The sequence below is a fragment of the Helianthus annuus genome, chromosome 11 (genome assembly GCF_002127325.2).
Source record: "Helianthus annuus cultivar XRQ/B chromosome 11, HanXRQr2.0-SUNRISE, whole genome shotgun sequence".
Classification (NCBI taxonomy): Eukaryota; Viridiplantae; Streptophyta; class Magnoliopsida; order Asterales; family Asteraceae; genus Helianthus; species Helianthus annuus.
The window spans coordinates 165,699,340-165,771,428 of NC_035443.2; the positions used below are offsets into that span (position 1 = coordinate 165,699,340).

The 72,089-nt window shown below is 38.3% G+C and overlaps 3 protein-coding genes and 1 long non-coding RNA gene across 4 annotated transcripts; 1 reads left to right on the forward strand and 3 right to left on the reverse strand.

The window, feature by feature from the left end:
• The first annotated feature begins 4,816 nt into the window (after positions 1 to 4,816).
• On the forward strand, positions 4,817 to 5,764 carry LOC110887261. Its single transcript, XR_002563187.2, has 4 exons — positions 4,817 to 4,922; positions 5,008 to 5,053; positions 5,125 to 5,460; positions 5,615 to 5,764. It is a non-coding gene; the product is annotated as an uncharacterized LOC110887261 (long non-coding RNA).
• A 2,809-nt stretch (positions 5,765 to 8,573) lies between these two features.
• Positions 8,574 to 9,315, reverse strand: LOC110890907 (60S ribosomal protein L12). Its single transcript, XM_022138552.2, has one exon. It carries the CDS (start codon positions 9,256 to 9,258, stop codon positions 8,758 to 8,760), a length of 501 nt encoding a protein of 166 aa, XP_021994244.1. The 5' UTR covers positions 9,259 to 9,315; the 3' UTR covers positions 8,574 to 8,757.
• Positions 9,316 to 28,405: 19,090 nt separating this feature from the next.
• LOC110887262 lies at positions 28,406 to 33,203 on the reverse strand. The gene is made up of 13 exons (XM_035980033.1): positions 32,925 to 33,203; positions 32,646 to 32,840; positions 32,313 to 32,558; positions 32,085 to 32,205; positions 31,830 to 32,017; positions 31,482 to 31,739; positions 30,524 to 30,619; positions 30,224 to 30,325; positions 29,839 to 30,143; positions 29,578 to 29,754; positions 29,325 to 29,477; positions 28,715 to 28,810; positions 28,406 to 28,612 (listed from the first exon to the last, which is right to left on the reverse strand). Exons 1-11 carry the CDS (start codon positions 33,153 to 33,155, stop codon positions 29,372 to 29,374), a joined length of 2,025 nt encoding a protein of 674 aa, XP_035835926.1. The 5' UTR covers positions 33,156 to 33,203; the 3' UTR covers positions 28,406 to 28,612; positions 28,715 to 28,810; positions 29,325 to 29,371.
• A 2,873-nt stretch (positions 33,204 to 36,076) lies between these two features.
• LOC110888688 lies at positions 36,077 to 39,344 on the reverse strand. The gene is made up of 4 exons (XM_022136201.1): positions 38,369 to 39,344; positions 38,095 to 38,286; positions 37,074 to 37,874; positions 36,077 to 36,981 (listed from the first exon to the last, which is right to left on the reverse strand). The coding sequence occupies exons 1-4, from the start codon at positions 39,342 to 39,344 to the stop codon at positions 36,077 to 36,079; spliced, it is 2,874 nt and encodes a 957-aa protein (XP_021991893.1).
• Positions 39,345 to 72,089: the final 32,745 nt, after the last annotated feature.

Sequence of the window (72,089 nt, forward strand, 5' to 3'; positions counted from 1 at the left end):
TTTGAAGGTAGAGGGAAGAGATGATTGCAGATAATTAGGTTTTGAAGGTGGAGTGAAGAAGATGAAGTGGGTGGGTCTCACATAAATCTCTAAGTATTAAGCATATCTCTTTTAACTTTTTATTATTAATTTAATATTAAGGGTATTTTTGTAATTTCACATCCACTTACCCCAAAAACTAACCCCGATCCGCGTCAGAGACTATCCGGGAACGAAAATTAAAAAAGTTAGGGACTATAGAGGTAATTTTAGAAAGTTATGAACTAAAAGTGGGAAAAAAAAAAGCCAAACCACATAAACTATCCGAGCATTTAACTCTTTGGTTCCATTAAAAAAACATAGATAGATAACCATGAAAAGGTGAAGTTTATGGAACGTATTTGTATGAATTTATATATGCAAGATTTTGACACACATCTATGATAAAATGGGTCAAACACATCATATAATGCACAACCAACACTTATTACAAACTTGTATTTATATTCGCAATGTATAAATGAGTTAAACGTGCCGTGTATATACAGTCTTGCTATGATGAAATGAAAGATAATAAAAATCCTGATTTTATGCTATAATTTAAATAATAAAAATAAAGTATACAAAAGTTATTCTTTTAAGTTTATTAACTTATTGGAACTGAATTTAAAATAATAATAATAATAATAATAATAATAATAATAATAATAATAATAATAATAATAATAATAATAAAATAGATTAATTCTCTCTTTTGCCTTCTCATTGTCATTAGTAAAGTTTACTTAATTACAAAAACATCTTAACCAGTGAATTGGTTTCGTCATAGCTCAAATTATTTTGTACGCCTTTTAGGAAAAAAAAAATGTTTTATATTTTATCCGTTCCTTTATAAAGTTTTCTTTGTTGAATATTAAATGTGGAATGGTTTTTTAGGGTTATCTTTAAACTAAAATAATATGTTTTGTCATGTCATTATGAGCTTGCCAACGCAATGGTACCGACCATGGGAAATAAAAATGAAACCGCCGAGCTCAGTTGGGCCACATTTTAATGCTTATTTTTTTGTGTTATTATTAAATTTGATGATGTTAGTATTTTACATTTTAATTAATAAATGGTAACTATTTTGGCTTTTAAATTAAAAATTAGTGGTCATCTTTCATGCTGACTTTTAAGTTTTAAGTTACTGAGTTCGGTTAGTTAAAATTTGATGAAATTTAATAAAACTGAAACATAACTTTTTTTAGAAATACAATCTTAATTCAACCGTGGTAGCATGGAACTTAACTGAAAATGTGTAAGAAGAGCATTCTCATTGGAGTCTCTATATGGACATTCTATATTTCCTTAATAGCCCATTAAACTTTGCAGCCCATATATAATATTAGTAACTTGAAACTTTCCAGCTCATATAAAATACTAGTAGCAAAATCCGTATGCAAACACGGGTAGTTTTTACACCAATAATTACACCAATAAGATCAATATTTTCGTAACCTGCATAATATTTCACAAACATTTAACTAATCTGACTATTAATAATTAATCTCATATGTCAAAACCCCATGATTCATTTGTTTTGAATTGTAAATTTCAACTAGTTCTAAGAAACATTTATTAACTACATTTTTTCATTAGCATACATTTTTATTTATAACCCACAATATATAAGAACTCTTTAAAATAACATATTTTATATCTTTATCGATGCATTTATATTATAAAAAATATAGAATAAGGTTTACCTAATATGCACCGATCAATGTCCTAAAAAAATCCACCTGTCCCTTTACGCCAAATGAATATAATCGAAATGGGGTCACCACCTTGGATGACACCCCTCATCACTTGCTTGCAATCCAGTGCCCTACTGCAAGACAAAGTTGAGACCAAAAAGATCCAACACAAGGCCTTACAATATCAGATGTCTGATGGAATTCTGTATAAGAGATCTTTCATGGGTCCACTCTTGCGTTGAGTGGATTCTCAAGATGCCACCTACCTCATTCGTGAGATCCACGAAGGTATTTATGGCCTTCATGCGGGACCACGCATGGTGGTGGCAAAGTGATGAATATCGGACATTACTAGCCAGGGATGCATCTTGACGCCGTCAAGGAGATGCGCAAATGTGAATCTAGTCAGAGACATGCGCCCAAAGAACGAGTTGGTTCCTATTACCACAGCTTGTCGTTTCCAGCAATACGCCATCGATCCAGTGGACCTATTCCAAGAAGCCCAAGGCGCAGCAAAGTTCATCATCCTCGTTGTCGACTACTTTACCAAGTGGGTAGCCGTTGCGATCAAGAAGTTCATATAGGAGTATATCATTTGCCGATACGACCTCCCAATGAGCATCGTCACGCATAATGGCACCAACTTCACACACAAAGACTTGGAGAAGTGGTCAGCCGACTTAAACATCGAGCACATCTTCACATCCGTGGGCTCCCGCAAAGGAACAAACAGGTTGAGCGCGTCAACCGCAGTCTTGTCGATAGAATCTAAGCAAGGTGCGGGACCGAACGACGGGGGTAGGTCGATTAGTTTGATCGAATACATAGGGTGTTCTCAACCTATGTCAAAAAAAGATTATCAAGAACTAGAGAGTTTACTTTCTAATCATCATCACCATCATGATCACATCTCTAGTGGTTTCGATACTACAAGTTACATCGCAAGTAGTGGTTAAAATGGTAATGCTGAGGTTTCAATTCGGATGCCCGTGAAATTTACTCTATTATTACTTATGGAAAACCTAATTTGAATGAAAATATGAAAAAAATTTTCGCTTGGGTCAGTTTAACTAACAAGTGTTTTAAAACAATATATGGAGATGAAAGAACAATAGAGCTCGCACAGATAAAACATAGGTGACAACTTCAAAACTCTAGTAGATACATATCGATTATACACGGGTTGGACCAAAGGACCAATAATCAAACATACGTGTGCATGTTACGGTTAGGGATGAAAAAACGACTAATCAAGCCGAAACCAAAATAACGAACAAAATGAAACCAACGAGCCAACCCAAACTAATATCCAATGGCTTTTTTAATTGCAGTTCGATTTTGGTATGTACACCTGATTTTAAAACCACAACATAGAAAATGATCTTGTTAAAATGTTTGTTATTGGATCTATGGGCCAAATTCATTAAACTGAACCAAATGTTTTATGCTCAGATTCAATAATAAGTGGTTAACAAAAAGTTGTAATCATAGTTAATAGTTTGGGCCAGTTTTTTTGGTACAAACATTTCAAGCCCATTTTGTAAAACCAAAAACAGCATATGCTGGTTTTGGCTCGGATTGGGCTCAAAACCGACCCATGTATACACCTAGTGACTGTCCAAGTTCGGTCTTTCAGGTATGTGATCGAGAGACCAAAAACTACATTATTTTAAACAACTAGATGCAAAGGGGAGTCAATCGTGTCAAATTGGTAGGTTGACATTGGCCCGACCCAAACTCAATTAAATTCTCATAACACCAGCACGGCCATTTCAACCCATTCATCTAAATGCATCAACCGGGTTGACAGGTTAACAAGATGTACAAGTGTTGAATGGTTTCAAATAAGGATGTTAAGCATGGCGTAAAAGTATCGTCAACACAACCAATTTAATTAACCATGTTGAATAGGTCAAACCAAACACTATACGATAAGTCAAAACATAATTTAATTTTTGTATTCATGTGTTGGCCGTTAAAGAAATTTCCGGTCATGAAATAAAATGTTTCTACTATCACGTTATTGATACGTAGCCAACTGTTGATACACTTCAATCAACAACCGCAAAAGGTTGAGCTCAAATAAGTCAAACAGCTCATTAAGAAGCTTTAAATTATCAAATGTAAAGCACAAAATTGCAATGGGAGTCCAGATATTCAATATAACAAGATGCACAAAATAACCAAAAACCAGTGATCAGAATCTAACAACTAGATAATATAGACAGAACGAAACAACTAGAAATAAAAACCTTTTAAAAATACAGTTTCAAGTGCAGATTTGAAGCCAGGATTTATCAGGTTTCCAGGTAAATATGAATTTTCTGTATTAAAAAGTTGTCAACTTTTATGGTGATTTTAAACCAGTGACCTTATAAACTTTTTTCTATTTGATACATTTGACCCGTTAAAGACAAAACTGTTCATAAGTTATAAGTAAATGGTTAGCATCACCACCCCAAAAATGTTATAATAATTATCATATATGATACTCCATGCTGTATACATTAGGTGGTAGTTTTGCTGAGGGAAAGTCTTTACTAAATGCATATTGGTGGAAAGACACTGTGGGCCCTTGGGAAGAGAGGCCCGGGCATATGAACGATGTGTGGGCTTACTGGACCGATGATGGGCTTGGCTACTTCGAATTTCTCCAGGTGACATAAGTTTGACACTATGCATTTCTTGATATTTAAATTTCATACTTGTTTGAAATATCTGGTATTCTTACAGTTGGCAGAGGACTTAAATGCAACACCGATATGGGTATTCAACAGTGGTACTATGACATGTCAAAAATAGGTTCTATTAATCTTTTCTATATATAAATTCTGATCTTTAATGACGGTTCGTTTCAATATTTCAAAGGATTCAGCCAAGAACAAGCGGTCGATCCGCTCAACATTAAACCTTTGGTGCAGGCATGTTATTATCCTTTTCTTTCGTTATATTGTTAATACATGGATATTTTAGACGATGAGAGTTTTTTTTTATATATAATTTAGGATGCCCTTGACGGTATTGAATTTGCTAGAGGTGATCCAAATTCTACATGGGGGTCTCTTCGGGCTGATATGGGTCACCAGGAACCATTTAACTTGAAGCATGTTGCTATCGGGAATCAAGACTTTGGGCGACTGTCATTATGTTCCCTATAAAGAATATTACTAATTGACCCAAAATGACCCATTTATAAGTATATAGGTCAAAATTGTCACCTCTAGCTCTTTGTATCAATGATTATTTCACACTATATTTACAATCTTATTCTACATGTAACTTTATGCAGCCATTCAATACTTCTGGTGGAGATACCCATGGGCTTTTAACTGCTGGTACATATTCTCAAGTTACATCCAGTATTGTGATTTAGAATAACTGATATTATTTAGTTTTTATGTTGTAGCGAGCTGAAAACTAAGAGCTATGTATGGGAAGATGGATGATATTATCGACGTGATGAAGAAGTAAATGGTTGATTTGGTTAGGAACTGTAACCTATATATGTGTTTTGATGAAGAACACGTGCACAAATTTAGAAATATGTAATGTCGATTCAACAAACGCCGTTGCCAAAATTGATGCATCTAAAGTCGTTGCAAAGGTATAAGCGGAAGAGGTAATTGCTTCCATAAGTTTGTCTCTGATCAAGTTATAGATTGAATGTGTTTTTCTTTGATATCTACTTCGCTGCAAGTTCTCGGTTCTCTTTGTTCGCGGTCTCCTCCAATCAGTTGCAAAGGTAATTGCCTACTCCAATGTTGTTGTGAGCGAGTTATAGATTGATTATGTTCCTTTTCCTTTGATACTTGAAATTTTCGTTTTTGTGGTTATAAATTATTGTTTTTCTTTCTCGAGTGTATATAAATTTTTGCGTTTTTTTTTCAAAATTTAAGTGTTCGTGGAAAGCAATGGTCTAGAATAAAAGCTTATGAAATCAAGCCCATGTCAAGTCATTTTCTACTCTGGAGAGAAAAGTGTAGGTTGGTTGCAAATATATATTTGAATTTTTGTTTATTCAGAACTTTGATTAGATATGTATTTATTGTTCGTTATATTATATATGATGGTTAGGAAGAAGAGCTTCAGATGTAAAAAGTTACACTTATTATCTTCAAATTTTGGACAAATATTGAGAAGTTGAAAAGTCATATTTATAATTTAGTATAGGAGGGATTTGTTGTTCACATTTTAATTTGTTATTTTAATTTAAGTATCGATTATCTATATCTTTTATCTGACACGTGGCAAGCAATTAGTCAATGTTGTTTGAAGATTGTAAGCTTTTTTAATTTAATTCACATTGGATGACATTTAACCCTGAGATTTTAAACTCTTACAACATTTGCTGTAAAATATGATCCAAATGTACATCTATTAAAATATAATGGGTTGAATAACCACATCTATGATATATTTTAATGTGTATGGTACTCTTATCTTTATTTTAGATGCCATATAAATCCACCATGCAACTATTTACTCCGATCAAGTTAAAATGTCGTTTGCCCTCACAATTCATACATATCCTAAGCATCAAACCAAGCGAAGCATCACAGAAATGCAATATCCGCCTAAAATTTACCATTTGTATGTCACATTACATTTGAAGCTATGGTTGAAAGTGTTTGTATCTATATCCATATAGTTACACAAAGTTCATCTCAATGGCAGTAGATATTTATACGTTTATATTGAAAAATTCTTTCATTACAAAGTTCATCTCAATACCAGTAGATATTATATGTTTGTATTAAGCCACCCGCGAAACTCGCGGGATCTTAAACTAGTATTCAATATAACAAGATGCACAAAATAACCAAAAACCAGTGATCAGAATCTAACAACTAGATAATATAGACAGAACGAAACAACTAGAAATAAAAACCTTTTAAAAATACAGTTTCAATAATGGCAGCTATTAATCACCTTAACATTCCCCATCCTTTTGATGCAGGATCACATAATTCACCAACACGACTAGAATAAGTAAAAAAGACGTTTTACGGCTCTTAATCGTAATCTATTCCTATTATTAACCACATCTAACTGCACTGGAAAATTTAATCCTTATCACACTATTCACCAACACAATAAGATCAAGTAAAAAAGCCATGTATGTGATTCAAACTCAAAAACTAAACAATTTGACAAAAGGACCCAAAAATAATTCGTAAAGTAGATGATGTGAATATACAAGGCCAGGTTCAAAAATAGCTAATAGTCTCTTTCACATTCCTTATCATGTTGATATAATGAAGATGCAACGTCACATTATTCACCAACACATATTGCTAACAAGTAGCGAAAAACATGTATGTGATTAAAACTCAAAAGAATTTGAACAGTCTGAAAAAAAATATCCCCAAAATCATTCATAAAACTGTCAGAAAACTAGAAATTTTTTAAAAGCTCCATCTCGGGCATGGCGCCACATAGCGCCAGGGCACTGCCCCCCGAGCGCTATGGGTTGAATTTTTTTGATGGCCGTGATATGCATAGCGGCGCCATACATTGGTTTCTCTCTCTGTCAAATATATATATACACACATACCTGGTTTCTCGCTATATTGGGCTATAACCCCCCACTACATACTCAGGTCATGTAACCCCCCTTTCTTACACACTTGCCACATGTCATATCACCCCACATCTATGGGGGTTATTATGGGGCTTGACCATGTGCCCCTCAAAGCGTGCCTCTAGACGAAATGCCCAAAAACAAAACTGAGGCGCGCGCCCCAGGGGGGTTTCTATTGTGCGTGCGCCTGAAAGGGGCTTAGACACTAAACAGGCGGCGCCTTAGGTGCGCCTCAGGGGTTTCTGATATTTGTTTTTGATGTTTTTTGACTATTTGTGTCAATTTCAAGCAATTTATGTCTTTTTATGTGTGTTTTTGATGAATTTGATTATAAATTATAAATTTAGTTAGTATTATTATTTTTATAACCTTGGTTTTAAAATGCGCGCATTATGCGTGATGCGCCCGATGCACTGATGAGAGCGCATCGCAACAGCTGATGTGTGCGTTTAGGTGATGCGAGAATATTGCGCGCATTTCGCATAATGCGCTCTGATGCACGCAACATTGTTTCTTATGCTTTTTTTCCAGATTTTATGAACTGTGTTCGGTTTTTTCCATAAGTAACATCTTAGTATGCTTGATTTGAACCAAAAAACACAACTCTTATCTTCTAATTACGTCAGTTGTTTTACTTTAAGTATGTTTTTATAAGTTTTTATGTATAAATAATTTTTAACTATTTTTTTATAAAGAACGCATCACATACGTGACGCGCTCGCATCGCGCATCAGTTTTTTGGACTAAACGCATCGGAGCGCATCACGCAATTTAAAACCAAGTTTATAACATATATAAATTCTATATTTATTTTTCAAGGAAAACGCCTCGAAACTCGTTTCCGTTTTTTTAAACCTTGAGCTTGACCACTACACATGGTCTCAAAGCAAACAAAAACACAACAAACTTTTCAAATCACCTATCTCCACAGAATCCTACAAAATCTAGACTTCTCCATTCCATGCAATAAATTATGATCTCATAAACCCTAATGTTAGTCAATATATACACAGAGTAAAGCATTTATGAAAAAACATGTTATATCATAAAACTATCTAACATAACTAAATCAACTAAAAACAGATATATCAGTTAAACTCAACAATTGAATAAGCCAACAAATTATCCCCTAAATCACTCATTAAATCTGTCAACATGATAAACCTAGATGTTTATAAAATTCCAAATCAAATCAACTCATAATATAATAGTAAAATACATGATACGCATCACACTATTCCCAAACAAAATTAGATATCAGGTAATGAGACACATTTATAGAATATATGATATATTATAGGTCAAAATTTAAACAATCTGACAATTTATCCCCAAATTCATTCATAAAACGGTCAATATGATAAACCTAGAGATTCATAAATATCCAGATCAAAACCAAAACCAAAACAAACAATAACATAAAATAAAAAACTAACAAACCTTCATAACAATCTCCACTCAATCTTGAGGAATCTCAACATCTCCATCAGCAATCTCCTGCTGCAAATCCTTCGGATCCTTTCCATCAACAGTACATCCAACCGAAACACACGTTCCTAATATCTCCTTCACAGTCCCCTGCAACTCCTTCGCCATAGATCTAGCTCTCATAATCTTCGCAATCTCAATAACATCATCAAGCGAGATATTACCGCTGTGCTTGATGTTCTTCACCTTCTTCCGGTCACGCTCCGGCTCTTTTAGCGCTTTGATGACTAACGCCGCGGCGGACGGCACAACGGAGACCTTCGCCTGACGGTTTTGCACGGTGAGTTTAACGGTGACTCGGAGACCCTTCCAGTCCTTTGCGGTTTCTTTTGCGATGTCTTCTCCGATTTTTTTCGGTGAGAGACCGAGTGGACCGATTTTTGGAGCGAGTGAACTCGCCGCTCCGACTTCGCCGCCAGTCACGCGGACGTAGACGTCGACGACTTGTGACGGATCGAACTTCGGCGGCATTGTTGCAGAGACGGCGGTTAGGGTTAGGGTTTCGGTGAGAAAGACGAAGAGTGGATGTGAGTGTAAATTAAAAAGGTTGTTTTTGGGCTTTTTTTATTGGGCTTTTTGGACATGGTTTTGGGCTGGGTTAGGGTGTTTAATATAAACCGGGTTTTGTTTTACTCAAACGGGTTATGGTTTTCGGGCAGACTTGGTCAAAGCTGGGTTTTGAAGGGGGGAATGGTTGGGTTGGTTTTGGTTTGGGTTTGAAAGCGGGTTGTAACGGGCTTGGTTTGGTTTGATTTAATGTGTTTCAAATTATAGGTTGATAACTTGGTTACAACATGTCGGTTCATGTTGGTTCTAGCGCGGTTTCAATATTTTGTTCCTGGTTCCGGTTTCCGGTTTCCTAAGTGAACTGAAATGAAAAAAAAATGGAAGTAAGCTAGGGCTTTGAGGGTGGAACTGAAATGTCTTTTTTTGCGCTTTTTCATGTACCGGGATATATGGGCATACGTCTTGGCTTGGGCTAGAGTTAGGTTTTGTACATCTGATATTACCTTACTTTGGTTTTTTATTTTTTTTAGACGAGACCTTGGTCCATTTTATTTCTATAAACTAGTTTTTTGGCAAATTTATCGTGATTTGCTTTTCAATTTTATAAAATTGACTTAGTTGGGCTTTGTTATTAAGGCAGTTCATTTTTATCCAAAACCCGAAATCTAACCCGAATTTAAAGTCACCCGAACCCAAATTAGTGAATACCTGAAAAACCCGAACCCGAGAAACCCAAACCCAACCAACCTGAACTTTAAATGGTTCGGTTATCCGGTCACTTTTTTCCGGCCAAAAACCCGAACAACCCAACCCGAAACACGTAACCCGAAAAAACTCGAACATTTATTGTTTTTTTTCTTATAGAAGTGTTTTGGTTTGTTGGAGTCTTTAATATATGAAACATTAAGTTTTGGGACTTCTAAATATTATGATAGCATATCATCAACTAATGTTTGAACTATGATAATATTTTTAAAGTAGCAATATGAATTTTGATCATATTTTGTAAAAAAAAAAAAACATTTATTTTCATTCTACATCTAAACCTGAAAACCGAACAACCCGACCTGAAAAACCCGAACCCGAATAACCCAAACCCGAATAACCGAACTTTAAAAGGATTGGTTATCGGGTCAATTTTTTTTGGAATGACGACTTTCTTGTGCTTGGACACCGCACTCTCCAAATTGGAGAGTTCCGTTGCCCAACTCCAACCAGATTATGTTGTTTTAACTAGGCTCACGCTGGCTTCAGAGTTTGATTTGGGCGTTACCTTGGGTAACCATATTGCCGACTGCCACTTGACAAACGTTGTGCCACCACAATAGTTGAATACTCTCTGGCGTAACACACGATGGAACGAAAACCCGAGTGGACTTAGGATAGACCTGACACCTCTGCAAGAAGGATAAGCTTTATCCATCATTGTTTAATCCACCAAAGTGACACAAGTAAAAATTGAACTTGGGTCTTCAACAAAGAACCTAAACCTCCCTATCACTAGACCACAAATGAGGAATTCAATGGTCAATAGTAAGTAGAGGACCGTATCAACATTTATAGTTATACACTTATACCTACAAGTAACATATCACGCACTTTTAAGTCGGTATCGAAGAAAAAAGGGTCCGGTCCAAGAGAAAGTATATAAGGTAGTTGTTTTTTTTTTCTTCAAAGTATTTATAAAGATATAGCACCCAATAAAATAGCACTTTTTTCCTCCAAAGTATTTATAAAGATATAACACACAATAAAATAGCACTTTATGATTTTCTCTCTTTTTTTTTAACGGCCAATAAACTCAATTCCGAGTACTCTCGGGGCATCCATTGGACAAACGGAGTACTCCAAGAGTAACCCGAGTCCACCACCAATTCCGGGAAAAACCCGGTAACCCACCCGCCCGTAGGCACGACGGTGAAATTACCGGTAAAACCCGTTTGGCTCAAGGATCCAACCCAGGTTTCCCTGAGTCTCCTATCATTGCCCACCAATGCCCCACTCTGCACTAAGTGGAAGTCAAACCTGCATCTCTCAAGAGAAATACAAGCCCTCCACCACTTGATCTAGAGATCATTGGCCTTTATGATTTTCTCTACTTTTTATACATGTGTGTATCCTCATGTTGTTCAGGTATTGCTTGCTATCCTTTTCCTTGTCTCTCTGGCTCTATTATTTCAGTGTGAAAACAAAAGAAATGTAGTATATAAACTATATACAAATTTAAAATATTGATTTGTTTGAATTTAACAAATGTTATACAAACTAGACTGGCCGGATTGGTCATGGTAACGGTCTCACGGGCCAGAACGGATCATTTTAACGAGCTGTCTTTTTGTTCGTGTAAGGCATGTTATGATAAAAATGAATTCGGGTTAAATCACCTTGTTTTAAAATAATAATTTCAATTCATTTTCTTGAGCGGGGTTTTACCCAAAATGACAAATACAAAAAAAATTAACACCTATATGCGATGTCCCTAATATGCGACTTCCATTTGTTGAATGCCATGCCGATACATTCTCCCTATCATTGAAAATGCTCACCGATGCCCTTTTTTCAAAGATAAACACATACCAACTACACCTACTCGTAAATCTATACTACTTGAATACTCAGTGTTTAAGAGAGACACCAATACAAGATCTTAATACCATTAGATTACAAGTCCTTTTACAAAATGTCTTGTTTAAGAAGTGGTTATAGCATGAAGAGACATAAAGCATCACAAATTATTAAAGCAAAAGAAAAGTAAGCATACATTATCTTGCAAGAAAATCATTGATAGTTGACCTACCATTGAGAAATTGAGACCCAAATCCGACTCATACTAAAAAAGACCACAGATTTTGTCACCTATAGTTCAACATAGGGGCGCATCAAATAAGCGAATTAATCAAACTGTAACCGTATTAACTAACTTGACTGAACCGGATTAACTAAATTGAACAAATGAACAATTAACCGAAAGTTGTGGTTTGGTTTGTTGCATAATCAAATTAACCTACCTGAACCGATTACACACACGTGTAGTTATTTACAATGTGCTTTGTTCATTAGAAATGGATGTTTATATTGTTTCGGTGTTTGATTCTTGTTTTCACATCATATGTTTGGTTTGGTGTAAATAATACTTCTGGTTCAAGGCAAGGGCGGATCCACCTTTTGGTCAATGTGGGCAGTCGCACCCTTGAAAAAAGAAATTTAGTGCAAGTTTTAAGCAAAAACCTCGACCGCACCCCTTGAAGATATAGTTAAACACTTCACCCGCATCCCTGATAAATAATTAATGGATCCGCCACTTCAAGGATCAATTTTTGTTCTTACTTCATAATTGGGCTAAAAGAAAAGTAACATGTGTCTTATTTTGTTGCAGGAAAACATAGCTAATAAAAAAATGAGAAAAATGCCCGGATAGTCCCTGTGGTTTCGCATTTTTTCACCTATAGTCCCCAACTTTCTAAAACTACTTGAATAGTCCCCAAGTTTTCAATTTTTGTTCTCGGATAGTCCCTGGGTCTAACTTCAGTTACTTTTCTCTGTTAAGTGGTTGTTAAGAGGGTGTGAAATGACAAAAATACCCTTTCCTTAAAAGGCCAAACCACAGGGACTATCCGGGCACCTTCTACATTTTTAAAGAAAAACCCCACCACTCATCTTCTTCACCTCTCTCTCTAATCTTCACCTCCTTTTCCACTTCTTTCTCTGCACTTTCTTGAAGAAACCCTACCTCATAACCCTCTCCTCCCTCGTTCTTCAAACTCCGACGACTGGATTGGCTGCCAGTCGGCCTGTATCTCCGATGGGTTACCCACAACATCCCCAAATCCTCCTTCTTGTTGTACCGTTTCAACCACAACCAACTGATCTAGAGGATAATTGACAAAGAGAGTGAGATCGGGAGAAAGGAGAGAGCCGCCGCACGCGGCGGCGGCGTCGGCGATGTGGTTTCACAGCTGTGACGAAGAGAAGCAGGAGAGCTGCTGAAGATGATCAATGATGTTAATGGCGATTGACGGCGTTGAAGACGGAGGTGGTTGACGGAACCAGATTGATTCTATTGAATGTAGTTATGTAGGTGATAATTTGTTGCTTTATTGAGTTGTTGATGACTTTTTGTTTGTTCCGATCTGCGTACGGTGATCTGATCTGTTTTGTTTAGGTTAGATTGTTGATCGATGTCTGAAATTGTAGTTGATCGATGAGATTTTGGGATATAGATTTATGTGTCACTTAGATCGGATTGATTTTGGAATTGTTTTTAAATTGAAGCGATTTGATGTTAGTTTGATATGTTGATATTATGAAATAGTTGTTTTTAGACGGAGGTTAAACCCTAAATCTCTCTCATTTCTTAATTTCTCTTTAATTGATGTTTACGGATTGCTTTGATTGAATGTAGGTAGTGATTTGTTGCGATGAGTTGTTGATGAAGTTGTGTTTGCTGGTCTGAGTTAGGTTATTGTTAGGTTGTTCAGATTTGCCTACGATCCGGATCTGTTTCGGTTAGGTTAGATTGTTAATCGATGCGTAAAATTGTAGTTGTGGATGAGAATATGAGGTAGGTTGATATACGTCACTGAGGTTTTAGCTTAATATTTTGGTTTTTGCTCTGTGAGAAGGATTTATGTTGATTGCAATCGTTAATGGTGGTATTGTTACTAGTTGTTCTCATGTTAGGATTATTTGTGAGTAGATCTGTTTGTTTTTATATCATAGATCAGCTCAGTAGAGTGGTAAATATGGGTCAACGATGACAATCATTTGTCAAATTTAGTAAAAAAACTATCATCAGCAGATTCATATTTGATAATGCATGTGTAAACTTTAGTGTTTCAGTTGAACTTTTGTTGTGCTAATCTATCTATATAATTCAATATTTTTCAACAGATGGATGGGAGAACAGGTGGGTTAAATCTGACTGGAAGAAAGATGAGAACATGGCAGGTCGTTGGCGGTGACGGTGGAGGAGGGTGATGGTGGGTGGAGGTTGAAGATGAAGTGTGGTGGTGGGGTTTTTCTCTAAAAATGAAGAAGATGCTCGGATAGTCCCTGTGGTTTGGCCTTTTAAAGGAAAGGGTAAATTGGTCATTTCACACCCACTTAACAGAGAAAACAAACTGAAGTTAGACCCAGGGACTATCCGGGAACAAAAAATGAAAAGTTGGGGACTATTCAGGTAGTTTTAGAAAGTTGGGGACTATAGGTGAAAAAATGCGAAACCACAGGGACTATCCGGGCATTTTTCTCTAAAAAAATATTTAAACCATATAAAACTTGAAATTTTTATTGTTGGGGTTGAGTCCTTTATTTTCATTAAAATAGTATAATACTTGACCTTATTCTTTATAATATTCACGTGGGTTTGCTTTCTAGTAAAATTCTTAACAAAAGTTCAATAAAAAATAATTGGTCAATTTAAAAGTTTTGGTTTAGCGGTCAACCGACCGAACCGGTTAAAAAATATTGAGTAAATTACAAGTTTTGACTTTTATGTTTGTATCAAATTGCAGGCGGTGTCCTTTGCCTTTAAATTTGACCAGTTTTGTCCTTAACGTTTCAAAATCTTGCATGTTATGTTCTTTAACCCTAACTCAGTCAGATTTTTTTGTTAAATATGGTCATGTGACTTGCACATGATGGCATCTTTGTCATTTTATATTTCAGGGGCTATTTTGCATTGAATTATTATGGGTCCTAATATTAATACATGCTAAAATCTTATTTACACATGGTGTATACGGGTCGTATACAGTTATACGGCCTGTATATAATAAAATAAAACTAACAAAGTCTGTGCCTTCAGACTTTGTCAGTTTTTTTTCATTCCATACGGCCGTATAACTGTATACGGCCCGTATACACCATGTGTAAATAATTTGCCTGGTCGTATACAATGGATACGAATAATTTATACGGGCCGTGTACAGTTATACGGCCCGTATGAAAAGAAATTAGATTTTACCCAAAGTATTTAATGGATTTCAGGTGTCAATCACACGAGACATTTTACAGTCGTTAGGTGGTCAAAGCTTTTTAAAAGTAGAAAAAAATAAAACTTTAACAAGTAACAAAGACTGAAAAACAAAAAAAAAAAACGTGTCGTATGACTGTAATAAAAAGGAAGGGTGGGGCATTTGATGAGAGTTGTAAGGAGAAGCGTTTTAATCACTTGTTTTCAACGGGGATGTAATGCAATGATTACACAGGGTGATATGAACCCAAACCAACTGCTTTGTCTTGAGTCGTCGAGAAAACTTTTCCTCAGGGGAGGGTGAATAGTATGAGTCTGAGTCCATTATGGTTCGTGAATATTTCAAGGTCTTAAGTGATGGACAATTGGTTAAAAGATGTAGAAGATTTTGTTGGTTTGTTTCCAAGTAGGGTTTAGAATGTTTGAAGTATTCTTGGTTCAATACCAACTCTTCTGAAAGACAAGAATACAACATTCATGTATCACAAGGAATGACCGATCTAAGGCAGAGAACCTGATTTAGATACACAAATTCATCACCGGTTTCTACAGCACAAGCACATACACAGTTTGTTGGAAGAACCTTACACGTCTTCTGCTAGTTACTCTTTTCTTCGATTTCAACAAATCTTTCAAGGTCTTAAGTGATGGACAATTGGTTAAAAGATGTAGAAGAGTTTGTGTAGAGATCTTTACGTACAAATTTGCATCATCCTTACGGTTACAAATGAAGTATTAAAAGATGCTAGTTTCTTGACAATATGGTTTCTCGACAAATGAAGTATTATCTGTCATTGCTGCCTCTTCGGTTGGTAAAAGACATAGGATGGTTTCTAATACAGGCTCTTTTAGAGAAGCGTTGGGATTCAAGGGTTTATGAGTAAAAGATGTTAGTTTCTTGACAATATGGTTTCTCGACAAATGAAGTATTATCTGTCCTTGCTGCATCTTCTGTTGGTAAAAGACATAGGATGGTTTCTAATACAGGCTCTTTGTCATTTGTGGTTGATTTATAGCAGGAGGTTATGAAACGAATATATGTTTATGCGAATTCACAACATCCTTGCTTTATTCTCTTTAATCTATTAGAACGATCCTTGTTTTGTCACGTACATGCGTTTAATTCCCAACATCATCTGTTCATCATTGTTCTTGAAGATGATGATGAAGATGAAGAAACGAGGGTTTATTCTCATTAATCTATTAGAACGATCCTTGACTTGAATTTGTGGATTTCGATTGGATCAGAAAAACTTAACAAGAGAATCAACTAAAAAATACAATTGATTACTCGGTCGAATAACCGGTCCGTTAAAGTTGAGCTTCCTGATGCAACTTTCACAGTGGTACCAATGTCCTACTACTACAATCCTTCCAACGCCTGATTCCGATACAACCCTCGATGTTGATGAGTGAAAGAGTTAACATTCTCATTCAGATTCAGGAAGAAGATGTTGATGAGTGAAACAGTTAACATTCTGATTCAGATTCAGGAAGCAGATGTTTATGAGTGAAAGAGTTAACATTCTGACAATATGGTTTCTCGATAAATGAAGTATTATCTGTCCTTGCTGCCTCTTCGGTTGGTAAAAGGCATAGGATGGTTTCTAATACAGGCTCTTTTAGCGAAGCGTTGGGATTCAAGGGTTTATGAGTAAAAGATGGTAGTTTATTGACAGTATGGTTTCTCGACAAATGAAGTATTATATGTACTTCCTGCCTCTTCGGTTGCTTTATTCTCTTTAATCTATTAGAACGATCCTTGTTTTGTCACGTACATGCGTTTAATTCCCAACATCATCTGTTCATCATTGTTCTTGAAGATGAAGATGAAGATGAAGAAACGAGGGTTTCTTCTCATTAATCTATTAGAACGATCCTTGACTTGAATTTGTGGATTTCGGTTGGATCAGAAAAACTTAACAAGAGAATCAACTAAAAAAATACAATTGATTACTCGGTCGAATAACCGGTCCGTTAAAGTTGAGCTTCCTGGTGCAACTTTCACAGTGGTACCAATGTCCTACTACTACAATCCTTCCAACGCCTGATTCCGATACAACCCTCGATGTTGAAACCGGTTTTACCTCATGAAAAGGAAAGAGTTAACATTCTGATTCAGATTCAGGAAGCAGATGTTTATTAATGTTTGAGAAACTAACAAGGTAAACCTGAATTTTCAAAATTTTTTACCATGCGTATACGGGTCGTATACCGTTTATACGGCCGTATACGACTGGTAAAAAATATATTTACCGATCGTATACTATGTATACGATGATTGTATACGGGTCGTATATTGTTATACAGCCCGTATACTATGGGTAAAAAATGGTAAAAATTGGTTTATTCTCTTTAATCTATTAGAACAATCATTGTCTTGAGAACCTGATTCTGATTTAAACAATGGAATTTGTGGATCAACAGAAATAACTGAAAATAACTCGCCATTCTCTTGCATCTGTATACGTTGATTGTGGATTTAAGTTGCAAGAATTGTCTGTTGTAACACCCCGTGTTTTTCCCAAAGTCAAAGTCAAAGTCAAGAGTTGACTGTTATTGGAATTAAAGATCAATAAGGATTAATTTTATTTTAGTTTCATTTTGATTTTCATATTATTTGGAGTAAGTGTTGTATAATCAAACTAATCGGCCGATAATCGAACTGTGAATCAACGACCGACTGTGAATGATAGGAAGTAACAATGCAATAAAGCTAGTCAATCAATAATCAAGCTAATCAAATCAATCATCGAACTCAAGTGTGGATAATTTTAATGCTTTTATACGTGTGTGTGTGCCTTACGTGTTACTTGTGCATGTTACTTTTATGTTAAAAGGTGTGGTGAATCAATCAAATCAATCGAGACTCGAAGGATAATCAAACACAATCGAAACCGACTTGAAAATAGGTTGTAAGGATGCTTGTATGTCAGATATAGTAGTTGGGACTGAAAGTAATTTGAATAGAAACTCTATCCTACCCTACTCCTCAATACTATCGAAATCGAAATATCAAAAATCGTCGCGAAACACTGAAAACCAGGCAAGCCGATCGGACAGGGCAACCTGATCGAACAGGCTAGCCGATCGAACAGGCTGTTCGATCGGGCAGCCGCTCGATCAGGGATGCTGTTCGATCAGCTAACCCTTTCCACTTTTGGAAGCCTATAAATAGGGCTGTCCTTGTCAAGCTTTCCACTTTTGGAAAAGCTCTGACCGACCAGCCTTCTATCCTCGCCATTTCTCAGATTTCTCTCAAACCGGTAAGTATTTCGCTCTAATCCTTGTACGTTTTTGTTCATTAATCGATTCTCCATCTTTCTATCTTTCAAAACTTGGATTTCAACCGCGAAATCACCAAGATCTAGGTGTTCTTGGATGATGTCATCATGGTGTTCTTCAAGAACACTAAGTTTTGACATCATTCCACCATGAATAGCTTAGATCTAACCGATTTCCACATAAATAACCTAAAATCTACCAAAGATCTTAACATTTCACGGTGGAAAAGGATTGGAAGATGGGTTTTTATCTATCTTTCAACTCTTTTACACTCAAAACGGTGAAAACGAGACTTGAACCGATTTATAAATCAATCTAAACAAACACATGGTTCAAGATTCGGGTTCTACCGAGAGATATACCGATTTCGGGTTAAACGTTAAACTTAGGTTCCAAACCGTCTCTGACCGAGTTTGGGTGATTCCTGCTCGAGTCAGTGGGCTAAGTGGGGACTTCAGTTTTGTGGTTCAACTCGTGGTCAAACTATCTCCAAATCACACCAAGTAACGGGAATAACCAAGTGTTAAGAGATAGGCTAACCAGGTCAGAATGCTGGCCGAACGGTTAGGCTGTCCGATCGGACAGCCCAACCGATCGAGCAACACCAGCCGATCGACCGGGCTAACCGATCGACTAGCACTTAGACCCACCAACTCACAAAAGTGTGGTATTGACGAGGTACTGTTCGATCGACTACGCCACTCGATTGAACATTACTGCTCGAATCATGAGATACTATACTTCAACACTTAACCTTTTCGAAACATTGGAATGTCACCCGATCGAGCATGCCACCCGATCGAGTGACACTTTGCCAAACCTCAGCTGCTAACCGATCGGTTGGACCAACCGATCGAACAGACCGTTCGATCGGCCAACTTGAAAGGTAATGCTGCAAAAACCTCAAAAGTTCAAACCATCATACACAAACACATCCTTCACATCAAAGGAAGAAACAATCCACTTGAAAGAACCAGCCGATCGAGCCAGCCGGCCGATCGAACGGGACGTTCGAACGGACTTTAACCCAATCGAACAGCCCACTCGATCGAACAGCCGTCCGATCGAATGGTCTATCCGATCCAGTTTCCACTGTTCACTTTTTCCGCATTACTCATTGTATTGTTATCGAACTATTCAGGCTAACCTATTCCCAGTGCTCCTTTCAATTCACAACCAACCACTGTGAGTATACTCGATCCCTTTTTGCTTTCAGCACTTTTGGGTGTTACATACGTAATCTATCAAAATCACAAACGACACAACTATTTGAACGCTAACCTACTTGCATGTATTACTTGACTAAATGATTGCTGTTTATTATGTTTACACGTGGAGTGCTATCTGCCTGCTTTAGCAACATAGTACTATAGTTTGGACTCAGCACCCGTTCACACGGGGGTTGCTAAGGACAATTACTTGCATGGATTACAGTGGTAATCATGTATTGCGAACTGTCTCGGACAGTCAACTCGAAGTCGTTGGTATCGATGGTCCCATGTTGATAATTTACATGCATCGTTTGCCCTTGTGTACGTGCTTGGTTATGCGTAAACTTTTCGAACTTTATATGCTATATCAAACTTGTGTACTCACCTTTACATTATATGTATTGACTTTTATTTTAACGTATGTGACAGGTGTTTAAGCTACTAGCGTGCTAGGGAAGCGAGGCAATAATAAGCTTCTAGGAGCCTGTGACCTTAGGACAGTGTCCACATACCTGCTCCAGGGCCATAATTCTCTGTAGATCTTGTACTGGCACCTGTAGTCAGTAAGATCTACAGTTAGCCGTCTAGAAGTCTTAAAACAATATTTAATTCGGTCTGTAATAATTAAGAATTTGAGTTGTCGGAACAGTTCCCATATTGTTTAGTTGATTTCTATGATAACTTGTTATTATTTGGGACACGGTATGGGACGTGTTATATAACTGAATTGTATGATAGTTGTTATGGAAACTTCTGAACAATCTGTTCCGCTCAGTGCCGCGCCCCGATGATTCCGCCATCGGTTGGGGTGTGACATCTGTCGCATGGACTCAGACTCATACTACTAGCAGAACCCAACACGTCTTCTGTGATGATTCGAAACATTCCGAATCACTAGCAGAAGAACCCGACACGTCTTCTGTGATGATTCGAAACATTCTGAATCATGCCGTTTTTTCTCTTCCGGTTACCAGGCCTATCATCTCCGTCTACGTTTGGTTTCAGCTACTGGAGTGAAATATTTGTTGGAATTTGTGGACCAACTGAAATAACTGAATACAACCGGTCAAATCACACACTATATAAAGTGTAAAGTTATCGTGTGTTGTAGCTTGTAATAGATTAACTAGACCCCTATTCTATTCTTCATAGCCTTATTCCCACTCACAAGTTGTTGATACTGAGCTTCCTGATACATATCGTTCGTAAGAAACTTTTCGTGCACTGAACCTTCAGTTGTGTACTCTTCAATCTTCTTGAGTATTTTTCTAACTTTATGCTTGCATCCACCACAGTGAATATTAACTTTGAGTGAAAGAGTTTGGAAACTGAACGGTAAAAACGAAGTAACTGTTGGAATTTGTGGATTTCGGTTGGTTCAGAAACTTAACAAGAGAAGCAACTAAAAAAATACAATTGATATCTCTTCATGTTACGGAGAATGTTCTAGAAATTGAAGGAAAAGGAAAAGATTTGTTGAAATCAAATTCAACAGAGATAACTTAATACAATCGGTCAAATCACACACTATATAAAGATTACAGAGGTTTTTACCATATGTATACGGGCCGTATACGGTTTATACGGCCGTATACTCTCGGTAAAAAATTTTTTTACCGATCGTATACAATGTATACGAACGATATATACGGGTCGTATATTGTTACACGGCCCGTATACTATGGGTAAAAAATGGTAAAAATTGGTTTATTCTCTTTAATCTATTAGAACGATCCTTGTTTTGAGAACCTGATTCTGATTTAAACAATGGAATTTGTGGATCAACAGAAATAACTGAAAATAACTCGCCATTCTCTTGCACCTGTGTCCGTCACATGATAGAAGACGTGTCGGGTTCTGCTAGAAGAGTATAAGTATTCTTGGTTCAATACAAACTCTTCTGAATGACAAGAATACAACGTTCATGTATCACAAGGAATGACCGATCTAAGGCAGAGAACCTGATTTAGATACACAAATTCATCACCGGTTTCTACAGCACATACGCAATGAAGTATTAAAAGATGTTAGTTTCTTGACAGTATGGTTTCTCGACAAACGAAGTATTATCTGACATCATCTGTTCATCATTGTGTGAGACTAGCCAAACGAGGATGAAAGATACTCAAACCATTTGATCCCGTTGTTGCAAACTCCTTTAATGTGAGATTCTTCAAGTTTGCACATTTTGAGAAAATACCAATGTGTTTGTCAGCTTCGTCAACACACAAAGTGACATAATGACGTGGAAAAACAAGGACCAGATGTCGATTGTTGAAAGTTTGAACTGATTATTTGTTATCAGGTGAGTTCCAAGCATTTTATCGTGTGTTGTAATTTTAATGAAGCAATGAAGATTGAATATGCACTAGGGTTTTTTCTCTTCCGGTTACCAGGCCTATCATTTCCGTCTACATTTGGTTTCCTCAACGAAGAACCATCAGCCATTATCTGCCCTTTTTCCTTTGGTTTCTAGTTGATTTTGAGGGTGAGGGTTTTGCATTGATTCCTACGCTCCAATCATCTGCTTCCTGAATTGAATCTGAATCTGAATCTGAAAGTTAACTAGACCCCTCAAGTTGTCATTCGTAACAACTAAGCGTCTGGAGAAGAGTATGTTGATATAGGAGAGTTGAACCCGACACGTCTTCTGTGATGATTCGAAACATTCCGAATAACTAGCAGAACCCGATCCACTTACATTCGAATAACGCTGAGAATCCACAATGTCTGCTTGTTTTATTATCACAAAAGTACTGAACAACCGAGATAGACACAATAACAACGGTCTATTTGCTTCGTCCACTAGAACTATTTGTGTATGCATTCTTTTGGTAGTTAACAACGCTAATTAGAAAAAAAATCTGTAAAATTAATCATATCGATTGCTATAACAGGATGGATGTGACACACACAGATAGATAAGCTGTCACAGTTGTCAAGACTGTTTGTCGGGTTTCCAATGCTCACACAGGGTGATAAACAATGCTGATACGAACATATGTGTTTCGAAATAGGCTTTCTTCTTGGTTTAATGAAGTTACACGTAACATCTACTTATATTCAGATTTAAACAATGCCCGCCTCAACTGAGATAACGGACATCCATCAAGCTCAAAAAAAAAACTTGTGTTTCCCATAGTCACAAAAGATTGCGGTTTGTATTTCGCATAGCCAACGTTTCCGTAGTAAAAAACGGTTGCGGTTTGTATTTCGCATAGCCACCGTTTCCGTGGTAAAAAACGGTTGGGTTTGCACATTCAATCTTCAATACTTCATTAAAATACCACTAGTAGAAGAACCCGACACGTCTTCATGTTACGGAGAATGTTCTAGAAATTGAAGGAAAAGGAAAAGATTTGTTGAAATCGAATTTGACAACTATGACAGCTTATTAAAGGTAGCAATCACCTCCAATCATTTCCTGGTCAAATCACACACTATAAAGTTTAAAGTTATCGTGTGTTGTAGTTTGGAAAGATGACCGAACAGAGATCTGAATAACAAACTGTGGAGAACTTGTTTGTGTCGGGTTCTTCTGCTAGTTACTTGATCAACGGACTGATCGGTAACGTTACTCTACTTGTGCTCCGATTTAAGCGGCGTGTTCTGATCAACGTTGTTTAAAGGTGATGAACATGGTTTTCGTAACCGGTTCGGACCGGCTGGTTCAACCGGTCCAACCGGGGCTCGGTCCCTCAGCAAATATCACAAAAACATGTGTATTGTCACCAAAAGTCAAAACATGAACAGATCATAAGTATTGATGGTTAATTTCAACAACATTTGATGAAAATCTAACCTGATCCTTGACGATAACTTTTATACTATCATCGGATTCGGAGATAAGGGTTTTTCTTTGAGAGAGAATGGAACAGATTTGTGGTTTGATTTTATGAAAAAGATATGTAAGCACTAAGCTGAAAAGTTGAAGGGTTGTTGAAGTTTAAGGGTTGTTGAAGTTGAAGGGGTTTAAATATATTATATATATTGTGTCATCCGGTTTGTAAATCCGGTCCGACCGGTCAAACCGGTTCAACCAGTGAACCAGTAAGGCGTACGGTTCAATGTCTGATCCGGTCCTGAAAACCATGGTGATGAAGAGTTTAGAAACCCTAGAATGATGGTGCTTTTACGGGAAAAAAACGTGATAATTGAAACCCTAGAATGATGGTGGTTTTACGGGAAAAAACGTGATAATTGAAAAACATTAATCTATACGGCCCGTATACAGTTATACGGCCCGTATACATTTGGTAAACATCAAAAACCTCAGAAATAAATCCATTGAGCCGTATACTTTTTATAAATCGTATACACTTGTATACGGCTCGTATAACTATATACGGGCCGTATATAATAAATCAAAAAAAAACATTTTCTGCGCATTTTCCTTTTCAAAAACATTCTATACGGGCCGTATATTTTGTATACGGCCCGTATACACTAGGGATGTGAAAATAAAATCTAGGGGGTGTGGGAATAAGGGGCCATTATTATTCGAAAACTATTTGTAAAACTCTAAAAATAAAAAAAAAGAAATATAAGAACCCCACTTTATCTCTTCCTGTTCAATCATTAGCCAAAAACACAAAACTTATCAACTGATTTAGAGATCTACCTGTTCTTTGGTATAACTTAAAAGAATGAGCATTGAATTGGAGAGCTACATGCATCGGTCGGAACCCCTACCGGAACTTCGCCGGAGTTCACCGGAACCCTAGATTGCACTAGCAGTCATGAATGTAGCTTCCGGCGTTCTCCGATGACCTTCCCCTCCGGCAAAACTCTTACCCTCCAGCCACCACTCTGTTTATTTCCCCAAAATCATTACCTTTGTTCCTCTCCCCCACCCCCACACCCATTAGATCGACCTAATTAATTCACACCCTAAGCACAAATGCAGTGTTTGTGAATGGATTCGCGTGATTGCTAATGCTACCAAATTAAAGGGTTTGGAACCCAAATCAAACTGGGTAATATTAGAGTAACAAATAACCATACATTTGAACTACACTCTGAAATACACGAATTTAAATAAACCCAAGTGGAAAGAATTCCAAGATTTGAAGAAAACAACAATTTAGGAGGAGCCATCAGACAATTATGGGGTAAAATCTTATTTTTCTGTTAGCTCACGATTGGGACTTCATGTTTGATAGGGATGGCCGGCGATTCGATTTCCTTTCTCTGTTTATCTTGATATATTAGAGAGAGAAAAGAGGGAGATGGAGATTGGTTCAGATAAGAGAGATGAGAAAGAGAAGAGAGAGATGAGATGAGAAAGAGAAGAGAGAGATGCAGGTTAGGTTGTTCATATTAGAGAGAGAGAGAAAAATAGTTTTTATATTTCTTTTTTGTCTTTTTAATTTTGTAAAAATAGCCCCTGAATAATATTTCTTTACAAAATAGCCTCTAGGAATGTAAATGACAAGAATGCCCTTATATACAAGTCACATAACCATACTTAACCAAAAAATCTAACTGAGTTTGGGATAAAGGACATAACGTGTAGGATTTTGAAACGTTAAGGACAAAACTCGTCAAATTTAAAGGCAAAGGACACCGCCTGCAATTTGGTACAAACATAAAGGACAAAACTTGTAATTTACTCAAAAATATTTAGTCCATTCAAAAGTTTTTATTTGGCGTTTAACCAACATAATCAAATCAAACCTGCAATAACTGATTAATCTTAATCAGAATAACCGAAAACAGATTGCTTATAACTTTTTTGATAACCGAAGTGTGCGGTTATAGTTTCGGTTTTAGGTATTAAGCGAATCAAATCGATCCATACTCACCCCTAGTTCAAAATATTGATTAGTGAGTACCTTGCATTCGACTATAGAATAAATGGTAACGGACGTTACCTTTAAACAGTTCAAATCATAAAACTAAAATTCATGATGAAATTCTAAGGCATATATTATATTTTTTATGTTAGTCATAGATTTTCTTATATAATTAAATTCAAATTATGTCTAAGGCATATATTTTTTTGTTAGTCATAGATTTTCTTATATAATTACCTTGACGTTTTAGAATTACCAAAATAGTCATTCGGCGCCCACCAGCTTTCACATATCCCACGGTACTATATAATCAACCAGATAGGCATTGATCGATGGTACATTCATTTAACTTTCGTTGTTACAACTTGTAACTATTATATGAATGTTTTACGTGCAAACTATTAAACAATCTATTGTTTCCATATTATATACTGCAATTCAACCATACAGTTTCATATAGTATTTAGAAGCCGCGCTTTGTAGCAAGACCGTTAAACTAAACAAAAAGTAAATATAAAAACATTAAACCACACATGCGCATTTCGGCACGTTAACTTGTAAAAATTAAACCGAAAGTAAAACATAGAAAAGAATAACTACGTTAGCTATTAAACCACCCAAAAAATAAACGTAAAAATGTTGAACCGCACACACACATTGCAGTGTATTATATTAACTCATAAATTTTAGACCAAAACGTTGAACATAGGGCTGGCATAACGGGTCAACCGGATCTGTTAAGACACGAACACGACAAGACACGAACCCGAAACACGTAAACACGAACCCGACACGAAATCTTATCGTGTTAGATTTTCGAAACACAGACACGAACCTGTTAATAAACAAGTTACACGAAACGACCTCCTAAGACACGAAAAAATTACCAACGTATCATACAACCTGTTTAAGACACGAACACAACCTGTTTAAGACACGAACACAACTAAATTGGGGAAGTTGTGAACCGAATTGGGAATAGTGGTGTTTGTGAGAGAGATTTAAACATTAGGGTTTGGATTGTGAAAAAAGAACCGCGTATGTTTGTGAATAATTCATCCCAGGTTCCACGACTGATGACCCCATGTCCACACCCACATATAATATTTTTAAATTATTAACATGTACTTAACGGGTCTTAACAGGTTAACAAGTTTTAACCTGTTTAGACACGAAACTTGTTAAGGTCTTATCGTGTCGACCTATTTTAGACACAAAAACTGTTAAGGTCAAACACGAAACATGATAACTTTATGTAGCTCCATGTCGTGTTATCATGTTCGTGTCAACCCTAGTTAAACAACAAATTTGTAAAACATGAAAAACATAGGAGAATAAAGCGATAGATATTTGTAACTAATTTTAGAAGATGAAAAATAAAGGGACTAAAAGTAAGTAAGAGAAAATCGAATAGTGAGTGAGAAAAGTTGATAAATTATATAGGTAATTGTGTTTTTATTGTGTATATCGTGTATGTGGTTCGAGTGTATAGCATTAGTTGTATTGAATCCATTTCTTATGGTTATAAATAAAATTTATTACATTGTTTTGAGTTGATTAACCATTAGTTTTCTTCCAATACAATAAGCTATGTGGATTTTGACTACGATTAAACTAAAAAATATTGTGGATTTTGAATATGAAAAACTCAAAAATACGAATGATATATATAACAGCAAGATTATACACGTACAAGTAAAAATTGCTATGCCACAACGTATCTTTTAGCTTTTTAGGAGATTAGAAAATCATACGCAACAATAGTAGACACACGACCAATGAGTCACCCATTTTCTAACTAGATAAATAATTTATCATCTAGTATGGGTGTTCGTGGATTTGTCCAGTTTCTAGCTGAAACTAAACCAGATTCGAATTCAGTTTCAGCCGAATGTGTTTTTGTTTACTATCTTTTACCATTATTTGTTACTAATACTAGATTAAGCTTGTATAAGACCACCCATAGTGGTTGTAAATTTGGGCGTTTTTGGGGCTTAATCACGCCCAATATTGCCCTTTTGTCACTACGCATGGGCGTGATTGTTTTTTTTTTTTGGTTTGGGCGTTTTTTAAATCACGCTAAGAGGGGGAAGAATTGACCAATCAGATTTAAGCTTGCATTGTTTTGTCCAATAACATTTTTTAAATTGTTTTTTATTTTTTTTTTATTTGATTACAAACATAATGCCCCACAATCCCCATATCTTCACTACACCCATTTTAGAAATAGCCCAATAATGCCCAATTGCTAACTGAGCTGCCACATGTCGTAAAACGCCCAAAGGTGAATATTGTCTACTACGCATTGTCTAAATAAAATTAGGTTAAAATTGTAATTGAATTATTGATTCACTACTACAAAACAAATTTTTGCAGCGGTGGATTTGATTTGTAGAAGCGTTTTCCAAACGCTTCAAAAAGTGGTGCCTCAAAAAATAGGTTTTCTTTTGAAGCGTTTATAAAGACATTTTTAGCAGCGTTTAGGAAAAAATAAATTAAATAATAAATAGTTTTTAAAAGACATTTTTTACAGCGTTTTGAAAATAAGATAAAATAAATAATAAATATATTTGTAGCAGCGGTTTAGATAAATTTGGAGCCCTAAAATAAAAACAATAAAATAAATATATTATTTAGCAAAAAACCTGGAAATATATTTAAACCAATTGAGGAATACACCATTTACAATATTCTTTTGCTAGACAAATCTAGGGACACTTATTTAACAAACCTGGAACAACACCAAAGACCAATTCACAAATTTACAATATTCAAAAATTCAACACTGATTCATTATTTTCAAACCTGGAACATATATTCAAACCAAAATCAGAGACAAATTCACAAATTCAAAAGGAAACTCTAGATTGAATAACATTGATTTAACAAATCCAAACATAAATTTCTACGAGATATAAATCCATACTAAGAAAATAAAGAGTAATAACACCTAAATCTATTTAAAAGTATAGCTCCAATTTGGAAACATTTTCACAAAAAACCAAGGCATTATGATCCTTAGTAACTGGTCGATGTCCTTCTGTGTAGCAACTCTTGTTGTTTTCCAAATCAAAAAGAAACAAATAAATATAAGTTAGATCTAAACTATATACATATATAAACAATAAAAGACATGGTATATATAAAATACTTACGTTCGTGGGAAAATTTTCTTGGTATGTATAGACAAACTCCATCATATATCCCAACACCATGAATCCGCACTCCCATCCGCCATTTTGTTGTTTACACTACAATAAATTAACAATTAATTATGTAAAACTTAAGAAATTCAATTAACTAAAACATGCCTAAGTCATGTTATGTTTGATGTCATGCAAATCCTAGTAAACTTTTAACTGTGACCACCAACTAAGGATAAGACTAACAAACTGTAAATGATACTAGATGTTGATATAATTACTAGCCATGGAGGAGAGAATATAAAAAAATATAGACACGGGCTGGAGCATGCATGCACTTGGTTTATAAGATGCAATTGTAGAAAGTGTGAATGTCTAGAAATCGTTAGACCCACCTAAGAGCCGAACCATATGTACATTTAAACTGTTAGTTTCGGTTTTCGCGTTCTTCATAATTCAGTCCAGGTTTGGGACCGTTCCAGTTTGGTTCTAACTCAATGCTCAGCCTTAGTAAGTGTACACTCTGCTAAGGAAGCTGTTTTTTTCAATATAATAGTTGCGTTGATTGTTCAAAAAACAATTAACTATGACACAGAAATAACTAAGACATAGAAATGCATACCTCGACCATGCTCCATGTGAACTTTGTTCCCTTGAAAACATCTTCAATTACTTCCGAAGAAGATAACTGTTTTTGTCCTTGTTGCCCTTTAACGAATCCAAGATGAATACTTCTTTCTTTGTAGGAGAAATGATAAACAAGGACCAATGATCACTGAAAAAAGAAAGTTACAAAATAATTAAGTAAATTATAATTAATACGATAAAGGAAAGCTAATAACAATAGACTAATATGCAAAAAGAATATATATTACTTGGCTAAATATGGTGCAAGAAAGTATTGTTTGTCCATATGAAGCTCATATACACCAAGAATGTGACCTTTAACTTCTTCGGGATTACGTTGGCACATCTCACCGTTGATCGAGTTCGGACCGAAGAAAGCGCATGGGTTGCATCTTTCACCATCATTTGACATCGTATAAAACAACCTTAAATAAAAAAAAGTGTTCAGTTAACAAATTCAGTTATCTACAAATGAAATTGTACAAAATAGATAATTCAAAATAACTTACGCCGCAAACCAATGTATGATCGTGATATCAACCCAGCCGTTGGCGAATACTTGTAACAACGCCTCAATTTCAATGAAGTCTTTTAAGATGTAGGGATACATCCCGTCAGGGATAGAAAATTCGATTGGGACATGATTCAAATGATAATTACCAACATGCTTTTCTAATTCATTGACAATGCCTTGAACCCATGCAGGTCTTTCTTTTATTACATTCAAAGCATTCTTTATTTTTCGGGCTTGTTTTTCTTGATCAGATTCTTCATTTTGTGGTCGTAGAATTTGATTTACTATGGGTATCGCCCACTAAAATAACAAGAGACATGGTTATAACACACACAAAAATAATAAACAGTTGGTTTGAATACGGTGAAGTGATTAATTACCAGAGACTCGACAAAATCATCTGAATCGTCAAAATCAATTGCATCGATACGAACGGTGGACGGTCTTTGTTGTTGATCTTCATTGACTTCAGGCGATACGAACTAAAATAACAAACAATTTATTATAACATATAAAACAACTCAAACTAAAGGGTATAAATTACCTCACATATATAGACGAAAGTGTTTTTTTTTTTTTTTTTGGGGGGGGGGTAAAGATATAGACACATATATAGACTGAAGTGTTTTTTTTTTGGGTAAAGATATAGACTGAAGTATTCACTAAAGGGTATAAATTACCTTAGGTATATAGACTGAAGTGTTCGTTTCAATTTCACAAGCTGGGACCTTTCTCGAGACGCTATTTGATTTGTGTGGTGCCTCGCTGTTCAAAATCTACAATTAAACAAAAACAAAAATTTAAAACTAAACATGAAATTTACATAAATTACATCAGGGTGTTGTGAAACGGCAATTCAGAATATTAGAATATTGAGGACAAAATCAAGGATTGAAAGTCTATTTAAAGTTTAAACACCACATTTTAGTTTTCCTATTTGGATAGGTGGTGCTACAGAAAATATAAGTAAACATTAAGTAATATATATCATGGTCATCAAAGACGCTAGGCGCACTCAAGGCGCAAAGGCTGCGCCTGGGGCCTAGGCGCAAAGCGCCAAAAAAAGCGAGGGCCCGAGAAAAAAAAAAGCGCACTTAGAATATATTTTTTTAAATATATCATGTATTGAAAAATTATATTATCTTCAAATAAGTTAATCATAACTTGAATGTAATTAAAAAAATAATAAAGAAAAAACTTGATTAAATAATTTTGCCTATGAAGAATTTACTTTGAGCATTATGTTCATCCCCTAGAAATCATGTAACTGAACATTAATTAAATGCTTATAAAGAATTTAGCATTAAATAAATAAGAAAACTAGATTAATTATAAAGAAATTAGCATTAAAAACATAAAAAATCTGAATTAATTAATATGCATATGAAGATGAAAATTTTACGTTAACTTAATGTGGTCGCTGAAAAGAAAGTAATAAACTGAACATTTAATGACTATAAAGAATTTAGCATTAAATAAAAAAAAGCTGGATAATTATCATTAATTAAGCAGCGCCTTAAATACCTAGGAACTAAAGGCGCATTTAATGCGCTACGCTTGGAAATCGCGCCTAGGCGCAGAGAGCGCTCGCCTTTGATAACTGTGATACATATATATTTTTTAATAAACCAAATATACCTTTATAGCACTTCTTGGCCATTGGATAAAACCAGCAAGTGTGTCATCCATATGTTTAACTTCATCATCAGCAGTCTCTGAAGGGACATCCATGTCCTCATAACCTGGTAAGATGGTATCCACTTGTACTTTCACACAACCGTCTTTCATGTGTTTCGTATGTAAAGTCCTAATTCTAGTAGGATATGCCTGCCCCTTGGCTATCGTTATCTCTCTCGGCAAATCATCGACTGATAATAGATCACACTTACATATATCCTATAAAACCATATAACTCATTAGAATTATAAACTTTACTAAGATGTCATCCTCTTTACCCAAAATATAAATGTGTGTGTATGGAATTACATGAATATCTGGATAGTCCATATATGATCCACCCGGCACACAACTACGAAAACTCATGCTTGGGTCCACGCTTTGTCCATCCTGGTTCGCATTCACCATCTCATTACTTCTTGTTTGAGTGGTAGGCACATCATTCGGATTTGGTTGACTACCACATTTATACAATCCTCCATGAACTTTGGTTGAACCTATAAAGTAAATATTATAAAACACACATCTGAATATATATTTATACACACATAACAACCTCATTACCTATGACATATGAAACTGTCCGTGATTGGCCCCCGCGTTCAGGCCCAAAACATCTAGTTAATGGATCTTCCCGCCCTTGATAATACGTACCATCCGCTTTCATTTCACTCTCAGCATGGCCCTATAAAAATAAAAAATATAAATGCATAACATTCGACTAACTCTAATTTCTAAATATATGTGTGTGTGTGTAAAAAAATATAAATGTAAAACAGTCGACTAATTTACCAAAGCGTCGACTTTTGCTTGTATATCATTAACTTCATACAAGCCAGTTTGTTTGTTTCGACTTGCTCGGCCCGCAACCCACAATTGAGAACGTTGATGTTGTAACTTTTTAACAGAAGAATTTCTTTCCGAAAGTTGTTTCCATCTACCATCAAAGTTGTCCTTTAAACCCCTATATCCGGTGCGTCCGGTGCGGTGAAAGTTTTTGTTCTCTAGCGCACTTGCTCTTGCTTTGGCACTTTTTTCCTATGCATAAATCAACAAACAATTGTTAGTAGTTTCAAAAATATATAATAGCAGCAACAACAACAATAATAATAATAATTAACATACCAAAAATTTAGCCTTTCTCTTTGACGCAACAAACAGAGGCCATTTTGATCGATCGAGAAACTTATAATCGTCAAAAGGTTCTTCATTTTTCATTACGTATTTTCTATAAAGCTTACTTCTCCAGTTAGTACAATTTTTCTTAGCTTTTTTAAGGAAAACCTCCCTTGGCTCATCGTCGGGAATATTCCAGTAATCCTAATTATTTACAAAACAAAAGTTAAATACGATGATTAACAAATATCACATTTCTAAAATATTACATAATATCAAATACAATACCTTAGCATCCAACCAAAGATTTTCCCACCTTTGCCTGTCAAATTCTTTCGTAGGAATATGATACGGAAACCTTGCTCTTAATGTTAATCCTAACCACGAAGCAAATTTACTTTTTTGTTTACCCATCGCTATCATATCATCATCAAATTCAACGTGCAATTCGTCTTCTTTCAGTTTCTTTGAACAAGAAGCAACACCTCTTTTACCTCTACTTCTACCTCTGTTAGACATATCTTCAGTATACTATTAGCCAAAATAGATAATATAAGGATAGTTATTCAAACGTACAACGCAAATTGAGCCAAAAAACGAGACCTATCAAAATGAAAAAAGAGTCAACACTAATATTGCTATATCCAAATAACCTTCTCTGTACTACATTTTTTTATGTTGAAATATCAATATTGATGAATGTTAAAATTCAGGTTTAGTCTTAATAACACAGAACCTGAAAAATACCCTTATAAACCTTTAATTATAAGTTACTTGTAGTCAAGTTTACTGTTTTATGCTTTATCAAAGTCGTTTAAGCACAGCTTGTTTACGGATCGAAAGCAATATACATGCTTTTAAAGCATCCACACATATGGGACCACAATCATACTATATATATATATATATACACGTGCAATTCATACTAATTAAAAATAAAAAACCATATATGAGACTAGAATCATACATATACTTACAAAGTGCAATAGAATACAACCATTTAGAAATCAGAGACCGCATTCCAGAATCCATAATAACAATAGAGAAAAATCACATAAAGGGGCGATTGACAGTTAATTAAACCTAACTTAAATCATCATCAGTTTCAAACAAAATCACATAAAACATACTAAATATATAACAGAGGGTAGAATAACATCACCAATTTCAAGTAGATTTTGTGGATGAAATGTGTTCTTAGATGAAAATGCAGCTGTGATAGAAAAATCCTAACTGTGCTTTGTAACCAATTTGTGAAGCAATCACGTATTTAACTGAGATTTGGAGCAAAATCCGTGAAGAAACTGCAACCCTAACTGTGAACGAGCGGGAGATGAAAACTAATTGGCGCTAATTGGGAATCTAGGAAAATCTTTGACGGTTTAGAACATTGTGGGTTTTTCATAAAGCCATTAAAGCCTTCTATGAGTTTGATACACTAAATTTATAGTTTATAAAAAAGATATTAAATTAAAAGAATACATAACATAATATTTAATATATAAAATAATCGAATATGTTTGTTACCTATTAGATAGGAATGATTACCTATTAGATAGGAATGATGATGATACTTAATGAATCATGCAAAAGTTGCTTTGGAAATCGACGAGTATGGTGTAACTTTCAAAGATGGGGTTTTAAATTTGTCACTAAAAAGTCATATAATATTAGACTTGTATAGACAAAATAAGCTACTAATTTATATTCTCAAAAACCCCATACCAATTAAATTGCTTTGAACACAATTAGGGATGACAATTGAACTCGAACCCGACACACTTGGGATAGGTTTGGGGTCGGTTAATCGGGTTTGAGACGGGTTTGAACTAATTTTTATTTTTTTCGCGGGTTTGGGATTTGGTGCTATACAAGTTTACCCAACCCAATTACCCGATAAAGTAAACCCGTTTATCCGATTGTACACACGATATAATTTCTTTTATTTTTTTTAAATATGTACATATATAACACATCTTTTTTTCTATACACATAGGTATTTTGTTTCGTATACAATATAGTTATTTGATATATTTCTTTAGTGATAGTACTAAATGTAACTGATTAGTAGTTACCCGATGGGTTTTGGGTCGGGTATATCCAACGGGTAAACTTTTTAAAATCAATGGGTTACCCGAAACCCGCGGGTATATCCGATACCCGATGGGTATTTACCCGCTAGAAACCCCACAGATTTTGGCACAAGTTTAGGACAAGCTTATCTAATTGGGTTTTGAATTGGGATTACCTAAACTCGTCCCAAACCCGACCCATTACCATCCCTAAACACAACTGTCATTATTACTCTCTTTTATGTCAATTCAATTCTAATTTATACCTTTATTAAAAAAATAAACATGAAGATGAAGAGTTCCTACTCTGCATCCCAACATATGTTGAACAAAGCATTAAAGTAGTACTCAGTTTGCTTAAAGTTCAAATTACAAACTAAAAATTATATATAATTTTATCGTTCTACTTTAAATACACAAGTCCAACAATAGTTAAATATTTACATAAATCCATCTTATAAAGATAGCAAAATAACTCATACCTCTGTTTATATCTAAATTCTATAGACTAAGTTTTAATATATTACAATACTATAGAATAAATTCTAATATATAATTAGGTATATTTACAATAAAATCCATAAATTTGTTAAACAAGTTAAATATGATATAATGGTAGTCTAAACGGGTGATGGTGCTTTGGCTAGTGGTGATGGTGTGTCCCAACCGCGGTGGTGGCGATAGTTAGAAGGGCAGTGCTATGAGTGTAAACGAGCCAAGCTATTTGTGATTGATTTAAAAAAAAACTCAAAACAAGCCCGAAGCCAAACTTCACTTATTGAGGTTGAGCGGGTTTGCAAGCCCATACGAACGTATTACTTATACATTTGTAAAATAAATATTAAATTAAATATATATTTATCTAATAAAAACTTATTTAGTTTACTACATTGTGGATTAAAAACTTATTAAAATGATAGGGAGAAACGGTTGAGTAAAATAAATTTTAAATCAAATAGATATATGGAATATCATAAACTCAATCCAATGATTATCTATGTTTAAATTTTAAAATGATAATATTTGGAAGCGGATATAAATTATATATAGCCTTATTAACATCATAAATATATTCAGATAAACTAACACTTAAAAAATGGAGTTTACTAGATGACATATATGAAGGTTGAAAAACAAGCCAAAATTCATACGGAATCGAAATCAAGTATAATAAAATATTGAGTGCTGAGGCATAATTAATGAAATATCACCAAGTCAAACGAATTCGAAGAGCTAGAGCTATAATTTCCAATTATTCCTATAAAAAAGAAAACAATTATTAATAAATTGACAATTATAAAAAAATAGATTTGGAAAGAGTATATATATAGAGTATCAAACCTTTATCAATTAATTCAACACGGTACATCAAACATATATCCCATCGGTGTGGTCAGATCGTAAGTATGCACTGGTCTGATCATTTGCATCATTCCCTGGTTGAACATCGACAGAAAATGGTGGTAGGTCGTCAAACTGGTTGTATTCTTCCTCGTCGACGACATCATCAACACCAAGGATACGTCGTTTACCTTGCAATACAATGTGGTATCTTCGTTTGCTCAGGTCATTGACAAAGAACACCTGTGTGACTTGTTCTGCGAGGATGAATGGTTCGGATGCATATGAATTTGTTGCGAGGTCGACTTGTGTAAAACCATATTTGTCAACTATAACACCTGTATGGTTATTTACCCACTTACATTTGAACACAGGTATCTCGAAGGCATGGTAATTCAATTCCCAAATTTCTTGTATGACACCATAATAAGAATCCTTGGCAATTCTTATCCTTGTAGAATGATTATTCTTGTCAAACTCTGCCCTTGATGCTATCACTGTAACTCCACTATTCTGCATTGTACTTTTTTCATCTTGATCTTTTGTGTAAAACGTATAGCCATTAATGTCATACCCTTGATAAGTTGTTACTCTAACATCTGGACCCCGCCCCAACCTTTCTACGGTTTTATCAACATTTTTTTGGCCAGAAGATCTCATTACCTTAGTTTCAATCCAATCAGCAAACTCTTTGTTATGCTTCTTTTCATACCACATTTCGCTCTTACCCGGGTATGTTGACCGTAATGTTCCCTTGTGTTCGGTAATGTATGGAGCAATACAAGCCATGTGTTTCAGGACCTCAAAATGTGCAAGTTGTAAATCATCATGGTTTGGGAGGATTGTTTTCATACCAACACCTCCTTTCCCTGCAAGTCTACCCGAGTGACGAGATTGAGGAACACCAATACTTTTGACACCATCCAAATAACCTGTGAATAAACCAGTTATTACATTGTAAATTATAACTAATGAAACTTATATATTTTACTATAATATACTACAAATGTTATGAAATCAATACCTGTGCAAAACTCAGCCACCTCTTCAGAAGTATATCCTTCAACAATGCTACCCTCAGGTCGATTATGGTTTCGTACATAACCTTTTAAGAAACCCATATATCTTTCAAAAGGGTACATGTAGCGTAGAAATACAGGGCCACATGTCTGGATTTCTCCAACGATATGGATTACAAGGTGAACCATCACATCAAAAAAAGACGGAGGAAAGTACATCTCAAGTTCACAAAGCGTGATGATAATTTCTTTTTGCCACTCATTAAGTGACTCGGGCTCAATAACTTTTGAGTGTATCTTGTTAAAAAACAAACAAAGTTTTGTAATTGTATGTCGGAGGTAATCCGGTAACAATCCACGTACTGCAATTGGAATCATATGTGTCATCAAAACATGACAATCATGAGACTTCATACCAAGCAATTTTAAGTCTTTCATCGACACCAGCTTTTTAATGTTTGCAGAATAGCTGGATGGAACTTTAATATCTTGTAAACATTTACAAAACTTTGTTTTTTCATCTTTTGACATAGTATAGCACGCAGGTGGCAGATAAAATTTTCCTCCGGGTGTCGCGACAGGAGCAAGTTTTTTACGTATTCCCATTTCTTCCATGTCTTTACGGACATTAATCCCATCTTTAGTTTTCCCGGGTATGTTTAACAATAAGCCTATCAAGCTCTCACATACATTTTTCTCTATATGCATTACATCTAGACAATGTCGAACTTGTAAATTCTTCCAGTAAGGCAAATCCCAAAAGATTGACTTTTTTTTTCCAAATGGCTTCTTTCTCAACCCGATTTCTTTTTCCCAACACAACATTTAGTTTTTCAACTCGTGAAAATGCATTAAATCTTTTCCTCATTGAACGGTCCTCAACAGTTCCATCAAACTCCTCTTTTTTATTTCGATAACTATGACCTTGGGGAAGGAATCTTCGATGTCCCATGTATACAGTTTTTTTGCAATTATTTAACCACATAGAACTTGTATCATCTTCACAAATAGGACAAGCTGACTTACCTTTCGTCTTGTATCCTGACAAATTACCATATGCTGGAAAATCACTTATGGTGCAAAAAATCATGGCCCGCAATTTAAAATATTCTTTCTTATAAGCATCATATACTTCTACACCTGTATTCCATAGAGTTTTTAAGTCATCAATTAAAGGAGACAAATAAACATCAATGTTATTACCAGGTTGTTTCGGACCTTGAATCAACAAAGACATCATTATGTATTTTCGTTTCATGCATAACCACGGTGGAAGATTGTAGAAGAACTGGCCATGTACTATGACGACTGCTCATGTTTCCAAAAGGGTTGAACCCGTCTGAACTAAGTCCCAACCGTATGTTTCTTATCTCGTTACCAAACTCAGGAAACATGTTATCAATATTTCTCCATTGGGGTGAATCCGCTACATGTCTTAATTTTCCATCCTTTACACGACTATCTGAATGCCAACGCAATAACTTTGCTTCTTTCTCATCTGAAAATAACCGTTTCAGTCTAGGTATAATTGGGAGGTACCACAACAATTTAGCTGGTGGTCCATTTTTTGTCACATCATCGTTAACTTCATCTGTTTCAAATTTACGCTTATACCTTGACACACCACAATAAAAACATTTATGATCTTGCTTGAAATCCTTTACATACAACATACAGTCATTTGGACATGCATGTATTCTTTGAACTTCTAATCCCATCGGACACGTCATTTTTTTTGCTTGGTATAACGAAATTGGTAACTCATTACCTTTTGGAAGAATGTCATGTAAAAGCACTAATAGATCTGTAAAACTTTTATCACTCCATCCGTGTTTTGACTTTAAGTTAAACAACTTCAACACAACATCTACTTTACTAATCTCAGAACCGGTATATAATGGTTTTTCTGAATCATCAATTAGCTTCTTTAACTTTTCTTGATCGATATCATCAACATTAGTCTCTAAATCATTAAGCATTTCACTTAAATTGTCACTAGGGACATTTAAATTGTCACTGCGGACATTTAAATTGTCATTGTCATGATTGCCTAAACTAATTGACGACGTGCCATGTTCAACGCGTGATTCCCCATGCATTGACCAACAAGTGTATTTAGGCATAAAATCATCTTTCATCAAATGAAACTCTATATCTTTGACATCATCATATTGTTGGAAATTTTTACAAATCATACAAGGACACCAAATCTTTTGACTTCCAACATTCAATCTATTAGCTTCGGCAGCTTTAATAAAACTTTCTATGCCATCCATATATGCTGAGCTAGTACGTGCACTATCGTACATCCATTTTTTACGATCCATCTAAAAATTAAAATAAATAAATAAATGATATAAACGTGTGTGTGAAGAAAACGATAAATGAAATTAGTTGTATTTCAAGCTATCAATAAACAACGAAAATAAACGAAGTATTAACCATATATATAAAAAAATGTAATATAAAAAGAAACTTCTAACCTAAAAAGAATTAAATGGTGGTTTTTAATGACTTTCAACCTAATTAACTTTTGTGTCGCTCAAACTATAAATAAACTAAATAACTAATACGAAAATACATATAATCTATACTATCTAATAAAGCAAACCAATTAGAGACATGTCAACCATTAAGTTAATCTAGAGATTCGTTTTCCCGCCTAATTAATTAGTAAGTTATATAATTAATTTCCATACAAATTTTTTATTATGGAGGAAAAGTTGATAAAAAAACGTTATCTTAAAAGTATACAAACATTAAGGATTGTAATTGATATATATTGCACTAGAATTTCAAATAATTATCTATATGTAACTTGTAAATGAATAAAGAACTAATTTATTTATATAGCTTCATCCTACCAAATTTTAGATATCATTTATGAAACAATGTATTTATCCGAATTACATTATGTAGAATATTAATTTATAATATTATATTATATACACGTTTTATTTAACATGAATTTAATATATATATATATATATATATAATACAAAACTTTCATTATAATTAAAAGATAACACTAAAAAAGAATATACTCTTAAAATAATTCATTTATCATCTCAAAACAGAATGTAGACGGGCAACATCGCCACCCCTTTCTGAATTTGTCACATTAATATTCATTTTTAAATACATATCTTAACGACGGTATATGTTAACAAATTATATTGTATTTTATTTTATTAGTATAATAAATGGATTTATTCAACCTTGCAATGCATATATTTTTGAAAACATATTGTTTATTATTAATTATATAACATTATATTATCAACACGTGTAATACACGAGGTTGTAACCTAGTAAAATAATACAATCAAATTAGAACCTAAATTGTATGAGCATTTGGTATCGGGTACTGGTATTGAACTGTACCAGGTATATTTGGTAAGGGTTGAGAGGACATGAGGGGTAAAAATTAATACAAAATAAACACTTATTTAATTTTAATATATATATATTAATAAATATAAATATATAACAACGTAACCAAAATTTCTAACCTGTATCTACTTAAATGATGATGGTGAACCAAGTTTTTTTTTTTCCGGACGGCTCTTTCTGATGATATATTTGTATACAGTTGACGCGATATTGTATGCTATCAAGAAATACACGCCAATACATAAATGGATTAATTAATTAATGAATAACTATATATAAAAGCAAATATAATATAATTAAAATTTCCAAAGCTTCAATTGACGTGATGATTGAGGAAGAGTTAGGAATTCAATGTGACTGTTGTTGAGGAATTGCATAGGATGAAAGGTTGAAGATGACCAATTCTGTATTTTTTTTAGATTGATGAGTTATTTATATTGATAGGTATTGGAAACTGATAAGATTGATTTTACTTTTTAAAAATAAAAATTATACAAGAGGAAAATTATAATCAGACGAAAAAAAGGGTATTCTGGTATATCCCAAAAAGAAGGGTATTCTAGTATATCCATCCATGTTTCGAGATTTAATTTTGTTTAAATAAATTAAAGTCGGTATTTTTTGGATGTGTATGGTGATTATTAATAGGATTTCAAAAATTATTCAAATATCTTCGGGATTTAGGTAGTGTTTGGTATGCAATAATGAGAGGTGGAATGGAATGGATAATTACGAGGGAATGAAGAAAAGAGTGTTTGGTTGGTCAATGAAATGGAATCACCCATTCCAAAAGGCATTCCATTCCTTCAAAATCATTCATTTCACCCCTCATGTTTTTTCCATTCCATCCCCTCTTGCACCATTTATCAACACAACAATCCACCACCTTCGCCACAACCCACCACCACCTTCGCCACAACCCACCACCACCTACCACCACCGCCATCGTCGCCAACCGTCACCTGTCATCCGCTACCACCTCAACCCGACAGCCACCGTCACCGCCGCCACCCACTCGCCACCGTTATCACCCACAGTCGTGACCAACCGCCAACGCCACTCGCCGCCGCCCACCACCATTGTAGACGCCACCACCACCGTAGACGCCACCACCACCGCCACCGCCACCACCAACCGCCGCCGCCGCCACCTCTGCTACCACCCACCACCAACGGCCACCTTGCTGCCACCACCATTCGTCGTCACCGCCGCACCGCCACTCGCCGACACCACCACCACCCATCGCCGCCGCCGACACCCACCACTGCCACCTATAACCACCCACAATCACTACCACCGACCACCACCACCACCACTCACCGTTGTATTTATTACTCCGTTTTTCTTGTCTATCAAACAGTACACAATAATAATTCATTCCATTCACACATGGTAACCAAACAAAACATGGAATGCTAATGATCCATTGCATTCCCTCATCCATTCCATTACCTCGTTCATTCCATTCCTTCGTTCATTCCATTACCTCATACCAAACAGACCCTTAATATATAACAAAAGAAAGTAGGAATGTAGGATGCTCCAAATAAAAACAAAAGAAAGTGGGAACTCTTTTGTATAACCCTTTTGTTCATAATTGGTAAAAGTAAATAAATATATACTTAATATATTTCAGTTTTGATCAGAGTAGCGGCGCTAAAGCTAATTTTAGATTAAAATATTATTTTTCGTTTTAAACCAACGCTTCTAAACGTATTGCCTTTAAAATTTAGAAGTAAGCATTAACATAAAAAAAAAATATAAACCGCTTCTAAAAGGATATAGAAAAAATTAGCATTAGAGTGATTCTTTTTTGAAGCGCTTTATGATATACCGCTTCTAAAAAGAAAGTAGGAACGCTTCTAAAAACAACTTTTGTACTAGTGATTTATGCAAATAACAAAACTTAAATAACCATCATTTCTTATCCGGTCTTTTCACTTTGAATCGAATTCAGATTTTAAAACTTGAAAACCCAATTAAATTTCGATTTAAAGTTTAAACCAACCACTAAACAAAGTTTAAACCAACGATGAAAGTAATAGATGGCTAATAAAGTATCAGGATCAACATATGGACTTGACTTTGTTGTTTGTAGTTTTAGGGATTTTGATTTCTACTAATTATTACCACTTTCATCTTTTTGTAGTGTTGAAGGGGTATGGCCCCAAAAAAGCCGCGCAAACCTTCGTCAAGGCTGCGCAAAGGGCCATACTCCTTAGTCAGCATTTTCTCTTGCTAAGGCAATCTCGCGCGATTACCGCCATATCCGACGAAGAGGCGCGAGGGCCAATCAGAAGAGAACAATCACGATACTTAGCAATCTGATAAGAACCTTCAGTACCTGTAAGCCGCGCAACCCACAGAAAGGTTGCGGCGCGAGACCAGGGTAGGAAGGTACAAAGGGCACAAGTGGCAGAGAAAAGGAGCCAATGAACATCCAGCAGGCTCCGTTCAATCGTGCGCCACGATCGTCTGACGTACAGAGAACGAGAAGTACTTAAGGACGCCTACGTGGCACCAATCAGAGGACGGAGACATCTGTCCCACGATCCCCACTTGTCTGCTGATGGCAGAAGGACGACAGGGCCGACAACAATGACACGTGGCTCCAATCAGGGCGCGCCAGCGCTGGAGAACTTCTAGAAGCCACTAACGGTCGACACCAGTGAGACAAAGAGCATATCCATTGTGTCGTCGATTACCGGCCCAAGGCCATCAGCCCATATCCTCTTACACCTCTCCGGCTATAAATAGAGATCTCACTCCACAGGTTAAACATTCCATTCCCTCTACTCTCACTCTTAATACTTAATTATCCTCCCAAAGCAGTCGCTTATTCTCACGCCGGAGCCCGGTTAAGAGGGAAACCCCCACATTCCCCTCTTAACGAGTAACGGTGTTTTGTTTTGCAGGATTAGCGGTCCAAGAAGAAGCTCAGAAAAGTCATTAGAAGATTAACCATCATGATAGAAACATAAACCAAACTGATTATCCCCATAATTAGTTCCGTGTTTCTTCATTGGCGCCCACCGGTTTTTTCTACAACCATTTTCATCTTCTTTTTTATGAGTTTTCGACATCTTTCCTCCTTCGATCATGGCTGGTCAAGGAATCATTCCCGAGGTTGGTTTCGGAGCAAACTCTAACGGGGCGTTGGGCGAGGGAATCCAAAACATCCAAGCCCAACACATCGAAGAAATTGGTGAAATCACTCGACCCGTCGTCATTACCGGTATTATCGGCCATTATGAAACGGAATATGTCTTCATCGACCCAGGAAGTACAGCTGACATCATCTATGAGCAGTGTTTTAACCAGTTTGACGAAGACGACAAAGCGAGACTCGAGCCAGTTGATTATCCATTGTCCGGATTTTGCAATGAAATGGTTTTTCCACTAGGCCAAATTAGTTTCCCTGTCACGCTCTCTGACGGGAAACATTCAAGAACAACGAACGTAAACTTCATGGTAATGCCCGTCAAATCGAGGCATGATGTGTTGATTGGGAGAGAAGCCCAAGGCGAACTAAACATGGTGACTTCCACTCCCCACTTAGCAATAGGGTTCCCAACCAAGACGGGAGTGGCAATCATCTACGCCAAAAAAGAAGTAATGTCAACGGAAGAGTTGCGCCCAACAAAAGCGGCGAAGGTGTCAACAACTGAGCTAGAGAAGTGGGTGTTAAACCGCAAGTACCCAGAGCAAACGGTAACAATAGGCCACGCCATTTCATCAGATATCAGAACACACCTGAAGCAACTGCTGTTCAGGAATATGGATATATTCGCCTGGACCCCGGCAGACATGACCGGGGTCCCGCGCGATATTACGTAGCATTGCTTAAACACCTACCCCTCTGTTGAACCAAAAGTCCAAAGACGGCGCAGCTTAGGGGTAGACAAAACCAAAGCAATGAATGAGCAAGTATGTGAACTACTCAAAGCTGGAATCTTGCGAGAAGTACGTTATCAAAGTTGGGTCGCGAACCCAGTAATGGTGGAAAAGGCGAACGGAGGATGGCGAATGTGCGTTGACTATACTGATCTCAATAAGGCATGCCCTAAAGATTGTTACTCTCTGCCCGAGATCGACAAAAAAATAGACTCCCTCGCGCCATACAGATGGAAATGCTTCTTGGATTGTTACAAGGGGTACCATCAGGTCCAAATGAAGCTCGAAGATGAAGACAAGACAGCTTTTAGAACCGATCTCGGGATCTTTTGTTATACAAAGATGCCATTCGGTCTGAAAAATGCTGGCGCGACGTACCAACGCCTGATGGACAAGACTTTTGCGGGGGACATCGGGAAACAAATCGAAGTTTACATCGATGACCTGGTAGTAAAAAGTCCCGAAGAAGACCAAATGTTGAAGGAAATCGAGAAAACCTTTAACTCACTGAGAAGCGTGAACATGAAATTGAATCCAGCCAAGTGTTCGTTTGGTATGGAGGAAGGGAAATTCTTGGGCTTCATAGTCACCAATGGCGGATTTAAGGTGAATCCAGAAAAAGTCCAAGCAATAGAGCGCATGCCATCCCCCAAAACAATCAAGGAAATGCAAAGGCTAGCCGGCCGTCTGGCCGCGCTTAACCGTTTCCTGTCAAACCACGCCGCAAAGTCGTATCCTTTCATAACTACTTTGCGCAACTGTGTAAAGAAGCAGGAATTCAGATGAACGCTGATGTGTGGTAAAATACACATATTTGTGCTGTGTAAAATGTATAATTTCTGTATTTTATTTATTTTATTTAGTTTTTAGTATTATATTACATTATTTGATGTTTTGGCAGGTCCTGATGCAAATGGAACGAAAATGAGTAAAAAGAAAATAACCAGCCAGTTGGGTTGAGTAGGGCGCCAGTGACCGAAGAAAATTTACCGCTATTTTATGTGATTGGACCGAGCTCACTTATTTCTATATTATCAAAGTTGCAGCGCTGAATTGCGAATAAAGAAAAGTTATTTAAATATAACTAAAAAAAAGATGAGGGACCATTATCGTCTAAGCCTAAAAGCCATATTACAAGATTATAGTTCAGGCTCTTTTGCTGTTGACCGAGTATCTTTGGGTTGACCAAATAAAGAAAATAATACCCATTGTCACATTTACTTTGATTGGGCTAAGTTGATTATTTGCGAGACCCGACGAAATGTTAACTAGCTAAAGTTGGCCCACCATGAGTTAGACTGATCATAAGGGCCCACACAAATACATTCTTGGACGCAATATATTGTAAGGGGGGCGACACATCAGAGAGACAATTTTTCGTAGGCAGAGGAGGTTGACGGCAGAAACACAATAGCAAGCTGCGATCAAGAGGAAAGAAAGAAAAGAAAGGATTGGTTCGAGCTTCAAGCCGCAATCAAGTTTCAAGTTCGGGTTTGCAATTTATTATTTTTGGTTTTGTTAAACTTTGTGTTTTACAAAATTATAAACATGTTTTGCTACTCGATTCAGACTTGTTTCTTTTTCATGACTATGATTTTTGGCTAAACTTTTCATACTACTTAGGTTGAGATGAACTAGATGATTGTAATGCGTTTGTGACATGTTTTCGGTTATTTGATGTGATTTACATAACTTTTCTTTGATATTGATCTTGATATTGCATGTTGGTATGTTTTGGTTATTTTATTAGTCAATAAATTCAGCGGTTTAGGCACGAAGAAATTCCCCCTAGACTTAGCATTTAATTTAATTCGTTGATCTTAGGATTTTCGGGTTAGGTATTGTGTTGAGAAATTGACCAAGTTGACTAATAATTAAAATCACTATATTAAAACTTGCATCCTCATCTTGTGACTCGAAAGACGATTAGGGTGAGCTAGGTTATTAGCTAATTATTGGTGGGTAGATTGGGTGACCGATAGCTCGGGCTCGTTTAATGCATCGTAATTAAGGTTTCATAGGATTTCAATTATCAAAGTTGGGTTTGCTTTGCGATTTTGGGATCTTCTCTTAACATAACTGTCTCTGAGGTCAAAAAGATTCTATTTTCGTAGGATTTTGTATCGATAGCTCGAGCCGGTTCATTCTAGCACTTCACATTTAGTCTTGATCTTTCGTTTGATACATCTCTAGCGGGGGTTAATCGAGGGAAAAAGATATTTAACCATTGTCATTGTCAAATTAGCATTGCATGATTTTAGGGATTCGATACCTAGGTAGTTCTCTCTCATCACTGTCTGCTTCCCGTCACTTCACCACCTTGCTTGCTTTCTTTGTTCTTTTGTTTACTCACGTTAGTATAATTAGGAAAAAATCAAAATACAAATTAAAACCAGTTAAGTATTAGTTGAGTCAGAGTCTAGTTTAGCGTCGCTAGTGTCTCGTGGGTTCGATACTCGGACTTCATTAGGCTTTACTACGTACGATAGGTACACTTGCCTGTCAGTGGTCTAGCATTTAGAGAGTCTTAGTTTATAAATTTAAAACTAGGGTGTCTAGGTTTAGGTTAGTAGTTTTTACAGACCACATTTACCACATCAAGTTTTTGGCGCCGTTGCCGGGGACACTTAGGCGATTGCGTTATTAGCTTTGACTGATCTTATTTGTTTAATTGGTCTTATTTGTAGTTTGAGTCTCAGGGTTTGTGTCTAGTAGTAGTTTGTCTAGTCGTTTTTTTGTAAATATATTTTTATTAGTTATTTTTTTATATATTTTTTATCATGTGTTTTATCTGTGGAGGGCCTCATTACACCAAATATTGTCCAAACAAGTCGGGGTATTCCATAGATTTCGATGCTAACCCTCTTGTGCAGCCGCAACCATATCCTTCGCAGGGGTATTCCACATATCACTCTTCTAACTCATATTCACAGCCACAGTCATATCAGAATTCCTATCTTTCACCATATCAGAATTGCTATACTTCACCATATCAATCATGCAACAAAAACGAGTGCCCACCTTATTTTCAGACATTGGTGGAATCATGTCAAGTCATCGCTCAGTCGACAGCAGCACTAGAACAGATGTTGAGGGAAAGCAACAATCAACTCATGGATCCATTTTGTCAGGGTTGCGCTGGACCACACAAGTATGAAGATTGTCCGGTCGCTTTTCCAGGGGCGATGCCTTCAGATTCAAAGGAGACGGCATTGAAGGATACTGAGAGGACAAATGAAAATGATAAGGTAGAGCAGGAAGAACGAGAAGAGAATACGGGTAAGTTCATAATTGATTTCTCGTGTAGTAATGTAGAGATAGACGCGCAACTGGCTGCATATAAGAGATGGAAGGGAGAAGACTCAGAGGAAGACGAAGAAGAGTCGGTTGAGGAGATCATTCCAGACACGGAGATGAAAATGGACGACGAAGTCCCACATCCGGTTCCGAATGGCACTATACATGATTTAGGGAGTGACTCTGATGACGAGATAGACGAAGAAGAATGGGTGGCGTATCAGAGGTCGTTGGTGAAGAGAGAAATGATTGACGAGGAGTTGGATTTGGGAGATTCCTTAGGGTTTATGTTTGCTGAAGAGGTAGAAGATAAGGAATTAGAGAATGTCTTGTCTTGGGAGGACGAGTTTCGTGGGGAGTTAGAAAGTTTACCAGTTAAGTATTAGTTGAGTCAGAGTCTAGTTTAGCGTCGCTAGTGTCTCGTGGGTTCGATACTCGGACTTCATTAGGCTTTACTACGTACGATAGGTACACTTGCCTGTCAGTGGTCTAGCATTTAGAGAGTCTTAGTTTATAAATTTAAAACTAGGGTGTCTAGGTTTAGGTTAGTAGTTTTTACAGACCACATTTACCACATCAGACGCCTGAAGCAGAAAGCGCCTTTCAGCAAATGAAGGAATGTTTGATCGAACTCCCAACGTTAACCGCGCCGTTCGAAAAAGAGCCGCTCATCTTGTACTTGTCGTCATCAGACAAGGCAGTGGGTTCAGTGTTGCTTGTAGAAAAAAACGGGGTCCAGACTCCAATCTACTATATCAGCAGAATGCTCACAGATCCAGAAACAAGATACTCCACGATGGAGAAACTGGTACTAGCGCTGTTGCATGTCTCTAGGAGGCTGCGCCGATACTTCACAGGCCACGTTATAACCGTACTGACCAACTTTCATTGGGACGATATTGCAAAAACCGGAGACGTCCGGGCGATTGGCGAAGTGGGCAATCGAGCTGGGGGGGGGGGGGCACAACATTTTGTACAGGCCGCGCCCAGCCATCAAAGGTCAAGTCCTTGCAGACTTCATCACAGAAGTCCCAGCTGAGAAAATCAAAGATTGTGAAGTCGTTGAGGCTCCCATAAAAGATACATCAGATGAGCTGTGGTTCCTATACACAGATGGTGCCTCAAACGAGGATGGCTTAGGAGCCGGATTGCGCCTGATCAGTCCTGAAAAACACGAATTTACATACGCCATCAGGTTGGATTTTAAAAACACCAACAACGAAGCAGAATACGAGGCATTTCTAGCAGGCTTGCGCCTCGCTATTAAAATGGGAGCCAAGAATTTACAGGCGCACGTTGATTCACTCTTGATCGCCAGTCAGGTCAACGGATTCTACGATGCAAAGGGCGATGTCATGGCCCTGTATTTAGACCAAGCGAAAGAACTGCTTCAGAAATTCAAGACATACAGGGTGGTACACATAAATCGCTCTGAAAACAAACAAGCAGACGCTTTAAGCAAGCTCGCGTCAGCCTCCTTTCAGCATCTTGCAAAAGAAGTCAGAATTGAGGTGCTTAAAAATCCATCAGTCCTGCTGTGACAAGTGAATGTGATCGAAATGGGGCAACCATCCTGGATGACCCCTATAATCCGCTATCTACAGGAAGGGATACTCCCAGAAAATAAAGCAGAGGTAAGAAAAATCCAGCATAAAGCCCTGCACTACGAAATGAATGATGGTATCCTGTATCGAAGATCCTTCTTAGGTCCTTTGTTGCGCTACGTAGATCCCCAAGACGCAAATTACCTGATTCGAGAAATCCATGAAGGAATCTGCGGTATTCATGCGGGGCCGCGCATGGTAGTGGCGAAGATTATGAGCGCCGGGTATTATTGGCCAGGGATGCATGTCGATGCCCTGAAAGAGCTGCGCAAATGCGACTCCTGTTAGCGGCACTCTCCAAAGACCCTGCGCCCCAAAAATGATCTTATCCCAGTATCCACTGCTTGGCCTTTTCAACAATGGGGGATTGACATGGTGGGACCCTTCCCAGATGCCCCGGGATCCGTAAAGTTTATAATCGTGGCGGTCGATTATTTCACCAAGTGGGTGGAAGCCAAAGCCCTCGCATCAACCACTGCCATGATGGTGCGCAACTTTATCTGGGAGCACATCATCTGCAGATTTGGTCTCCCACTCAAGATCGTCACAGATAATGGTATCAATTTTGCCTCAGAAGACCTTAAAAAATGGATGAAGAAAATGAAGATAGAACATACCTTCTCATCTGTTGCACACTCCCAGGGCAACGGTCAAGTGGAAAGCGTGAACAAAAGCATCGTGGAGGGGATAAAAGCCCGACTGGGCACAAAGCGCAGAGGTTGGGTAGATGAGCTCCCAAGCATCCTATGGGCTCATCGAACCATGCCGAAGACAAGCACCGGCGAAACTCCTTTTAGCCTAGTATATGGCTCAGAAGCAGTTATCCCGGCAGAAGTTGGTCTCCCCTCACCACGATTGACAGCGGTCAATACGATCGATAACGAAGCAGAGCGCCGTCTCGACCTGGATCTCTTGGAAGAAAGACGCGAGATCGCGCGCATTAAAGAGGCGAAATACAAAACACAACTAGAGAGGTACTACAATGCGCAAGTCCGCATTTGTACCTTCAATCCAGGAGAATACGTCTTCCATGACAACGAAGCTTCGAACGCCGAACACCCTGGAAAGCTAGCACCCAAATGGGAAGGCCCATACTTAGTCCACGAGGTGCTAGGGAAAGGGGCGTACAAGTTACGAACGTTAGATGGTCATATCATTCCACGCACATGGAACGCGCAACAATTCAGCAATTGCTATATGTAATCACTTTAGGCTCACGAGCCAATCCTCTGTTGAGGGCCACTGATATTCGCTAATTTACACATATTTTAGTCCCTCGTTTTACCCCTATTTTATGCGTTTTCGGCCGTAAAACCGTCATTCGGATACTTAATTATCTACACTTTTGTTTACAGGCCTAAAACAGCATACCAGACAAGATGATAGCAAAAACGAGGACTTTCCGGACAAAACGACGAAGCTGCAAACCTTCTGTTAGAAAAACTGACCTGGGCGTGTGGCACGGTCGTGCGACCTGATGCACGACCGTGCATCTCCGATAAACCAAGAAAGGCCTGGCAGTGAACGAGGGTGCAACTCCGCGTGCAGGGCATTGGCCAACCCGGAAACGCACGGTCGTTCCAGATCTTGCACCCCGTGCGGATCCGATGATCAAGCCAACCTCGGAACTGAACGACCAGTGCGACCAGGCGTGCAACAACAACCCGGAAATGAACGACCGTGCCATATGGAGAACGGTCGTGCGATATCGAATCTGGTCAACGATCTGCTGATGTCATGCAGTATGGTGGACCACCACCAATAATTGCTTAAAGTGCACGGTCATGCCACAGGAAGAACGACCGTGCGACATCGAAAAAATATAAAAACAGAACAGAAACATTCTGTTAGTAACTCTGGAATTTTGGAGAGCTCCACAGGCGATTTTCAGGCTCTGGACGCATTAGCTTTAGCCCGGATTCAAGCCACATTGCCCGGTTTAGCTCGGTTACTATCCGGATTCTCATTCTTATGCTTGTTTATGGTTTGGTTTCTCAAATCTTTCCATAATTTTGTTATGTTTCAAGCATTTAGACTGATTATTATGTATTAATGTAAGCCTTTGGGCAAAAACACAACAATCCCTTGCTTGATTATAGCCATTAGTATGTTAATCTTTGTTTGTAATGACACTTGGAAGTATTTTCTATGATTATCTTTGATGATTAGTTCGCAACCTTGTTATTGATATTGATTTTTTGATTATAAGTAATTGTGTTGGATGATTGGTGCTTGGTTAGTTAAGATAGTTGAAAAATGAAGCTTAATTAATCATGTATTAGTAAACTTTTAATTTGGTTAACTAGTTTAACTTGGTTAAAATGTGGGCACCATGATACTAGAAATGGTTAGTGGTTTAATAAAATGTAATTATTGTTAATCAAGAAAGCTTGCCCTCACGGAAGGACTCTAACGGGTTAGATGGTGTTGTTATGAATTCTTGCCATGATTTGTTAGCTTAGTTAGTAGTTTCGGCCAAAATTGCTATCTTGGTGAATTTATGCGCAAGATTTGTAAAATGAACTCGGTTGTGATTTAATCTAGTTTATGCTTGTCTCGGTGGTTGCATTGTGTTTATCGGTGTTGCTTTCCTTGATTAAGTGAGGTTAGAAAACTCCTAACGGATGACTAACTTATTTTTAGGAGATTTTTGTAGACATTAATCAATTGCACGTTAAAGAACAATTTTAGGTGGTTAAAGTGTGTTTATCGTTTTAACTTTCTGAATGATTGTCATGTTAGGATTCCCGAAAGGGATACTAATCGTCTCAAAATGGAAAATTGACCGAATGCTTCTAGTGCCAAAACTGACTTAGATGACATGCTTTGGTTGTGTATTAAGCAAGGCTATTTATATATAATCTAATATGTTTTTATAAGTATTTGTTTATGCTTACTTTAGTTTAATTAACACCAAAACAACTTATGTTTTTACCGGTAATTTAGTGGCAAAGGTCTAGTATTATTTCTCCGCCCATTTCCGTGGATCGATACTTGGTTCTTACCGATACTTTACTACATATATGACGGGGTACACCTGCCTCTTTCGTGTGTGTTTTGATGTAAAAGTAATAATCACTTTTATAAATTTAAAACCAAATCGTGTGTAATTTCATTGTAAAAATATGTGTATATACGCACACGTCAAGTTTTTGGCGCCGTTGCCGGGGAATGTGGCGAGCTTTAGGAACGACCCGAGTCATTGTGTTATCGGTGTATATACTTGTTAATATTTGTGTATATTTTCGTGATTATTTATTTGTTGATTTATTTGTTAATATTTCTTGCTTTTAATTCAATTTATTCATTTTCGTGATTCTTTTGTACACTTGTAAACTTTTATTCTATTCATTTGTTCTAATCCGGATTTATTTATTCATTTATTCGTTGAATTTTCGGCTCTTAAAAATCGTTTTTAGACTAGACGATTCGATTATTTTCATTGCTTTAATTTTTATAAAAATTTCGGCCCATTTTCGGATTTTTATAAAATTTTCAGCCCATTCTTATAAATATTCTGTTTCTATTCAGCTAAAAAAAACAGCATTATTATATTAATAAAATATTCACTGTGTCAGTTTTTCGTTTGCAAGTTGATGTCCTCAACTCCCGCGCCCGCTATTGCTGAGCCTACTGACAAACCAACGCATAATCTTAGAAGAAGTAAGAGGCTGCGCGAAAGGTCACTTGTCATTGCACAACGCATTGCAAATGCAATCGACAAGCCGGTGATTATCGTTGAAGACGAAAGCTTAGGGGACGAGGAGAGAGTCGTCATGGCGGACGACGACCGACCTCTGAATGAAACAAATCAGCCCTGAAGGGCAGGCCTGGAGCCGAGTATCCTTCAACCTACTATAGATACTCCTACTTTTGAAATTAGACCTAGTATTATTAATATGGTGCAAAATTCTGTACAGTTTGACGGACGTGAGCATGAAGATCCTGGGAGGCATATCGCTGCTTTTCTTGCTGTCTGTTCGACATTTAGGATTACAGGTGTTTCGGAGGATGCGATTCGGTTGAGGTTGTTTCCGTTTTCGTTACGTGACAAAGCTAGAGCTTGGCTTATGTCACTTCCTGCCGGGTCCATCAGGACCTGGAATCAGTTGGCGGAACAGTTTATGCAGAAATATTTTCCGCCAGAGAAAAGGAACAAGCTACGGAACCGGATTGTTTTCTTTTGCCAGGACGAGGGCGAGTCGTTGCATGCGGCTTGGGAGAGATTCAAGGATTTGTTGATTGATGTGCCACATCATGGCTTCTCCAAGCGACAGCTGGTTTTGACTTTCTATCAGGGGCTCAGTTATAACACGCAGGAGCGATTAGACGTGAACGCGGGAGGCGATCTTGGAACTAAGATGCCGACTGAAGCGTATGATATTATAGAAAAAGCTGCGTTGAAATCCATCTCGCGTCGGGATGGAGATAGAGGTCGGGCATCATCATCCTCATCTCGCTCAGGAGTTCATGCTGTAGACGACTACATGGCCATTACTGCACAAATCTCGGCTCTTGCATCGAGATTCAACAGGTCCCAAATGATTGCGCATGCTGGCTCGGGATGTGACCAGTGCGGAGTGTCACACGAGCCTGGGGCATGTTTTCAGGGAGTCGTATATGAGGGCCACGAAGAAGTAGATTTCGTGAGTAATCAAGTGAGGCCGCAGAACAACCCGTACAGTAACACCTATAATCCCGGTTGGAGAAATCACCCAAATTTTGGGTGGCGAGCGAACACAGGAAATCAGAACCCATTGGGGTTCACTCAGCGTGCTCCAGCGCCTCAGCAGGGTCAACAGTACCAGCAGTACAACCAACCTTACCAGCAGCGTCCATATTCGTACCAGAATCAGGGTACTGGGAGTAGCTCCCAGCAGCAGGCCCCTCAGTCTAGTTCCAAGCTGGAGGATATGATGGCTCAACTTCTCTCTAGCTCCGAAAAACGATACCAACAAAGCGAAGATCGTTTTCTAGCTAACGAGGGAGAAATGAGGAGTCAGAAAGCCTCGATTCAGAATATTGAGAATCAGGTTGGTCAGCTGGCGCAGATGACGTCCAAAAGGCCCCCAGGCGGTCTTCCGGGTAATACAGAACCAAACCCGGGCGGGCATGTGAATGCGATCATGACCAGGAGTGGAAAAACTACCGGGCCCGTCATATCGGACTCAGCACCGGACGAGGTGCAAGCCAGGCTACGCCCAGCAAGTACAGCACAAGTCCAGGAGCCGGTCAAAGATTACACTCCACCAGTACCTTATCCAGGCAGGCTGAAGAAACAGAAGAACGAAGAGCAATACGGTAAGTTCCTTGAGTTGTTTAAGCAACTACACATTAATATACCGTTTGTTGAAGCCTTGGCCCAGATGCCAAAGTATGCGAAATTCCTAAAGGATATCCTCTCGAATAAACAGAAGCTCGGGGATATATCATGTGTGGTGATGAATGAAACTTGTTCCGCCGTTCTGCAAAACCGTCTGCCCACGAAAATGGGAGATCCTGGTAGTTTTACGCTCCCGTGTTTGATTGGAAACATGTCTGTTAGCCATGCATTGGCTGACTTGGGAGCGAGTATCAACCTTATGCCGTATAAGGTTTTTACAAAGCTGGATCTGGGTGAGCCGTCACCCACTAGGATGAGCATTCGGTTGGCAGACTTTACCACGGAGCCAACTTTACCGCCAAGAAGGTGTTGGATTCCGGGTTTTATTGGCCGACTATATTTCGTGATGCGCAGAGTTGGGTTAGAGCGTGCGATGCTTGCCAGAGAGCGACAAATATATCGACACGTGATGAAATGCCTCAGAACTGGATTCAGGTTTGTGAAGTCTTTGATATCTGAGGGATAGACTTCATGGGACCATTTCCCCCCTCACGAGGTAATAAGTACATCCTGGTCGCAGTTGACTATGTATCGAAGTGGGCGGAGGCACAGGCCTTACCCACCAATGATGCCAGGGTGGTCGTGAGATTTTTGAAAAGCTTATTTGCCCGGTTCGGCGCTCCGAAAGCTCTTATCAGTGACAGAGGGACGCATTTTTGCAATACTCAGCTCGAGAGAGCTTTGTCCCGTTACGGTGTGCATCACCGTCTATCCACGCCCTATCATCCACAGACAAGCGGGCAGGTGGAAGTCACGAACCGGGGGCTGAAAAGAATCCTTGAGCGGTCAGTAGGTGCAAACCGCAAGGATTGGTCGGATAAGCTTGATGAAGCGTTGTGGGCTTTCCGTACGGCTTACAAGACGCCTATTGGGACTACTCCCTTTAGGCTTGTTTACGGAAAGGCATGCCATTTACCGGTTGAGTTGGAGCATAAAGCGATGTGGGCTCTAAAAACAGCAAATTTGGACCTAAAAGCCGGAGGTGAAGCCCGGTTTCTCCAGATTCATGAATTGGAAGAGTTGCGACAACGCGCTTATGAAAGCTCTGTGTTGTACAAGGAGCGCACGAAGAGATTGCACGATAAACGCTTGAAGGACCACAAAGAATTCCAAGCGGGCGATCTTGTTCTTCTTTACAACTCGCGGTTGCGCTTATTTCCCGGAAAGCTTCATTCACGTTGGACAGGCCCATACACAGTTAAAGAGGTATTTCCGTATGGGACTGTTGCAATAAAGAACGCGGACGGCGTTATTTTCAAAGTAAATGGGCATCGCTTGAAGTTGTATGTTGCCGGGCCGACAGAGTCGATGGTGGAGGTCATTGAGCTCCAAACCCCGCACACATCATAAGTGTGGGGAGGAGAGAGTCTACGCTGCTGACTCGCGGATCAAAAATGTAGCAGGAGCGTCTTTGACGCTATAAGGGTAAAATCGTCCTTTTTATGTTTTTGTAGTTTTAGCGTAATTTAGGTTAGTTAGGTAGTTTCCGTTAGTTTGTTTTAGTTTCGTACGTGCCGAGCGAAGGTTCTATGTTGCAATATTGTTAAAACAGTTGGCGTGTTGAAAAAATGGCGAAAAACGGCCAAAACAGTTGCTGGAAATGGCTTCTGTGGAAAAATTCTGATCTGCAGCTGTTGCACGGTCGTTCCTCGAGTCGCACGACCGTGCGTTTCCGAGGGCCGGCACGGTGGATCGCACCCTCGGTGCATCTCCGATAACAGTTGCTAGGGTTTGGGCGATGTCGGTGACGCACGACCGTGCAATACGGAGAACGACCGTGCGTCAGGCTGAGGGCAGTTTTGTCATTTGGCACTATAAATACCCTCATCTGCAGCCCCCATTCACAATTCGCGAAACCCTACCAGCACCAGGCTGTTCCAGAGCGATACTTCATCAAATCGCACGATTTTTCGCACAATCTCACACCCTTCTTCGCACGGTACGTTCCTAGTTGTAGATTTCTTGTTTCCTTGCTTTCTAGGTTAGATTTCCTCCGATTCTTCAAGGGATTTATTAGGGTTCTCTTCATAAACAAATCGAAACCCTAACCCTTGTTTGAATCTTGTTTATCGTGAACACCCAGTTAAGTTTCCGACCCCTGTTTGTACAAAAAAGTTGTTGATTTTGAGAAAATCAGGCTATTCGAAGTTCAGGGGTTCGAAATCTGCAGGTCACTTGTCGCACGGACGTTCCTTGGATGGAACGGTCGTGCCATTCCGGGTGATTCACGATGTCAGCTTGTTGTTCGGAATTGCACGATAGTGCCGTTGATCGCACGCTGTGCAGTTCCGACATCTCTGGGCAGATGGTGCTTGTCATCGGCGACGCACGACCGTGCGTCTCGTCGCACGACCGTGCCATATTCCCAGATCAGAATTCACAGCTTCTTCATAATTGGCTGCTCGGCTGTTTTTTATTCAAATTTTTCCTGTTTCCATCTCTCTAATGTTATTTCTCATACAGATGGACCATCCTTTCCTTCAATTCGACCCCAACAATGAGCGAGAGGCTTTGTGCATCCCGAAACGAGACGCATTATGCGCACGGCGGGGGCAGTTCGGAGTCCCTCGATGGTTGGATTGGGAAGTTATGCAGGAACTCAATCAGTATGACAGACTAGACAACATGATGAGTCGCCCACTTACAAATCTGGTCGGTTGCAACCGACCCGTTTACCTGGAGCTGACCATAGAGTTCTTCGCATCTTATGCCTATGAAAAGCCGGTTGCTCATCGAAGATCCAAATTCCGCTACAAGTAGCGGGTAGCTTTCAGGTTATGTGGTCGATGGCATAGGTGGTCGGTTGGACGTTTGGGTAGAAGGCTCGGGATTTATACTAGGGAAGACATGGATGATCCCAATGTCTTCACAGATCAGTTCACCTTCCCTTCTGATGTAGCACGGGATGCATTTTGGGCTGCAAATGCCGTTGGGGACCCCTACAACCCGAGGATGTCGAAGGCCTCGCGACTCAGAGACCCTCTGGTGCGAGTGATGCACCATGTGTTTAGCCATACGATATGTGGTCGCATGGACAGTCTTGGTAACTGTCCAACACCAGATTTGATCTTTCTATATGCGTTGGTGGAGAAAGCACCTATCAACCTAGCCGCGCGAATGGCTGAATACTTCGTCAAGTGCTCGGGGCGGACTCCGAGCAGTCAGATACATGGCGGTCAGTATGTAACCGAAATAGCGTACAACGAACGCTATATGACTGAGGAGGTGCTTCAGGGTCTCACTCTGATAACCGAGGGGGTTCATGTCGACATTAGGTCACTAAAGGCCATGGGGGTGATTGTAGAGCTAGATAGGGGGGATAGGTTGAGGGGGCTCAACAACGAGGTCTGGGACCCGTTACCCCCACTTCCAGCAGACGAAGAGGATGTAGAGATGCAGGAGCAGCACGCAGTTCAGCAGCACGGACCGCACACACCACCACCCCAGACACCGCCACATGAGCCGCAGCACTATGATTACCACCAGCATCAGGATTGGCCAGAGTTTTACCAGCAGTTCCAGCAGATGCGAGTGACGCAGGAGCAGCATGGTACTTACATTGACCAGATTAGATCGAGCCAGGACGAGATTCGGGCCACTCAGGATCAGCTCAGCGCCGCTCAGGACCAGCTTAGGCGTAGCCAGGAGAGCTTATACCAGGGGGTGAGTGCCGGATTTTCATACTTGTTCGGGGAGATGCATCATGCATACCCCGACTACTTTCAGCACCCTCCACAGTTCTCACCGTGGAACCCCCTGGTTATGGCGATGCGGGTCCGTCCTTTACTAGAGACGATGATGGTGATGACGCTTAGGAGCGGTGGAATGATAGTTGGTGGTTGCTTTTAGTATTTCAATACTTTGTTTTGGGTGTTTATTTTTTACTGTTATTTCAAAACACCCCGGTTATGTATGCTTTATTTTTCAGACTCTGTACTTTAGTTTTTATGTTATGTCTTTGTTGGGATTGCTAGTATTTATATTTATGTATATTATGGTTGATTTGTGATTTTTTCTGTTTCTGTTCTATTTTGGTGCACATGTGACATACTTGCAGGTTTTGGGCTATTGGATTTTGGACCGGAGCACGTGACAGATACAGCTTCGGAAGTCTCGTTGCATCAACATCATCTTGAGGGGAGTATTGTTATCCTTTTCTCTATATTTCGGGTCTCGCATTGGGGACAATGCGAAGTTCAAGTGTGGGGAGGGGGTTAACTTTGTTAACTTTGTTTGTCCTCATTTATATAAAAAAAATCAGAAAATCAGAAAAATCATTCAAAAATACCTGTATTTTGTATATATTTTAGTAAATAAACCGGTTGGTTGTGTTTTAGAAAGCTTCGGACTTGATAAAAACTCGACAAGCAAAATATTTTTGAAAAAGGAAACCGGAAAGCGTGACAAACAAAGAAAGACTTACATGATAGTTTTCACACTTTTACCCATTCCATCCCTTACGTGAGCATATTTGAGCCTATTGTTATATATTTGTTCATTTTGGATATAGGAGTGAGCCGGATGTTATGTGTAATTTAGAACTTGTCACTAGTATGCTTGTTAAGACCATGAACTTGTGGATTTGTGTAAAAGTGATAGAGGCACTTAGATTACCCCTTTGTTGTAAACCTTGTTCTTTGTGTTGTGCTTCCCGTTCACCTTATATTACCCTTTAGGATTAACCATGTCGAGCCTTCCCGTTTACCTTTGTTTACCCACATTATCGCCCACTTAGCCAAATTTAGCCTTTGTATGTTTTAAACCTTTTTAGTGTTGAAACTCGGACAAAATAATCGTTTAACTAGCGTTTGTTTCAGTTTATTGTATGTAATGTTAAAAAAACAGAAAATAAAACACCCTATAATAGGGTGAAGTTGATAAAAATCGAGCAATTTGGAATGCTTAAATGTTAAAATTTCGTTGATAAGCTCGATTGCGAAATAGTCGCCTTTTTAAGGCATTTATATGTATAGTTGTATATTTTGTTGCTAGTTAAACTCTACTACCGAGTTTTAACCATTTTCGCCACTTTATATGTCCACTTCCATACCCTTCGCCCAAGCCTAACGTTACAACCCGTAAAGACCTCTTGATTTACACTTGTTTGCATGTTAGTTGGTGGAGACGAGATCTTATGACAAGCTTATGATATTGCACATTTCATTGACGAGGCATTGAGTGTTTGCACATACACATTTTATGTATGTTTCATAAATAAAACCGAGTGTGTGTTTACATTGTGAGTCGTGTGAAGATTAACATGTTGAGTCAATTAAATGTGAAGTCACGTCTTTTTGGTTGTCGCTTTATAATTGCATATGCTTGTTGGGTTTGAGTCTTTTGATGTTGTATTTCGACAAACCGGCTAACCGTTTATAGTAGTTTTCAATAAAATAATGTGTAAATTATTGTTCTTGTTTGTTTCTGTCTTTTATTGCTTTTTAGTTCAGCTTGCTTGAGGACAAGCAAGGTTCAAGTGTGGGGAGATTTGATATTCGCTAATTTACACATATTTTAGTCCCCCGTTTTACCCCTATTTTATGCGTTTTCGGCCGTAAAACCGTCATTCGGATACTTAATTATCTACACTTTTGTTTACAGGCCTAAAACAGCATACCAGACAAGATGATAGCAAAAACGAGGACTTTCCGGACAAAACGACGAAGCTGCAAACCTTCTGTTAGAAAAACTGACCTGGGCGTGTGGCACGGTCGTGCGACCTGATGCACGACCGTGCATCTCCGATAAACCAAGAAAGGCCTGGCAGTGAACGAGGGTGCAACTCCGCGTGCAGGGCATTGAAGGCCAACCTGGAAACGCACGGTCGTTCCAGATCTTGCACCCCGTGCGGATCCGATGATCAAGCCAACCTCGGAACTGAACGACCAGTGCGACCAGGCGTGCAACAACAACCCGGAAATGAACGACCGTGCCATATGGAGAACGGTCGTGCGATATCGAATCTGGTCAACGATCTGCTGATGTCATGCAGTATGGTGGACCACCACCAATAATTGCTTAAAGTGCACGATCGTGCCACAGGAAGAACGAACGTGCGACATCGAAAAAATATAAAAACAGAACAGAAACATTCTGTTAGTAACTCTGGAATTTTGGAGAGCTCCACAGGCGATTTTCAGGCTCTGGAAGCATTAGCTTTAGCCCGGATTCAAGCCACATTGCCCGGTTTAGCTCGGTTACTATCCGGATTCTCATTCTTATGTTTGTTTATGGTTTGGTTTCTCAAATCTTTCCATAATTTTGTTATGTTTCAAGCATTTAGACTGATTATTATGTATTAATGTAAGCCTTTGGGCAAAAACACAACAATCCCTTGCTTGATTATAGCCATTAGTATGTTAATCTTTGTTTGTAATGACACTTGGAAGTATTTTCTTTGATTATCTTTGATGATTAGTTCGCAACCTTGTTATTGATATTGATTTCTTGATTATAAGTAATTGTGTTGGATGATTGGTGCTTGGTTAGTTAAGATAGTTGAAAAATGAAGCTTAATTAATCATGTATTAGTAAACTTTTAATTTGGTTAACTAGTTTAACTTGGTTAAAATGTGGGCACCATGATACTAGAAATGGTTAGTGGTTTAATAAAATGTAATTATTGTTAATCAAGAAAGCTTGCCCTCACGGAAGGACTCTAACGGGTTAGATGGTGTTGTTATGAATTCTTGCCATGATTTGTTAGCTTAGTTAGTAGTTTCGGCCAAAATTGCTATCTTGGTGAATTTATGCGCAAGATTTGTAAAATGAACTCGGTTGTGATTTAATCTAGTTTATGCTTGTCTCGGTGGTTGCATTGTGTTTATCGGTGTTGCTTTCCTTGATTAAGTGAGGTTAGAAAACTCCTAACGGATGACTAACTTATTTTTAGGAGATTTTAGTAGACATTAATCAATTGCACGTTAAAAAACAATTTTAGGTGGTTAAAGTGTGTTTATCGTTTTAACTTTCTGAATGATTGTCATGTTAGGATTCCCGAAAGGGATACTAATTGTCTCAAAATGGAAAATTGACCGAATGCTTCTAGTGCCAAAACTGACTTAGATGACATGCTTTGGTTGTGTATTAAGCAAGGCTATTTATATATAATCTAATATGTTTTTATAAGTATTTGTTTATGCTTACTTTAGTTTAATTAACACCAAAACAACTTATGTTTTTACCGGTAATTTAGTGGCAAAGGTCTAGTATTATTTCTCCGCCCATTTCCGTGGATCGATACTTGGTTCTTACCGATACTTTACTACATATATGACGGGGTACACTTGCCTCTTTCGTGTGTGTTTTGATGTAAAAGTAATAATCACTTTTATAAATTTAAAACCAAATCATGTGTAATTTCATTGTAAAAGTATGTGTATATACGCACACGTCAGCCACGCATCTATTTGCTTTCCTACGATTGGCTAAACGCTATATATGTTATTTACTCACAATGTATGGTTGGACTAAGCGCCTGTTTCCAAGTTAATGAAATCATACAAAATGTTTTCCTACTTCCATGTACTTCACAAGTTACAAATGCATGTTAAACTTCTGATTAGCACGAAAACACTTCAGTGAATTATCAATCCATGAAAGGCACTTACATTTATTCGCGCTAACTTAACCAAAGTTTCGAAAACCAGTGCAATTATTGTAACAAGAGAAAGCAAAGCAAACATAAACATCATATTCATAAAGCGCAACGTGCAAAAGTTACATAAACCTAACATCTATTAAATTCTATTAAAGCGTGACCGCGCAATCCTATACATCAAAAGAGCTAAACAAAACAAGGCACAAAGCCTTCAATCCCTATTCAGGTTGATCACCATCCCCGCCATCATCATTGCCTTCATCATTTCCTGCCAACTCCTCGTCAGATAATTCAACCGTTTGAGGTGGGTCAAGGATGGTCTTCAATCGATGACACCAGTCATCATGCTTCAGCGCTTCAGTAACCAAGTCCATCACTGGCAAAGACAAGTTATCATAACCATCTTCAGCGCGAGCCAGTTGAGCCTCAGCTTGATTAGTCACCGAACAGTGACTAGTGTCAAATTCCTAACCAAACATTTCTGAAGCATGACGCGCACATTCCAAGTAACCGCCCCGGTGACCAGCGGCGCGCGAAGCATCTATTAAAGCTGCAACGGCTGTATCCAGCTCCCCAGAATTCAAGACAGAGTTGGCCATCTACAATGAACAAAACACATAAGACAACAAGTCTTAACAAATTAAACCAAAGTCAGGGGAAATCTTACCAAAGCGACCCCTCGGCTGCGCATCCATTCAGCCTCAGCGACCAGAGTGTCCACAATACCTTGGGCCTCAGAATAATTATTCTGCGCCACATTAAGAGCAGTAGTACTAATGGCCCGCGCCTCCTCGGCCTTTTGCTTCGCTTCCTCAGCAGTGGCAGCCTTTGACTTTTCAGCTTTGAGATCAATCTCTAAGGACTCGCTCCTTTCAATCTGCTCATGAAGGCGACGCTTCAACTCATCGATTTCAACGTCCTTAGCTGATAAATCCCTATCCTTGCTCGAAAGTTGCGCCTTCAGCTCCGCCTATAGAAAACAAGACTTAGGAAGACTTTTTACAAACTAAAGGCTAGGCAGCAATAGACAGTTAACATACCTCGGCTTGTTCTTTCTCGGCTTGCGCATTCTCAACCTTCTTCTTAAAGTCCGCAACTTGACCTTCAAGTTCGGTGATCTTGGACCGAGCCGCATACATACGCTCATTGTCCTTGGTGCATATAGCTTTCCATTCAGCACGTTCCTTTGAAAGGAGTTCCTCAGCAGCACGAAGTTTGTTTTTAAGGCCTTCACGACCCCACTCCTCACCCTTTTTATCTGTTTCAAACTTCGCCCTCTCCTCTTCAAAGGCGGCCTTCGACCTCTCATAAGCTTTCACTTGCTTCAGCAACCGCTCGCGACAGTTCTCCCACTCATCCCTTTCCCTAACCATAGTTCGCCATTCGCGAACGATTTGATGGTTAGCAGCGCGAGTGTTGGCTTCACCAACAACATATGCATGATAAAGCGCGCTGTGGGTTCGCTCTCTTTGACGATTCACCTCACCAGGAGGGATAGAGTTGAGAAGCCAATCGCGGCAGGGAGCGAATTCTAGAAAAGTATCCTTCTGTTTAAGGCTCCATGGAGGCTGATGAAGCGCTTCACCTCGACTTTCTTCAGTGTAAGACTTATAATAAACATCTCCCAAAGTGTCCATCGGACCTATGGGAGAATGAAGCGATTCACCACGACTCCCCGCGCCAGCCTGGCCAGCAACAAAGCCAGCGCTTCCACCAGCAGCAGCAGTAGCCTGTTCCATAACCCCCGGACCAGTTTGGACATGCGCAGCAGCCGGCGAAGGCTCTACAGGTTTCCTCACCTCCGAGGTTTTCTCTGTCTCAGTAATGGGCTGCTCAGGCTCAGGGATAGGAGTGGCCCCCGACCCCTGCGCCGAATCAGTGGTAATGGGGGCAGTGACCTCAGGCCCCCTCGGCCTAGTAGGGGACTTCTCAACAATTTTCTCCTTGTCAACAACTCTCTCTCTCTCTCGCAACCTCCTTTTCCCGTAAAGGCTTCTCAGGCCCCTTTTGTTTCCCCTTGTCAGCAGACTGTGACGCAGGAAATGGTTTGATAGTGACCTTAGTAGTCCTGAGCTTTTTCTGCGCCGGCTCCAACGGCTCTTTGATCGTAACCTCCTTCTCGGGTTTCTTCTTTTCAGCTTCTGCAAAGACGGAGTATTAGAGTAGAAAATATTACAAGTACACGGAAACAACATACTAACCAGGAGAGAATCTGTAGAGGGAGCGCAAGTTGCTCTTCTTGCCAATCAAAGGGGCATCGCCAGGTTTTGGCAACACAACGGCCCCGAGCACAGCCTCCCGACTTCTTTTTCTTATCAACTGCACCGCAGGCTCTTCCTGCACTTCCTCCTCATCACCCCCCTCTTGCGCAGCAGAGGACGGGGTAGCCCCAGCATCCGGGTTACGGGAGCCCGCGCTCCCTGAACTTTTGGAGCCTCCTGCTCCGGTTCTTTTCTCTCCTATACGCGATAAACCCTCGAGTGAATCACTGATAATAACAAAGTCTTCAAGGTTACTTTGACGAAGGCGGAAAGTACCTTTGTCAGTAGCAGCTGCAGTTGCGCGACTACTTCCAGCTCCCTTGCTGATCACCTCAGGATCTAGCGTGATAACCTTCTTCTTTTTCCCAGGTTTCTTCTTCTTCTCTTCAGGGTCTATCCCCAAATCGCGCAGCACACCTGCAAAGATTTGAGACCATGGACTTAACTCTCCATTCGACGATCCCACGGACTCCTCGCTGGAAAGATAAACAACTTCTTTCCCAGCAGAAGTTACGGAGCGCAAGGGTCGAGGGTTAGGGATATGCGCACCTTCAGTTGCAGTAGGCGGCTCGGCGAAGGCATCAGCAACTGGGTACATGAAATTGCTCCTTATCTGCTCATACCAGCATTCCTCCCCATCCCGGAGTGGGCGCACGCCCATAGACCCACCAAACGTAGCGAAAGCAGCTTAATACAAGTGCGCCTCTACACATCAAATCGTATGAGTAAAATAGAGCACGAAGCATGAAATCAGGGAAATTAAGGAAATCACTGACCTTGATCACCAATCTTCAAGACAGGAACTTCCTCGCTATCAGGCGACCATCGGTCACTCATACGCGCCGCGACTAAGACATTTTCTCCAAATACCCGGTTAGGGGTTGGAGTTAGTTGCTGATACCACCTTTCAAGTTTAGGGATTGGCAGATCTTCTTTCAACACCGGCTCACTCCAGTCCCGGAAAGGCATGGCAATCGGGAGCACCTCCTCGCGAATAAAGAAAAATTTAGGTTTCCAATCATGGAAACTCTTCGGTGGGTTCAGCAGGATCTTCCTCGCAGCTCCACGGCTGGCAAAAGAGAAAAAACCGATAGTCCATTGAAGCTGATAAAATGCCCTGAACTTCTCAACAGTTGGCTCAATGCCATGGGCTCGACATAGGAACTCGAAATGTCGAACCCTAACCATCCCGGGAGGGCTCATCTGTGAAATATGAAAGTTGTAGAAGTGCAGAATGTTCCCCATGAAGTTCGTCGCCGGCAGCCGGAAATTCCCCTGAAGGAAGAAATCTTCAAATAATGTAATATAACCCGGCGGCACGTCGACGGCCGTTTGATTCTGGGCCGGATACCTTGCATCCCACTCCGGTGGAAACCGGAAACTCCTGACGATTTGCTCAAACAACCCTAAATCCCACCGGAGAACCGGGACTGGCCCCTCCTCTCCGGGATTACTTCAACATGTTCTTCTACCATCGGTTTTGTTGAAGAATCGTTGAATATTCAAGAAACTCAGGTATGAAGAACTTGAAGAACTGCTACACAGGCTTGAAGATTTGAAGAAGAGATGAAGATTAGAGAGAAACGAGTAAAAAGAGCATAAGATGAGTTCTTTCCTCTCACCTCTATCGAATATATATACCCATCGCATTTAATGCGATGGGTAAATGTGCCGCATCCGCCGTTCAGCCGACCAACAAGAAGATGTCACGTAATGCGTAAAAGCAGGGGTGACGGTTACCACGCGCGTGTGGACCTCACTCTCCTGACGAAAAGTGGAACCGTCACAGACGGCATGATGACATCCGTGCCAGGAGTCAACTCAAGCGTCACAATCAGAAACTTATCTCACCAAACCGTCAGAATTCAAATTTCGAGGAATTTCCCGCCCAAAACTCCCAACACTTAACAAAGAAGTTACCTAGAAGCGCGCAATGTACCTTGCACACAAGATACCCGCGCTGTAGCTTCCTCAATGGGCAACAATCACCTAACAGATAATGTAGTCGCGCCGTAATAATCGTCAACTCCTATGCGCGCGCGACTGCAAGGTCAAAACAAGCAACCTCTATACTTTTCTTTTTCTAAGTCCAGAGCTCCAACCACTTGACCTGCGCATGGTGCAGCACTGGAGTGGGGGGACTTGAAGGGGTATGGCCCCAAAAAAGTCGCGCAAACCTTCGTCAAGGCTGCGCAAAGGGCCATACTCCTTAGTCAGCATTTTCTCTTGCTAAGGCAATCTCGCGCGATTACCGCCACATCCCAAGAAGAGGCGCGAGGGCCAATCAGAAGAGAACAATCACGATACTTAGCAATCTGATAAGAACCTTCAGTACCTGTAAGCCGCGCAACCCACAGAAAGGTTGCGGCGCGAGACCAGGGTAGGAAGGTACAAAGGGCACAAGTGGCAGAGAAAAGGAGCCAATGAACATCCAGCAGGCTCTGTTCAATCGTGCGCCACGATCGTCTGACGTACAGAGAACGAGAAGTACTTAAGGACGCCTACGTGGCACCAATCAGAGAACGGAGACATCTGTCCCACGATCCCCACTTGTCTGCTGATGGCAGAAGGACGACAGGGCCGACAACAATGACACGTGGCTCCAATCAGGGCGCGCCAGCGCCGGAGAACTTCTAGAAGCCACTAACGGTCGACACCAGTGAGACAAAGAGCATATCCATTGTGTCGTCGATTACCGGCCCAAGGCCATCAGCCCATATCCTCTTACACCTCTCCGGCTATAAATAGAGACCTCACTCCACAGGTTAAACATTCCATTCCCTCTACTCTCACTCTTAATACTTAATTATCCTCCCAAAGCAGTCGCTTATTCTCACGCCGGAGCCCGGTTAAGAGGGAAACCCCCCACACTCCCCTCTTAACGAGTAACGGTGTTCTGTTTTGCAGGATTAATGGTCCAAGAAGAAGCTCAGAAAAGTCATTAGAAGATTAACCATCATGATAGAAACATAAACCAAACTGATTATCCCCATAATTAGTTCCGTGTTTCTTCAAGTGTTGAAGTTTCAAATGAGAAGATGTCGATTTATGATCTGCTGTTTTATTGGCCGCAATCTTATGATTAAATAGGTTATTATTTGTATTGTAGCTGAAAAAAATCGTTGTTTAATAAAATGTGGTATGTAAAATTTATAAAAACCACCTGTGTTTTTACACGAGTTTTACATCTAATATAGATTACGGTACATGGATAGTCCTTGCGGTTTTCTAAAATCTTGGATTTGGTTCCTAGTTTTCCAAAAGTACACGGATAGCCCCATGTGGTTTACACTTTGTAGCGTATTTAGTCCCTAACCAACAAATCTAAAGATTTCAAAAGGTTCAAGTGAGTGATTAAACGTGTTATAAAGTGCAAACCACAACTACCATTCATGTATTTTTGATAAAATTTAGGGATTAAATGTGTTATAAAGTGTAAATCACCAATGGTCCAATATCATCCGTATACTTTTAAAAAAGTCAAGAGCTATCCTTTTACTTTTAGAAAACTCAAGAACTATCCGTGTAGTTTATATTCTCAAATATATAATTTGGTTCGATTTTAGATGGTTTTAGACTGGGCTCGAGCTCGGCTCATCATGTTTTTATGAAGCTCGAGCTCGAGCTCGGCTCGGTTCGAGCCTACTTATTTGAGCTCGAGCTCGGCTCGCGAGTAAAACCCATAGCTCGAGCTCGGCTCGACTCGGCTCGAGCTATTTTAAGAATAACCTCAGACGAGCTAAAAACTCAGCTCGAGCTCGCTTCAATATCGCTTAAACGAGCCAAAGCTCGGCTCGAGCTCGGCTCACCAGTGTTATCATCATTATTCTTATATTATATATAAAATAAATAATTTTTTATTTGGGCTCGTTTAGGCTCGCGAGCCTAAACAAGCTTTGTATTTTAGGCTCGAGCTCGGGCTCGATAGCAAAACGAGCTCTATTTTAGGCTCGAGCTCGGGCTCCGGCTCGTTAAAGCTCGGCTCGTTCGAGCTTTTAACCGAGCCGATAACGAGTAGCTCTCGAGCCTCTGGGCTTGTTTACACCCACATATAATATTTTTTAAATTATTAACATGTACTTAACGGGTCTTAACAGGTTAACAAGTTTTAACCTGTTTAGACACGAAACCTGTTAAGGTCTTATCATGTCGACCTATTTTAGACACAAAAACTGTTAAGGTCAAACACGTAACATAATAACTTTATGTAGGTCCATGTCGTGTTATCATGTTCGTGTCAACCCTACTTAAATAACAAATTTGTAAAACATGAAAAACATAGGAGAATAAAGTGATAGATATTTGTAACTAATTTTAGAAGATGAAAAGTAAAGGGACTAAAAGTAAGTAAGAGAAAATCGAATAGTAATAATGTAAGGGGCTGTTTGGTAGCCTTTGAATGGTCATTAAGAGACTACCTCTTAATGGAACCATTAAGAATTTTACCAATGAGAATGTAGAAAAATGTGACATGTGATGATTTACCATTCAGAGGTTACCTCTTAACCATTCAGACTTGAGGTTACCTTTTATTCATTCAGAGGTTTTAAACCATTAAGAGGTAGCATCTGAATGGTCATTAAGAGGCTACCAAACAGCCCCTAAGAGTGAGAAAAGTTGATAAATTATATAGGTAATTGTGTTTTTCAGGGCCGGCTAAAAATTTTTTAATTTTTTCTAGGCCCAAAGCGGATAGTAAAATTTGAGCCCTTTTTGTAAACGAAAAAAATTGCTATGAATCTATTATTCATATATCATCTTTGTATACACATAATTATAGATCATAATGTAAGATTAAATATATTACGTATTAATATTTAATCTATAGCCATCATAATCATTTACATTATAGAGATCAAAATAAATTAGAACCTATTATTTAATTAGTTGGTAATTGTTGATGGACCATATTACCCTTAGTAACTAATTAGGTTTCCTCCTGGGTGCTTATATAAAGAGAGTTATGTGGAGGTTTAGGGGTTACTCAGTTACACAATTACACCACCCCATTAGCCATAACATCATCACGAAACCTCCTCTCCATAACCGATACCCTTTTCGGTTTCTAAGTCCCCATCATCAGTTAGCACCCTAAGGAGGAACCAGATCAAGATGACAGGCATGTCGAACTCCCTCACAGGATTCTCCTCTGCACTGTCTGCGGTGACAGGTATGATTTATATTGTTTTCTTCATGCACAAACAGAACTGAACCAACATGTGGTATCAGAGCATATGTTGATTAGTCGGTTCTGTTTTTGTATCCGAAATCTGGAATAAATCTGGAAAACAGAATTATAAAACCATAATATTTTTCGTCATCATCATCCGAAATATCATCTCGGATCTGAATTATATCATCTCGGATCTGAATCATGAATCATGGATCTCGGATGAATATGTTCATGAAGTTTTACTGTTCCGAAATCAATATGTTTAAATGTGTAATAATATTTCAGAGATTTCGGATGAATGTTTGAGTAATTTTTTATTTAGGGTTCGTAATGTTCTTAGTCAAAATTCGAATTTTCCTTTATGATTTGGAATGTGATTTGAATTGTTAAATGTTTCCCTAATTTTGATCTAATTTTGTCTATTAAGTTTTTTTCGAAATCTGTTAAAAGGATAAACAGATTATGTTTTCGAAATTTTATGATAAAATAGATCAATGTTATAATTGGAAACTATATCACAATTCTCAATTTTCGAATTTTCGGTTATGATATCACAATTAACAGCTGTAACAGGAAGTTTCAAGATCATCAGGTTGCGACTCGAGACCGTGGTTGCGACTCGCAACCATAACGTCATTACTCGAGACCGTAGTTGCGACTCGCAACCATAACATCATTACTCGAGACCGTAGTTGCGACTCGCAACCATAACGTCATTACGCGAGACCGTGGTTGCGACTCGATCCGCGCTAACGGGTGGTTTGCTATTAAATGATTGGTTTTTGTAATTATTTAGTTAATTAATAAGGATCAAATAATGTTTTACAAAACCAAAATGGCTTTACTTGAATGAGCTTCTGATGCATCATTTCTGGCCAAAGCTGACTTGATGCATCTACTTATCATCCAAGTATTACGAAAGCTATGTTGTGTGTGCATCATAAGCATGAATGTCTTAATTTCTGGCCAAAGCTGATCTAATTCATTCATAGATGGCATACTCAACAAGTGCATAACTAAAGTGTTTGTCTCAATTTCTGGCCAAAGCTGATTTGTTACAACCACTTTGCACATATGCTTAAATGATTACACTTCTGGCCAAAGCTGTTTTGTCTTCGTTTAAGTAGAACTTTAAGTAGTCTATTATTTTGATGTTAGTAATAGACATATCACAACCTCTTCACATAATGATCCTTATATTAATGATCCTCAATTAATTTTTTGTGATCATTTTGTCTGCCTTATTCTTAGTACCCATATTTTTACTCACTATAATTTTCTTCTATAAATCTATATCTCATCCACTCTAATTCCTAAGCCTAAAATGTTTTGCTTTATTTAAAGTTTCTATAAGAATTAGCTCTTAAATTAAATCCTTGATTATCTCTTAAGACACGATAACCTTATTGCTCTCTTCTGATAAGGCACTACGGAAGAAAAGTAGAGCATGATGATTAGGATAAATCGAACATGATGTCTCTTATGATAATCAAGAACTCTCTAATATAATTGCTATCACTAAAGTTATTCCAGATTATTTTTTTTCCTAAGACTAATCTATAATTGTGGAATAATTACAAGAACTCCTAAGGTGCATGTCTTCATTTAACTAATTATAAATTATATGGTTAAGTGGTATATGTGAATATATTATAATGTACAATACCATGACCCATAAAGTTAAGGGCTTACGCATGGAAATAAGTACATTTTCCAGTACATTACATATTAAGTTTTCATTTGTACAATTTGATGCATTATAAATCAGCTATAACACTCAAAAGTACCAAAGTATAACGAGTGTGTTGATAAGCAACATATGTACATAGAAATAAATGTTTGAAACTTGAAAATAAGATGTTATTCACTTTACAACCACTAAAACCTTAAGAGAGGATTGTTCTAAAGTCCATAGACAAATTACAAGTGCTAATCCCAACGTTAAGGTTCTTCAAGGGAAAATCTCACTGCATAATTATGTCATTAGACTAGGCATAAGCAACGTGACTATCCATTATTCTAAAGAACAGTTGGATAAATTGATTAGATAGTAACTTACTAATGATATTTAAGTCTGATAATTTTAATATTCCAACTAACACATGATTAGTTAACTCTAGTTCCATACGTTTCCTTACCAGAACTCGACAAATAACTAACATGAGAGTTAGTGACAAAATTAAATGTTAAGACTATAAGAACCATAATGAACAGTCTTCCAACAACGCTTTTCGATACCTTATATATTCTGATTAATCAGAATATAGTATCATAATTAAGCAATGTTATGAAGGATGTGAGGTTTGCATAGTCAACATAAAGTCACACTTATCTTAAATTCTCATCATATTTGTTCTAAATATCTGGATAGAAACATTACTGTGATGAAACTAGATGATACCTTACTTTTTCACAA

What these genes read in the sequence shown, in the direction of transcription:
- LOC110890907 (XM_022138552.2), bottom strand. Translation starts at nt 9,258, where the DNA reads ATGCCGCCGAAGTTCGATCCGTCACAAGTCGTCGACGTCTACGTCCGC.
- LOC110888688 (XM_022136201.1), bottom strand. Translation starts at nt 39,344, where the DNA reads ATGGATGGCATAGAAAGTTTTATTAAAGCTGCCGAAGCTAATAGATTG. An exon ending in GTCAGGATACAAGACGAAAG is followed by an intron (nt 37,875 to 38,094) that starts GTAAGTCAGCTT and finishes GTTGGGAAAAAG; the next exon opens with AAATCGGGTTGAGAAAGAAG. An exon ending in GGTGGCTGAGTTTTGCACAG is followed by an intron (nt 36,982 to 37,073) that starts GTATTGATTTCA and finishes GTTTATTCACAG; the next exon opens with GTTATTTGGATGGTGTCAAA.
- LOC110887262 (XM_035980033.1), bottom strand. Translation starts at nt 33,155, where the DNA reads ATGTCTAACAGAGGTAGAAGTAGAGGTAAAAGAGGTGTTGCTTCTTGT. An exon ending in AGAGAAAGGCTAAATTTTTG is followed by an intron (nt 32,559 to 32,645) that starts GTATGTTAATTA and finishes ATTTATGCATAG; the next exon opens with GAAAAAAGTGCCAAAGCAAG. An exon ending in CTTGCACCATATTTAGCCAA is followed by an intron (nt 29,478 to 29,577) that starts GTAATATATATT and finishes TTCTTTTTTCAG; the next exon opens with TGATCATTGGTCCTTGTTTA.